This window comes from Sapajus apella, unplaced genomic scaffold (genome assembly GCF_009761245.1).
Source record: "Sapajus apella isolate SASKATOON/1434 unplaced genomic scaffold, GSC_monkey_1.0 scaffold40, whole genome shotgun sequence".
NCBI lineage: Eukaryota > Metazoa > Chordata > Mammalia > Primates > Cebidae > Sapajus > Sapajus apella.
The window spans coordinates 10079369-10145309 of record NW_022436980.1 but is presented as its reverse complement, the minus strand read 5'-3'; the positions used below and the strand labels follow the sequence as shown (position 1 = coordinate 10145309).

Genomic DNA, 65941 nt, shown 5'->3' with positions numbered 1-65941 from the left:
GTTTATCCTTGGAGCAATATATGAAAGAGAACAAAAAACAGCCACAGGAGCCTAGAGGGGCAGAGGAGCTGGCTGCTTTGTGGACCACTGTACACCTGAGAAAGGTGACTCCTGAAAGGAGAAGAGGTAGAAAGAGATGGGATCCTGGTGCCTCTTGCTGGAGACCATGCAGGTGGGAATGCTTTGGTTATACACAATTCCTTTCCTACTCACAAGGTTGCATCCTCTTACATTTTATGAAAATTAGAGGGACAGCATACATGGCAGTTGATTTTTTATACACACACAAGTAAAAATGAATAAGTAAATAATATAAACAAATAAGTGCAAGAATGAATGAGGAGGAAGAAAAAACAAAGGAAGAGAAAGGAATGAAAAGAAAAAGGAAAGAAACACTAGCACTATAAAAATCAGGAAGAAAGAAAAATGACTAGAAAAATAAAGTTGAAATAGATTAAAAGAATGACGAAAATATAAGAAATTTAACTATGATAGCTGGAAAAGAAAATAAACAAAAGACCAAATTATTAGAAAATGCCTGGTTTTCTGAACAACATGTCTAAGTTTTCTCAACATTCTGTGGGAGTCACACTTACAAAGAGAATGGCAGTTTTGACCTGAAAGAGACTGGACAGGTGTCCATGGAAAGATTACTATAAAATGTTGATTTTTAAAGTAGTGATTTTTGTTTTCTTATCACTTTTACATTTGGAATCAATCATGCTAAAAGGATATTTCACTAATATTAGCTTTCTACATACAGTTTATAAAGGTAATAGGGAAGTCATCAGGTTGAGAGAGCTCTGCCACTTCGATTTTCTGTGTAAACAAATCAAAATTCAAGGTAAACAGTAAAACAAAACTTGACTTAACCAATCAGAAACATCCCGCTAATCTCTAACTAGGGACTTTCCATTAGATAATGCCCAAATAAGGCAAATGCTGAGTTGTTGCCAATCAAGTAATTTCTTCACTTTACTTCTATAATTACCCTATAAAAGTCCACTGTCAACATTGCTATAACAGAGCTCTCCAAAACTCTTCTGGTTCTGAAGCTGGCCAGTTCATGAATGAATTCTTGCTCAAATAAATTCTGCTAAATTTAATTTGTCTAAAATGTTTTTCTAACAGTAACTTACAACAAAATATTTTTTCATATTTCAAAAAGCACACTAAATCCTGAGGCAGGTATTAAAGAATTTATCAACCCTTTTACAAAGGGCATTATTATTATTAAATTTAAAAGATAATTAATATTTAAAACGATATGGTTTTAAGATGTTAAATCCTTGATGGAGGTTAAAAAACTTGTCCTAAAAATAATTCTGGAGATTGGTTGCATAACACTGTGAATGTACTTAACACTAGTAAATTATACACTTTAAAATATCAAAAATAGCAAATTTTATGTTATAGACTTTACTATAATATTTTAAATTTTTAAAAATAAAAGATGTCTTAGATAACAGAGCAAGAACATAATGGTTCAGGGAGAAGCACTTGGTTATAATAAATCTGATATAAATTTAAATTGCAAAATCTAAATACCAATCCTAAAGTGGTAATTTTGGCATTTGTAAATACCTTAAAATTAGGCAATGTGGGGAATTGTGAATGTAATAAGATAGTTGCCTAGGAGATCAAATTTTGTAAAATGAAACAAAGCCTACATCCAGAAGTTATTAGCTTCCAGAAGCTTGATAAATAAACATCCACAAGATTGTAAAGCTTAAAAAAATCTGATTTTGCTATTTATCTCTGAGACTGCAATGCTTGAAATTATATGCATGCGCATTTTGTATTATGCTATCTATCTTCTTATCCCCTCTTTGCTAATCTGCAGCATCCACATCTCCCCTGCTTCTTTTATGGAGGACCCAGGTAAGTAGCAGCAGCACTTTACTTCTTTTTTCCTTGCCATCAGCTGCTGAGTTTCAGCTTAACTTGTCTAAGGAAAGATCACCATTCAAAACTTCCTTTGGCAAAATGTCTCAGACACTAGCCTGTGGAGAAAAAAATTTTATGCTGAACTTCAGAGAAAATCATTGTATTATGTGTGGTGAGAAAATATGAAAATTCTCACATACAGAGACCCTCTAGGAAACTGAGGCCTCGATGCTACCTACATGTGAGGATATAAAGAAGTAATACAGGAGTGAGGTAGACTGTCACATTGTGAGGAAAGATATTGGACAGATTCAGGGAGAAAGCAGCCAAGCATCAACCATGCCCTTCTGTCTTCCAAGGAGCTCTTTCCCTAATAGTCTAAGTAATACTAATAGATGGACCAGCATTGAGTTAGAGAGCAGAGGCCTGAGCACCTAACACCTCCACTATCATGTAGATTGTTAAGGGGCAGGCACTTCCACTTTTTGTTGGTTCTCCTGCAATAGAAACATTTAATTTATTAACAGTTACACTTTTCCATTAAGACTCCCATGCTTCCAGCCTTTTAAAGAATAGAGGGCCATGAGTAGATCACTTTTGATTGAGTAAGGTCATCAATGTGAATGCAGGTAGGAGAAGCAAAATGCAGCCTGACAGCTTTGCTACAAAGGCTGCCAATCGGAATGCCTAAGGAGGGGCTTAGTGGGAGCTGTGAACTGCTCTGAACCAAATAAAAAGTGCCTTGTGAGAAGACAGTCTAGGGTCACCAGATCTTCTGGTTTGTCAAGAAATGCTGAGATATCTGGATTTTAACATGAAATATCCTGACTTTCAAAGGTTGGCTAGCAATTCAAATTTTTCAACAGTATGTGAAGGCAAACTCCAGATGCCCAAGGGGTATATTCAGACTGCAGGTTATCAAATTGTGACCTCAACTTTCCATACCAAAGACTGAGCTGCTGGAGGGGGACTGGGAGGGATAGATAAGAAACACTGAGCTTTAGATAGCTGTTAAAGGGAGTGGAATTTGGAAAGAAGGAGATTCCTAAGGGAAAGTCTTAGGGATGTTTTCTGTGTGATGGGTGGTGTAAATCCATTTGTAAGCCAAAACACCTTCAGGGCTTTTAAAAATAGATTTGCATTTTTTTTGGATGTGATAACATGCTAATACAAGGTTTAGAATTAGAGGGAAACAGCTTTCTCTATACATGTTTACATGTACAAGAGACAAATACTGCACTGCCAAATTTTTATGAAAAGATCCTGTTGGATTTCTTGTCACAGTTTACGATAAAACCTCAACTCTCAGAGATTTAGTAAGGCCATCAGGCTGTTCAAATAGAGTATAAAGGTATAATGCCTCACCAGGTTATTACTATTTCTAGCCAGCAGATGAACCCAATCCAGAGCATAAGTATGAAAAGGTGACTGTAACACTCCCAAGACTGTATCTAATTTTTTAATCTCCAGACATATACACACGTGCACATACACACCTGACTGTATAATACATGCTATGGGCTGAATTGTGCCCTCTCATATTCACATGTTAAAGCCCTAGTCCTCAATGTGATTAGGTTTAGGTGAGGTTATCAGCATGTAGCCTTGATGAACATGTTCAGTGCCCTCATAAGAAGAGACACATGAGAGCTCTCCCTGCCTCCCCAGTCCCCCAGACTCTGCCATGTGAGGATACAGCAAGAAAGCAGCCATTTACAAGCCAGAAAGAGGGCCTTCATTAGACCCCACCATGCTCTTACCCAAATTTCAGACTTCCCATGCTCCCAGAACTGTGAGAAATAAATGTCTGCTGTTTAAGACACTCAATCTATGAAATTTTGTTATAGCAGCCCTAGCCAAGAAAAGTGGATACTCCAAAATTGCAACATATCATTGGGAAGGTATTTATAAATACCTCATTCTTCCAATGAGTCTTCAAACTACCACCATATGTGGGCAAAAATCTCCATTATCCAACCAATCTACTAAAATAAATTTTAAAATCAGTCCTTAAGGAGAGTGTAATTATAGAAAACCCTGCTATTAAATGAAAGTTTCGGTCCCCCTAAAATTCATATGTTGAAATCTAAACCCCAAGGTGATGATATTTGCAGGTAAGGCTTTTGGGAGGTAACTAGGTTATGAGTGTAGGACCCTAATAAATGGGATTAGTGCCCTTAAAAGAAGAGGCCAGAGTGCTACCTCTCTGTACTCTCTGCCAAATCAGGAAGAGGGTCCTCACTAATTAACATTAGATCTGCTAGCACTCTGATCTTGGATTTCCTAGCCTCCAAAGTGTGAGAAATTAACTTGTTGTTTAAGCCACCCAATCTGTGGTATTCTATTATAGCAGCCTGAGCTAGCCAAAGCAGACCCCCGTCATATTTTATATTCTTATTTTACTTATTTAAGCATAGTTTTTAAACTTAGTTCTAGAGGTATGTATAACATTACACATATTACTTGTAAAATCTACACTCTCTATTACATTAAATGACAGAATGTAAGTTTGTTTAAAGAAAATAGGCTTGAAGCCAGCAAGAACAGATTCTATTATGACTCTGCCACTTACTAATTATGTCATATTGGGTACCTTATTTAACTAATCTGAGAAAAAGAAGTCCAGCACTCTAAAATAAGGATACTATTGAAACTGCCTTTGCAAATATTTTAACCATGAGATGATTATGACAATAAAAGGGATCCGATCTAACACCCATCTTGCCTTTAACCTCCTCGCTGCCCTGAATCATTCCTGGGCTAAGGCCAAGCTAACTTTGAGACATTTAGTTTATAGTTTAAATGGTAACAGCCCTTGCCCCAAACTAAACCACCTTTATAAAGATAATGAAAGATCAACAGGTTAGGAGGATGAGAAGGCTAAATTCTGCCAAGGCGTAGACATAAATGATTACCAGCCATTATTTTGGAAGTCACAAGGTTTGCAACTTCCCAATTACTCCTGCAGAAAATATATATCTTCTAGAACTTAAGACTGGTCTCTTGAAATGTCTTTTCAGATTTTTGCATTTCTAACAACCAATGGCTCCACCTGGACCCACCAACTGGTCCTGTGGCCCAAATAAAAGCAGAATCCCTGGCTCAACAAACTATCCTGGAAAATCCCTAGCCTCCAAATTTTCAGACAGACTGGCCTGAGTGTTTGATTTGGGAGAATAATTAAACTTCTTATTACAATACTGTGGTCTCAGTAATTGATTTTGTCTATGCAGTGGGCAGGATGAACCAATTGGGCAGTCACACTACTAACTAGCAAATAGGATTGTTAAAAATATTAACATTTGTAAATGTATCTAACATCTAGAAAACCAGAAAGCTTATTTTCCATTTCCCCTAAAAGTGAAGCTATTGCTTAAATCTAACTACAAGCATTATCCTTGGGTAGTTGTGAGGAGCTAAGATTTCCCTAGAGGCAACTACTAACTCAGGAAGAAGTAGCAAAAAGTCTAAAAAGCTGATCAGAACTTCCAACAGGCCAAAGGGATCTAACCGAAAATAAAAAAAAATTGGGCCCCAGGGTCCTCCACAGCGAGGTCTCTTCAAAACTGCAAGCTTAGGTCTGAATGTTGAAGCACCACACACTAACAGAGAAGTTGAACAGGAAGCAGGTGATTTATGTACTGAAGCCAAACTTTGAATTAACTCAATCTTCTAAACTAAGAAAATCTTAGCTTTCAATTGCCCCAAACAAATTACCAGGAATTTATAAAGCTGTTACAGGAAAGGGGTTCTGATCCAGACCCCAAGAGAGAGTTCTTGGATCTCACACAAGAAAGAATTCAGGGCGAGTCCACAGGGCAAAGTGAAAACAAGTTTATTAAGAAAGTAAAGAAAAGAATGGCTACTACACAGAGTAGCCCCGAGGGCTGCTTGTTGCCCATTTTTATGGTTATTTCTTGATGATATGCTAAACAAGGGGTGGATTATTCATAGACCAGATACGGTAACTTCCTGACATTGCCATGGGATTTGTAAACTGTCATGGTGCTGGTGGGAATGTGGCAGTGAGGATGACCAGAGGTCACTCTTGTAGCTGTTTTGGTTTTGGTGGGTTTTGGTGGGCTCTTTTCTGCCAACCGTTTTATCAGCAAAGTCCTTATGAACTGTATTTTGTGATCATCTCCTGTCTCATCCTGTGACTTAAAATGCCTTGACTGTCTGGAAATACAGCCCAGCAGGTTTTAGCCTCATTTTACCCAGCTGCTATTTAAGATGGAGGTGCTCTGGTTCACACATCTCTGACAAAACCATATATCCTTTCTAGAGAAGGATATCATCATGCTAAGCTGGAAACTATTTTTTAAAATTTTCACATAAAATAACTAGCAGTAAATAAAAAATGATCAAACAGACATTAGTAGGTTTGAGAGGCAAAGTTAAGTCACTTGGAAACAGCTTGATTCTTTCTAGTCTTGCTTTTAAGCAGGGCTGCTTTGCAGGTATATGACCTGGTCAGTCACACAGGACCAAAGTTTAGAGAGGCTGTAGGCTTAATTCAGTACACTACTTTTGCCAATGTGGAAGTCTTAATAATTTTGAATAAGGGGTATGGCATTTAATTTGGCACTGGGTCCCTCAAATTATATGGCTGCTCCCACTTTTAAGATTAATTAGATGAGACCAGAGCAATGTTTAGTCTAGGGCTGAGTATACTTTACTACTGAAGCAAGACTTTGCAAAGTACTCCACCCAAAACCCCATGAATACTCAGATTTTCCAGCTGGACTGTGTGAGTACAGGATATTTTCTCTAATATTCTCAGGTAATGTTTCCATCTACCGCAGACAGTTTTCTCACATGCACATGCTGATAAGTATTCTCCGGAATACCCAAAGAGACCCTGAAGATTCATAAAATTCTCCCTATGTAGCTGTACCCTCTCTGGTCTTTCTTGCAAATTCGGGGAGCCTACCTGGAACCTCCCTTCCTGCACCATGGTCTGTAAACTCATTTAGTAATCAATTGTTTGGCCACCTCATTTATTTCTCATCTCATAGGTATCACTGCGCTTCACTATCCAACATCTTGTGTTTTGAAAACAGTTGTTATATATCTTGTCCCAATTTTGTTGTTGGTACTATCTCAAATGGTATAATTTATCCCATCCTGTTACTCCCTATTGCTTGGAAGTAGTAATCCAACAGCATTTTATGTAACAGTCTGCAAGTCTAAACATCCCCAATATTGATCAACAGTAATGTAGATACACAAACTGTGGTATGTTCAGACAGAAAAAAAAATGCCGTTAAAGAAATAAAAATAAAGTGCAACCACATTCAGCAACAAGGATGAATTTCACAAGTAATGTTGAGCAAAAGAAACCAGACACAAAATAATGTAATAATGCATGCTGTATGACTCCAACACAGGCAAAACTAAATGGCTGTTAGAATTCAGGATAATGGTTACCTTTCAAAAGAAGAGAGGTACATAAAGGAGGCTTCTGTGCCCCGGCCATGTTATTTTACTTGACCTGAGTGGTACTTATGCAAGTGATCTCTTTACTTGCATAATTACTGAATGTTCTTTGTACTTTTCTGTATTCATTATAAAGCATAACACAGATAACATTAAAAATAATAAAAGATAGTAAAGGAAACATACAGATAACATATAACTCAGGATTTTCACAGAACTCCAAATTCTAACAAGCACATTTGGAAAGCATTTTTGTCAAGAGGTGTGTAACATATTTGCCGAGAGTATTCTAAAATTCCCGAGATACAAGCTATATGTGCTTGCTAAAATAGAGTGGTTTTTGACATTGATATACATTGCTATGATGTATGTATATTATGTGTCAAGAAGCAAGCTTTTCTGCTAAAACAAGCCACATTTCACTAAATTGTTTCCTTGTCTATGAAGGTTTTTAAGTGTATTCATTTGCAATCATTTCCATTAACATATTTAGTACATGACTAACACCTTAAATTTTGGATTATTGATAGGTTGCTTGAAGTACACTTTGAAGTTCACGGGCACTACTAAGAATGTATTTTTGTAGCCAATTCAGCTCAAATTCCCAGATTCATCCACATCTGCAGCTTATGTCACAGGCTGGCAGATAATAGAAACCATCAGCTCTGCCTTTGTTTTCTATCAAATCATATGTGATAATGTCACAACCAGTAAGTTGTATTTTCAGATATGTGTTTGTACTGACTTGACAGGGAACCTAAAAAGTGAAATAAATATGAAGAATGAGAAATTCTAAATTCTCACCCTTCAGAGGTACTGATACTATCAATTTTCCTGTGTTGTCTTTAAACACACACACGCACACACACATGCACACACACACAAGCACACACACACACAAATCTTCTTTACCTCTGGTGTACAGAAAAGCAGAACAAATACTACAATGACAAATTAATGACAGTACTAAGCTAAGTCATTTTAAACTGGATAGCTGAGATATTTGGATTTGCATTTTGGTGGAGGTTTTCAGAAAGATAATGTGTAATCTACTGTGTTTTCCACTAGATAGAGAAGTAGTTTGTGGTAGAAGAAAAGGGAGAGCATTTGAAGGCAGGAGCTCAGAATTGAGCTCTTCACCCCACCACTTACTAGGTGTGCTACCTTCATCAAGTCACCAAATTAATTTATCATTTTTCCCATCTGTGAAATGAGAACTGCTTCACTGGGTACTTATGGATATAAGATGAGGAAAAGGTGTTTAATGCCCAAAAATGTGTGACTACCACCCAAATGTGTAAACTGAGACTCAGAAAAGAAATTGACCTGTTCAAGGTCACAACTAATTAAATACCTTGCACATAATGTTCTCTTTTGTGGAAGAAACTTACTCCATCCCTCCCATTCCAATGCCATTCCATGTTCTTGCCAGTGCTGTGAGAACCTCAGCTACTAAGGTCATTAAGATATTCTGAGCAGCAGGAATGGAGAAGCTGTTGTGACTAGAAAGCAGAAGTCATTGAGTGTGGTCTGAATTTAAATTAAATAATGGAGTTGTGTCAATGCAGGTGAACATGATAACTTTTCATTAATAGTCTTCCTAGTCTTTAATCAAAATTGACTCAACATGAGAGTAATCTTCTCAGTTGGACTTTATCACATAATTTGCTTACATTTGGTTGATTTAATTCCTCAGCAATAAAGGGTAACTAACATGGCTTAAAAAACATAGATCGTATAACATTTTATCAGCTCTGAATCTCCATCGGCGTTCAGATCTACCTAAAGCTCAGCTCCAGCTCTCCATCCTATGATTTTTGCCTTATTCACAATAAGCTCAAATAGTTTTCCCCTAGCATGTTTCTTCACATTTCTCATGTAAAAAATACCATTAAGTAATGCATTAGGAAGAAGTAAAGCCATTGCATGGAATAAAAAAGAAAGCACTATATAAATTTAAACAGCTATTGAGATGGGTAAAGAAATCTATTGATTTTGATTGTAAAAGAAAGCTTCTGTGGAGCAGGTACTTTTGTACTACAGGTAACCGGAGGTTAAAAAAAATAAAGGCGACATAAAAGAAAATCTTTAATTTCATAGAACTCATAATCCCATTATGAAAACAATACGTATATCTATAAAATATGGAATAACAGTACTAGGCATTTAATAATAAAAGACAGAATTACTTAGAATTGGAACTTAAAGATTTATGGGCTAGAGGAAATGATAAATAAACTGGGTTTTTAATAATAGGAAGGTTTTCCACAGTGAAAGGGAGAGAAATACACACACACACACACACACACACACACACACACACACACACCCCTAGATAAAGAAATACCAAGAGAAAAGGCCAGCAAGTAAAGTTCCAAGTGTTTACAACCATTGTGCCAGGGAGCTTATGGAGGAGATAAGGGGAATTTTAAATTCTTCTGGATGAATGAGACAATTACTAGGTAATGGAAAATGATTGAGAGTTTTATGACCAACTCATAGCCATATCTCAATGACATAAGCTCCAAGTACACTTTGTTCCAAAATTGAGCTTTCAGACAAAAAGTCCTTTCTATTATGATTCTGCCACTAACTTAAAATGGGGTGAAATGCTGACAGGTATACATTCTTTAACACCAAATCAGGAAGTAGAGAAATGTGACAAATGATTGATCTCCCCATTCCCATACTCACTAAGCATTCTCTTGCTCTCTGGAACCACAGATTATATACACTCACAAAGTCTCTTGCATTAAGTAGGTGTTGACCCTCTAATACACTCGAAGAATATGCCACATGAATGGATTAGAATATGTCTCATATTTGGTGAAGGAGAGGCATTTTCTAGTGTCTATATAAATGAGCCAGAAATACTCCCAATAGTTCATCACAAATGAAGAGAGGATAGATAGCTCTTCCAGGAATTGAGTGCTTCCAGAGCTTACTAATATATTAATTTAAGAACAGAATTACCAGTAATATAAACAACACTTGCCTCAAAATGTCAAAACAATCTTGGGGCAACCAAAAATGTATTTTTTAGAATTATATTTTTCCTTTCCATTCAATCTAAATGATATATTTTTATACAGAAGTGGTAGGGGTAAAATTCTGTCCATCTCTTTCCTTCCCCCTTTCCGTGTGTGTGTGTGTGTGTGTGTGTGTGTGTGTGTGTGTGTGTGTGCGTGCGCGCGCCCACGTGCACGCGCTGCACGCAGGTGTCTATCTTTATGAACAAAAACTATATTGTGAAAATACTGACTATAGCACAGTAATAGGAAATATATTAGAATCCAAAAATATAGATTAAATTAAACTTATACTGTTATTGACAGCCCCAAAAACATTTAAAAATTGTTAAACAAATGAAAGTCTTCATTAACTTCATAATTGTTATCTTCAATGATCCATTTTTAGTTTAATAATCAGCTGTAGATGACTATTTTGATTTGAAGCATTTAATAAATTATTTATTTTTAAACTACCCAAGACCAGGATTACAAGACCATTCAGATAGTCACTTTAACATATATAATCATGGGTAGGGAGAGAGCAAAGAGAATATAGAAAAAAGAAAGCATTTACCTGACTGATTAAAGATTTTATGAATCCTGATAGAGCCTTAGATTTCCTAAGGGGCAGCCTTAGGCTACTAACTGCATTTTCCCTCTGCCCGTCTGATATCTTCAAATTGTAGAGCAACTGATGCTGCTTTAGGAACAAAGAAAATACTTAATGCACATATTTCAAATAATTAAAATATACGGAAAACTAGCAATGCAAAAAAAGTTATATTCCATGCACTGCCTAAATAACAAACAGCATAGGTTGAAACACTTCGATTCTCCAAAGACCACAACTCCCTATGTCAACCGAAACCACTGCTTTTCACATTTTCCTAAAAGCAATCATGGACCTTAATGCAAGAATCTAAGAAGTAAGGGTGTCTCTGTAACTGACTGGTGGCCAAGACCCTGGTTCACCTACTACAGTTGGCTTTAGTGGACTTTAAAAATAATTTTCTCTAGGATACCTCAGAGACATAAAACTAGATAATAGTGACAGGTAGAAGTCAATGTTTTGGAAATTTCAAGGCATAGGCAAGGGAAAATTAAAGAGGAAAACTAGATATGAAGAAGCTTAGAGATTACTGTTTACATATCATTTGGAAGCACGGATTTCGAAGCAACTTTATACAGAATAATATTATTTGGAATTTGCAAACAAAAATAAAACTCATGCCAAGTACATGAATTTATTTACACCTCTGTATAATTTGTTGGGATCCTCTGTTTTTTAATGCACTGTATCTATCTCCAGAAAACATTGATGTGGTATGCAAAATTTTAAAATATACCTCAACATTCCTGTTCCCTAGAGTACACATCCCCATAACACTCTCCACTTAAATCCAGGTGCCATCTGTGATTATGACAGATGTCACTCCAGTGATTATGCTATATTATATCACAAAGGTCAAGAGATTTTGCAGATTTAATTCCCAGATTAGTTTGAGTTCATCAAAAGAATGACTATCCTATGTAGGCCTAACCTAACCAGGTGACCCTTTTAAAAGAGGGTCCGAGTCTTTCCTAAAAGAGAAATTCAAAGAGATAAATTCTCCTGCTGACTTTCAAGAAACAAACTGCTTTGGATAAGGCCATGTGGCAGGGGGCCTCCAGTAGATGAAAATGGCCCTCGACTAACAGAACAAAAAGCAGGGACCTCAGTCTTACAATCCCAAGGAAGTGATTCTGTCAACAATTAGTGAGTTTGGGAGAGAACTCTGAGCTCCAGATTAGCAGGCAGCCCTGGCTGACACCTTGATTTCAGGTGTCTGAAAGACCCTGAGCAGAGAACTCAGCTATGCCATATCCAGACTTTAGACCTACTGAAACTGAGATAAGAAATGAGTATTATTTTAGGTTGCTGAATTGGTAGTAATTTGTTATTCGGCACAGAAAACTAATACATTCAATTTGTATTGAATAACAACTATTTTTTTCTGCTTCCTTTCCATCTACCCATCTCTTTTTCCTCTTTTTCTAGAAACAAGTCATATTTCCTTTAGCAAATTGGTTAATCACAAATTTCAACCACATAGTTCTCTTAGAGGTTATTAGTCACAGTATTCTTTTCCCACTGACCCTAGCAAACAGCCTGTGACAATCCATACCGATCATGAAACCCAGTGACAGTGGCCTGGCATTTGAATGGCTCAGGCATTACCATTTGGCTCAAACAAGACCAAGAGAATTCCTCTACAGGATGGTTCTTAAACTATCTAACAGGGAAACTGATTTTCACTCACTAAACTAAAATTATACCAATGGCTCTGTTCTCTAACTCTTTGTTCACTGAATTCTGGAAAAAAACTTGACTTAACGGAAGAGACTATGAAACCAACAAGTAAAAAGAAGCAGACAGAAAAGACGGGAAGAAAGAGAGAGCCCTGACCCCAAAAAAGGCCCCAGTTCAAATTCACTTTTCTCTATTACTTGTGCTTCTAAAGATAATTTTTATTGAGTTCTGGTAACCAACAGTGATGAATTGGGTTTCAGTGCCAAAAGAAAGCTAATCATTATAATATCTCACTTTAGTACCCCAAAATTTCTAGGATAACATCTGCTATTTTTTCTCTTGCCTAGAGAAGCTAACTTAACCTAGAGAAGGTAAATCTTTCCATTTGTTGTATGTACCAAAGTCTATAACATGCTCTTTGAACTTTTTAAGTAGGAGGAGAGTAGAAATGGCATGCAACTCTTAATAAGATGAAATAATTCAGACAGACATGTGTTCAGTAAGGCTTTCTTTCTATTTCATTCTCTACAAAGTTAGTCTTGTCAAGAAAATCATTGCATTCTTCGAGCAAGAAATTAAAATCTCTCAAACTGATATGAAAACATCAGACCTTTCAGGCTGCCAACTAAAAATTGAGGCCAATATGGGCAGAGTGATATGCTTTGGCTGTGTCCCCACCCAAATCTCATCTTGATTTACAATTCCCATAATCCCCACATGTCAAGGGAGGGACTCAGTGGAAGGTAATTGGATCATGGGGGCAGTTTCCCCCATGCTATTCTCACTATAGTGAATGAGTTCTCATGAGATCTGAGGGCTTTATAAGCATCTAGCATTTCCCCTGCTTGCACTTCTTTCTCCTGCCACTATGTGAAGAAGGTCCTTGCTTCCCCTTCACTATCCACCATGATTATAAGTTTCCTGAGGCCTCCCAGACCTTGTGGAACTGGGAGTCAAACCTCTTTTCTTTAATTACCCAGCCTCTGGTAGTACAATATCTTTACAGCAGTGTGAGAATGGAGTGGTACACAGAGGATTACCAAGTGACTCAGTTTAGACAATTCCAAATGAGAAAATGTTATGGAATCATTTCAGGACAGTGTGATGAGTCCCTATTACAATCTACACTTAAGAATTATGTGGCACTCTGGATTTTGATACTCATTTACTTAATTCATCTGCAAGATATATTTATTTATAATTGTAGCCTTAAATCCTTGTTGGTAATAAAAAAGCTGTGATTTTCCATTTGTGATGGTCTCATTAGAGTATTGTAAAGGCCCAGACACATTAGAACAGAAACATTCTTTATGTAGGAACTAAAGAAAATACAGCTAAGAAGCCATTCCTTTTATATCAATCAGCTACTGCCTTTGATTTTTATCTCTGTGATGCAATTACTACAGCTTAATATATTCTCCCATCTGTGGTCCCTTACCCACCACACTAAAATTTAAAAAGAAAATTATACTTTTCTCGTGTGGATTCAGAGATTAATTATCAAAATTAAGAAATACCAATAACTTTATTGAAAGTAGGAGAATGAATAGTGATTACTTCTTCCAATCCTTCCTGTGTAATGTTCATCTAAGAGAATATCATCCTGAATTCAGCTGCTGATTCCCAGGGAAGCTAACAGAAGTGGCATCCTGTAAAGTTCTGTTCTATTAAAGTGACAAAAATGCTAATCAAAATGGAGAGGAAAATTTTATAACTAAACACAAAATTTCAATTTAATAATTATTTATTGAAGGAAAATTGTTGATGGAGTAATGTAAGGACATGAAAAAGTATGAAATGTGGTCTCTACCCTCACACAATATAGTTGGGAAGTCATAAAAACAACACAAAATTTCTAAGACACAATAAAAAATTATGTGTCACTGGCTTCATGGAAGAGCTAAATATTCTTGAATGAATGTCAGCAATATGCCTTTTGTAATTTCTAACTCTTCCAGTTTTCAGTGTCTTCATCAATAAGATATGAATAATAATCTTCCCAAAGTGAGGATTAAATGGGATAGGGTACAGATACTCAACATGTGGTACTATGCTCTTCACATTTTTTATACACTATACTGTTGCCTTTTTACCTAGAAGCCAAGCAATTGAATGTGAAAGATATAAACCGATTAAAGTGAGATTATCCTTCAGTAGGGTAAAGACTTACCAAACCAGGTGATCTATGTCAATAGAACATAATCTCAGGAGCATAAATAAACCAAAAGAAACTTCTGCTGAAAGAAACTTAAAAAGAGAGAGAGAAAGTTGGTCTACACTTCAAGGCTTAAATAACCCGAAAGAAGTTAATTAACTAAACAAAAACAGATTAAATAGTCTGATATTTGATAAATATGTCTTGTGAAAAAATAAAAAACAAGAATGAAAAAAGAGACTTCCATGTACATAAAATCTAGGATGTGAGGGGCATACCTGAATTTCAGTCTAGACAAAGAGCAAACCAGTAGCTGTAGCTCTTCACCATTTAATCCCTAGGATTTTCTCAAGGAAAGACAGGGATGAAGAAAAGGGAGTGTGCTTCCTCAGCAAATATGGCTTCAGAAAAAACAATCCTGTTCACATTCTAAACAGATCAAACCTAAGATATTCCTACCTACAATTTCTGGCACCATTACTGTGTGAGTTTGGGGCAAAGGAGACAGTGTATACCTTAGTCAATAAACGAAAAGCTTAGATTTATGTAAATAAATATGCATGTTAGATAAGAAATTGGAAGCGAAATAGGAGGTTACAGTTGAAGTCTGATCATTATTTTAAGCTCCACAAAGCAGAATTAAATAACAAGACTTGTATTTGTGATGTTTGCTGTCATTTTAGAGGTTTGTCTTTGTAATACTTTGTTAGGTTTACAAGATTTAGAGGTTTGTTGTTGCACTGTTTTGCAACCATAGTGGTTTCTACCAGTCAAGCACGGTTCTGAACTACAGATCAAAGGTACATATCTAAACCATGGATTTTTCTCTCATTATCCTTGTTAAATGAAATCAGGACCCTTGACTGAAACTACTGAAAAGATACATAAACCTGTATTATACTTAGATAAAATAAAATACGAAAAATATGAATCTGGCAGTGTTACATCATATAATCACTGAATTCAGTAGAATTCAATCTTATTTGTTTATCTATTTTTATGTCTGTAAGCAATCAAAAAACTAAAAATAAATAAGTAAAAAATAAAAACAGTGTAAGTAGTGCAGTTGATTTTGTCTACCACTACATCCAGCAGGCACATACCTTCTCTAAAATGAGTGTGAGATGGGAGATGCATAACTCCTGTTATTTTAGTCTTTTACATTTCCAGCATTCCTGTGCATGTGAGCAATTTTCTGCATTGAATGTAATTTAAATATTTAAAGATTAATATATGTACATATACATACACACATTTACATGTATATATATATATATATATACACACACACACACACACATATACCCACATGCATACTTCTTTGACTTACCATAGTTTTTAAACGCAAGCCAACCACTCGTTCTCTCTAAAAAGGAACATCACTGTATACATTATATATTTATAGGTGTGTAATACTGCACAGGATTGTATTTTAAAAGCATCCATTTTGTGCTCTATGAACATTTTGGAGGTTTTTCAAATTTTATCCTTACCCATAGACAGCAGTGCCTAACCTCTACCAAGGCTGCCTCTACCAAGGCTGCTTGTGAGTTTACATGGGAAGTAAGCTTTTGGAAACACTAGGAAACTAAAGGCAGAAATACAGCTTAACATTGACTCTTTTTGTAATCACAGATGAAATGTCTTAAGAATTGAATCTGGAGGGCCCCAGATAGAGCAGAAGTAACTATAATTTAAATATCAGATGTTGGTAAAATAATATTCAGAGTGAAAAGCTTTTGGTCAGAAGCTTTCAAAGATCGCTCACTCAATTGTCAAAATAAGATAAATATGAGAAGAGAAAAAGCACCTTTTAAAATATTGACACAGCAGAATGAAGTAGATATAACAAGCTTTGGAATCTGCCTTGAAGAAATTTAAAACAGAGAAACAAGAACAGTCAAGTGAGAAGTCAGGGTAGTGAAGATAGCTGTCTAAAAACACTAAGGAGAGGAAAGGACAGGGAACAAATCAGAGTATCTCATTAAAGTCAGGGTGCCCCAAAATGACATATATTATTTGTGGAAATGTCTGTGAATGGAAATCGTGAGGACTATTTCTCACGGAATCAAGAGGCTTCCATTTGCATCAACCATTGGTGGTGGGGGAGGCATGATGCTGAACTACACTTCCTCTTTGAGTGGGAGCCAAAAGAGATGTTTGGAAATGATGATGGGAGGTCTAAGGAAAGATAAAATGATACACCTAATAAGGGTTACTTTGGGCTACAGAATTAACTAGATCATGAACTAAAGACAAAGACTGAGGCCATGGGCAAAGGCAATGAACCACCCAATCTATACACTAAACTAAAAGTTGCAATATGTAAATATCTGATTCACCCCCAAAAAACTGTGAAGAATGTGCTTGCTTATCTCACGTATCCAAGATTCTCAGGTTGCTGGGCTGATTATGGAAGAAATAGAAGGACAAGCAATGGAATCAAGCTAACATCAGGTCAAGAAAGACAGTTCTGCAGGTAGCTCTGCGAAGTGTTTTATGCTTTGAATGTCATGTGGTATTTTGCCTTAGAGATGGTCAGAGCTTGGTTCTTAAGGGACAGAGAGTTCATAGACATCTTGTTATTGATTATTTCTGAACTAAGGTTTTCGGCATTCTCATAAGACTCTGAAGTGGTAAGTGGCAATAATTTATTCTCAAACAGAAAAGATGCAAACTCTTATAGTATTAATATAATAATGTTTTTCTTAAGACATATTTTACTAAAATATACATTTAGTGAATAATGTATATTTAAGTAATGTATTATTTACATTTAGTGAATAATGTATATTTTAGTAAATAATGTATTATTTAGTAAATCATATATATTTTAGTAAAATATTTATTAATATTCCAATAAAATCAAAATCAAAATATTTTAATAAAATAAAATAATATTTTAATAAAATAACTGATTTAAAATAAAAATAATTTTAATAAAATATTTTAATAAAATATATGAAAAAGATATTACTAAATTTCTTTTACCTTGTTAGAATGTTTGGAGCATCAATTAACCTAACAGACAGAAGTTTCAGGTTTCAGAATCAAACAAATCAGATTTCAATCTTAGCTTTCCCACTTAGTAGACATAGGACTAATAAGCTTCAGTTTCCTCACCTTTTAATCATTAACAAAAATTAGCTAGTTTAAGGTTTTTGTGAAAGTATGAAATGAGATAGTATATATAGATATGTTGCTGTCTATGAAAATATAAGTATTCAATAGAGGTAACTATAAGTATTAACTCAATATTACTTGAAATATATGTTTTTAAGATTTAGTTCTCAAGCCCATCTGAGACTAGTGCATGACAGAGACACATACTTTCTTATTCACAATCACAGTGATCATGAAACTCACTGGGTAGCTGTACAGCACCTTTCATTTATTAGAGCTTTAAATTTTTCTTTTTTCTTTTTTTTTTTCTGGAGACGGAATCTTGCTCTGTCGTTAGGCTAGAGTGCAGTGGCGCGATCTCAGCTCACTGTAACCTTCGACTCCCTGCTTCACGCAATTCTCTCGCCTCAGCCTCCCGAGCCTCCTGAGTAGCTCCGATTATAGGCACGTACCACCATGCCCAGCTAATTTTTGTATTTTTAGTATAGATAGGGTTTCACCATGTTGGCCTTAAATTTTAAAATGTACTAAGCTAACATGAACAAAACATTGATTTCTATACGTTTTCTGTAATCACATACTTGACCCCTATGTAAATATAATCAAATGTGTAAATTGAGTATTATTATTCCAAAGGGGAAAAAGTAACAAGCGATAAATTGGTTTTCAAGGACTTGTTTGTTTTCAAATAACAGAAGATACAAGCCACAGTATTTAAATAACTAAAAAATCAAATCATCCAATCATTAAATACCACACTGGAGACTGTTAGATAAAATCCAAGGATATGTTTTCAGGTTATAAATATTAATAAGCCAAGTTTGACTTCAAATGTTAACATGATTGAATCAGCCAGATGCTCTTCCATGTATTTCTGTGAGTTTGATTTCTGCACAGGTATTCATTCCACCATAAAAATGTCTTCAAAGATTGCGAAAATACCACCAGAAATTGAAAGATAGAAATAAATGGAATGCATTATGATTCCTGAATCGTTTATTGGCCTGAACCATGGTTATATTAATAATGCCATTATGATAACAACAGTTAATATTGAGAAGGTGTGTGAAATGGTAGGTCAGACAAAGCATCAAATAAAGAATCCAATGACATTCAGTTTCCACTTACATATTCTCCTGGTCTCTCTTCAGCCAGCACAGAAAATCACCAGCTCTCGGCCAAATATTATAGCTCACACACACACTGTTGAAGGGAAAGACTTCATTATATTGCTAATATTTGCCTTTTAAAACTTTAAGGCGAAAGATATAGCAATTGCCTGTGAAGCGTGTTCCCTGTCTGTTTCCTCTTCTTCATTTTTGTGCAGGATATCCACCTCTCTATGTAGGTCCTTGAATGTGTTTTACCCTCTGTAACACTTCCCTGTCTATCTCTGCTTCTTTATTAAGAGTATCAAAAGATGAAAATCAAGTCCAAGACAGATGGGCATAAGCAGTGAAAATAAGATAAATTTGATTAAAGCCTGGGGTAAGCACTAGAAGCAAATTGCTACAGCAAAAACCAGTATCTATTACAGGAACTTAGTACATATTTCTAGAATGAATATTTCATTTAACCCCACTAGTAACACCATAGCATATGTATTAGTATTCCCTATTAATAAAAAGAAAAACCGATGTTAAACTAAATTGGGTATGCTGCACAGCAAAAAAAAAAAAAAAAAAAAAAAAAGAGTAGAAAGCTGGAAAGAAAAATTATATCAAAAAGAATGTGAGGTACATGTTTTTTATTTATTCCATTATTCCATATTTGCCTTCACCCTGGTCTATATATGTATGTGTCATATGTATGTGTTTCTTCATTTTAACATTTTTTCTTCATATCTCCTCTGGCTTTTTTTCCCCGTTACAATAACCATAACACCACACAAAATTTTAGAACATTTGCTGTAATTATCAAGTAATACTTATGTTTTCTGGTTCTCATTTTTAAAAGGAAGTTGGAGGCATAAAGACTAATACTGAATATTTCTTTTTTTTTTTTTTAAAGAGAAAGAAAGAGAAAGGGCAAGTACAAAGCCCTATAATTTTGTCTTGCCACGGATGAGATCAATAATAAAAAAAATAATTTTCTATCCCTCCCTATATCATAAAACAATGTATCTTATTTTATTGCTACTAGGCAAGTAAACCAAAATCAAAGACTTCATATGTTGTCATGTGTATACTTAAGTAGCTTAAAGTATAGTAGGAAATACAGCACATGTAGGAATTGAAAACAAGGCCATTTTTAGCTAATTATACTTTATAAACTAACATTTATTTTTAAGCTCATTCTGCTGCATTTATCATGGTTGCCATGAAGGCAAAGTAGATAAGAAGCAAAAGGGGAGCAAGGGCAACTAGAAGAAGAAAGACAGCAGAAAAAAAAAAAAAAGATGTTAGGGCAGATGAGGATTGGGGTAAGAGGGAAAGAGAATAAACCAGGAAAAACAACATTTTATGTGATGAGAATTAAGATTTTTTTTTTTCAAAAAGCTTTTAGAGAAGGAAATAGAATGCCAACACATGCAGAAGATAGACATATAATTAGATATTTAACATAATACAGAAAGAGATGGCATGAGGCATGTTAGAGTGCTAAGAATGCCACAGAGGTATCAATAGGACACTTAGTCTAATCTGGGGATGTAGGCAGAAGGACATTCTGAAAGATTTGCCCAGCAGAAGCCTTATAAAATGAGTAAGAGTAAACAAGAATAGGAAAGACATTCCAGGCCAAACCAAGTCGCAGCACTAAGAAAATGTATTATGTGCTGGGAGGCACAGCAATCTGAAGTTCCTGGAATATGGCATGTAATATGAAGAGTAATGGGAAAGAAGTCAACAGACAGATACTTGCAAGTTCATAGAGGGCTTGTCCCTTAGTGTAAGAGTACTGCCTAGAATCAATGTAAAGTAATATGATCTGCAGTCATGGCTTGGTTACCTTACAATTATTGCAAAGTAGATTTGTTTATATTTTCCCAACTTTGCATCACCACTGCCCCCTTTCATACAAAATTAAAGTAAACATATAAAACATGGATAATTCTTCAGCATTCTTTTAAAGAGATCCACCATTATCATGCAAGCTTTTAATGTTTTTAAGCTGAAAACAAAACAAAAAAAAATTTAAATATGAGTGAATACTCCTAAGAGCAGAGGTGATTTTTTTTAATATGCCTGTGGCATGGAGGAATGAATTTCAACTTAGCAAAAAAATGGTAAGTCTTTTATTTTTGTCACTTACAAATGAACAGTAGCAAAATCTCTTTTTTTCAATTTTTTTTGTAATACACAAATCACAACTAAAGCTTTTGAAAAGTGTAGAGGTCCCAGAAAATTCTGAGGCAGTCATGTAGCACTGGAGTCCTCTGATCTCAGTCCCCTTCCAGGACTAAAGACGATTTTCAATCTTTGCAAAACATAGATAAATCAACAGAACCAAAATCAAGCTGCTCCACAGCAAATGTCTAACCTCAAATTGTCCACAGTTTCTTTTTTCTCAAATAGAATGTCTCCTTTCAAATTCTCTATTCCATTTAGCACATGCAATATTTAGCTCCCTAATATATTCATTCACTTTTTTGTCTTTCCTGAGAAACATGCCCTGTTCTTGGCATGCTGGGATAACTAAATGAATTTTCCTTCAAAAGGCCAATGTTTTCTAAACTCATTGATTTATCTCAAACAGTATCCATCAACTTTTGAGTATCTGTGTGTATTCAGTGCTATGCTAGGTATGGCAGGAGATACCAATAAAAACTCCAAGAAAAGAAATTCAAGAAAAGAAACTCAGCACTTTTTTCACTGACTTTATGATCAGGCTGTGGGAGACAAGACTAACATGCATACAACATCTAGGAAACAATTTGAGACAGTGTATAATTAAGTGTTGAATGTAATACTGACTGTAAGTGCACAATTCTTCACTAATTACCAATTGCTTTAAGGAATTAACTTTGGGGATTTCAATCACAATGTCTCTGTAAGCCTTAATTCTTGAAACCAGCAATTCAATTCATTTCAAAGAGTTACAAACATACCCCGGTTTAGCAAATTATCAGCATTGTTCTCAGAAATGTTTTTTTTCCATTAAGCAATTAATTTAAATCCTGATTGTTCTGACCTCCAGGGCCTTTTGGGAGGTGCTTGTTTCTCAGACACAATTTGATTTTTCAAATGAATTTTCAACTGGATGCAAGATTCAGAGTCCTGAGGGGAACGAATATACTTTCTACCTAGGAGCAGGACAAAAGGAGAAGTCCAAAGCAGGCCTGTTATCATCTCTGGTAGGGATGAACAAACTCCAGCCCTGGCCTTTTTTCCTTTTTCCTGTCTTCCTTTTCTCTCTTTTAGCTACTTTTCTTTCCCTCTACTGTCTCCCCTACTTTGTCTCCTTGCCCCTCTTTTGCCTTTGTTTTAGTCTGGCCAGTAACATTTGCTGCAGAAAGGCTGGGCTCCCTGCTAAACTCCACCCTTAAGCCTGGAACCGCAACACTATGTGAAAACAGCTGACCCCATTTTTCCACCCAAATGTTGGCTTTTTGCCGTGCCATGCCCCTATGCCATAAAAAAGACTTCAGCTGGCAGACCAACACAAGTAGCTGAGCAGCGAGTATGCAACTGGCTGATCGGCGAACAGGGAAGTAACTCAGCGTCAGAGACTACAGGTAGATGCAGTTAACCTCAGACAGTGCAGCTTCAAAGAAACTCACCTTCTTCCCACACTATCCCCTTACCAACTTCCCATCCTGCTAAGAGCCACATCCATTGCCAAGTAAAATCTTCTGCATATACTACCCTTCAGTCTGTTCATGAGACCTGATTCTTCCTGGATGTGGGACAAGAATATAGGTGCCAAGAGGGCAGGGGGCTTAAGTGCTGCTGGCGGGCCCACACAGAACCTGCTCCTGCCAGAGAGGAGGAACCAGCTGGTTCCAGTATTCATTCACTCTGTTTCCCACATTCTCTTGCTCACACACTACCTTTCATGAGGAACGGCCAGCGGTGGGCTGAGTGAAACAAGCCACTTTAGTTCCTGCCCACGAAGGGTGTCAAGGTTAAGGGAATAATCCTGTCTCACATGGCAGAAAAAGACTCCTCAGTGACACTCCTCAGAATGGAAGAGCCTCCTGACTCTAATCTCTGATGCCTCCTTTGCCAGCATGTTGGAGAGGGGCATAGCAGGGATTACGGCCATAGAGAATAAGCAATTTCCATCCTTGGAATGTTGGAACCTTTAGCCAGCCTCCAATCAACTAGTAGGTGTGCTAAGAAGACTGCAAACGTATTTTTCAAATGTGCTCGTCAGGCAGAAACATCACTAAATTCTTACTTCCCTCAGCTCCCCTGAGCATCTTCATGGATTCGCTCAGCCAGGACAGCATAAAGGGCTCTGGTCAGCAGCCACAGGCAGGCACAGCCATATCCAAACTTGCCCTTTGTTTCCCTTTAACAAAGAAATAATGGGCCGCCATTATGTTTGAAATGACATTTGTTTCCTCTTCTGTCTGAAAGTGGTACAGGCTAGAGGAAAAGCACATGTTACTCCACTTCTCTCAGCTTCTGTTTTCTCTTCAGTAAGAAAGTGATATCCACACAATCGGTTGCTGTAGAAATGAACTGAGAGGACAGCATGGCAGAAAAGAAAAAAACAAACTTCCCAGCTTCAAATCTCAATTCTGCATCTTTCCAGATAGATAGCCTGACCAAGTTGTATAACTTTTCTATGTTTTAGATTCTCATCTCTAAACCACGGATAATAACAGTATCTATTTCATGGACTTTATATCTCAGAATTCAATACATTGAATTAGGTAATACATATACAAAACTCTGTTAATATTAGTCTTTTTTACATAAGGTAACTTGCACATAGTTGATACTCGATAAATGTAAGCTCTCTTCTTTCCTTTCATTTGGACCTACTGGAGGGTGTAATACTTAGGAGAGTGACTACTCTACAGCTTTCTACTAGGAAATGTTATTTCCTTAGTTCAACCTCTTTCTTGGTTTCTATCTCAATCTAAATGTTTTCTTCTTTCTTCTCCTTTCACCTGTATTTCCCTAGCCTACAATCTGTTCTATACACCTGGCCACCTCTCAGAAGCACAGAATCAAGGTGGACAACACTACTGGCTTCTATGATGGACAGAACAAGGTCTCAGTCCTGCTCCCCTACTCAAAATCACTATCATACATGATCATCGGTAGAAGTAATATGCTCTGTGATCTTATAAAACTCAGCAATATGCACTGAATGCTTCCTTAATATGTCATTTAAAACTGTAAATAATGGTCAAAATAGGATGAAAACATGAGCCAACATCAAAAGCATTTTTGCAGTAGACTGTAATTAGGAAATTTTACTTTGATGAACATAAAAATGTCCAAGAATGCTCAAACAACTTAGATGATTAAAAATAGGAATGAGTGGATTTGGGGAATTTCTGCTATTATTTTATACTTTAAAAGCCAATGGAAAACAAAATTTATATAAATGGATGAATAAAGATGGTTTTCTTAACATATAGCCCTACCATAATTGATAGCATTTATCTTGGTCTACCTACAATGAGGGTTCAAAAGTGGTCTTGAGCACGTAGTAGATATACAAAAGATTAAGAGAAAGGGATTAAAGCATATCACCACAAAAAGTCATCAAATCACAAAGGAAAACAGCAAGAAAGGAAGAAATTAAAGAAGGAACTACAAGAATAAAAACCAGAAAACAACTAATAAAATGGCAATAGTAAGTCCTTACCTATCAGTAATACTTTAAACAAAAGTATTTTTGATGGTGAGCATATTCCTGGGATTGACTAAACTGATGACACAGGAATAAGAGTACAATTTCCAGTAAGTCTCCCACCCTCCAATTACTAAAACGTGAATTAGTAATTTCTTTCCAAAGCTAAACGCGTTGGGAGCCAAATTACTTGTGTGATCATGGTAGTGACAATGATGGCTGGTATGTATTGAGTGCTTGCTCTATGTCAGACACTGTCCAATACATTCTACATCTCTTATCTGATCGACTTATATGATCGCATTTACTCCTATAGCAGCTTAATGAGCAGAACTACACTTTTTCTTTTTTACTAATAACAGTTCAGAGAGTCAACTAACTTGCTCAAGTTCACATAACCGAAAGGATGGTTCCTGCTAGTGCAAAGGCAGATAAGGCAAATCCGAAAGCACTTTGCGGTGAACTTTTAAAGTGATTTAATGGGGTCAAGGTTGGTCAACAGCAGAAGTTATCTAATACAAAAATCTTCACAGTCATTAACTTTTATATTTGTAATATTGGCCTTAAATATTAACTACCTCTTTATTTGCAAAGTCATGTAATTCTGTTCCTAGGAACCACAATCTGAAAATTTACCAGAAACCTTATTGTGCTGTACCAGATCTCTCCAATTCAGTTTATAAACCAGAAACCCTTACCAACAGACAGGATCTGTATAAAATCTAATCTTTTTCCTTTTACAAAGGAACAAGTAACAAGGCTGCTGGCCAATTTATACAGCAGATACAAATGCCTTTAAATTCCTCCCTGCCTTCTTGCTATCAAAAAAGTTAATTATTATCAAACTCCAGGCTCTCAAAAAGAGGCCAAAAGTCACTTTGCTCCAAACTCCTTGCCAGGTAAAAGAAAGTGGGAGGAAAATGGCAGTTTTATTCTGAACCAAATTCTTTATTCTCTAGAATAAAACAACTTTAAAAATTCAGATAAAATTTGCAAGACAAATTGTTACATGAGGCTGGGAGACAGGGGGAAGGGGAGGAGTTGGGGAGAGAGTAAAATACTTGAAAGCCACAAAGAAAGACAGTTCAGAGTAGATAATCAACTATTTCTAAGGTAAAATGGTAGAGCTTGAGTGATGTATATTAAAACATTATTAAATGAAGACCTAATCTAATAAGATTGCCTGCTCTCTTACTGTGCATAGAAACTTAAAAGCTATCCAGTCCTTGTTTGGAGGAGAAATATCCATTAAAGATTGAAGTGCTTTGGAAATCACGTTTCTTGATAGACCTTTGATGCCCAAAACCAGTCTGAAGAACAAAATAAGGGCATAGTACACATATCCACATATGCAGAAATATGAAGAGGGAGAAAGAGAGGAGACGATAAAATAAAAAACTAATTTCAAAGACAAGTCAGCCATCAGAATGTCTTTCAATTTATAGAACCATTTGTAGAAATCAAACTCTTGTTTGCATGTGATTTTGGAAATATGGATTTTCCTAAAGCTAAATGGATAGTGAATTATGGTTTCACAGAGACTGAAGTAAAAGTAATCTTGGAGATCATTAACATTCTCAGAGGGCTCTTTTGGCTTTGAACATATGAACTACAATAGACTGTAGGAGAATTCTAATTTATATACTCAATTTGTTCAGATGAATTAGGAAAAAAAAAAAAAAAAAAGCCTATGAAGGAATAACTTATAATGTGGTTAAGACAAAAAGGTTATAACTTTACTATAAAGTTGCTAATGCACATGAAAATTTGATTATAAAGTACTGATTCCATATTCCACACTCAGAAGATGCTTTAATTCATAAATAGTAGAATATCATAACTATGAGAATAGCAGGCAAAATGGCTTCACATATAAATCAAAATTCCAAGAAAGCTCGATTCCTAAATGATTGTTTTCTGGCAAAAGATCCATAGAGTATAGACTGGGTTTGCGTCAAGGTCAATTGCTTGAATGACACGGAAAGCATGTGTATCACAGGCTAGACTTCTTGCCAAAAAGGAAATGCCTTTTTCAAATCGACAACTTTGTTATCTCCTTTCACAACAGTGGTTACATTTGAGTTTTACATTATGGGTGCAATGAAGCTGGAATTTACTGCCTTAATAATAGATCAAAGCAAATCAGAAAGTAATTAGTTGATAGAGCAATGGGCTGCTTATCTGAACAACTCGTTTATGGAATATAAAGGAACAGGAAACCCTTGACTTCTATAGCTTTAGAAATAAAGAAGAGGAACAATTCTATGGAAGTACAGTTTATCAGCAGAGTGAAATCCAACTACATCTATTCTTTTCTCTTGCAAATTAGTTCCTTTTTTTCCTTAGGACTAAACTTCCTAATCTGAGAATCCATTTATCTTCATTGCGTATGTTTCCCTAGAGGCTATATATTCATTTTCTGGATATTAGATACCCTATTTACCACAGCCTGGAGCCTGCAGACATTTGCTGTGTAGGGTTTTCTCCCCTCCTCTTTCAAAGAAGAATTTTATAGTGAAAATTACTGATAAAGGAAGTGAGTGACAGACCCCTATTGGGCAGCCAGTAATCACTATACATTTTGATTTTATATTATTATTATTATTATTTAGCATGTTAAGTGTCTACTCTATCATTATTGTGGGTGACTTCTCAGGGGGTAGCATTCAGTTTCAAGCGGACAGAGTTTAATATTAGTTTGAAAATGGTTAACAACAGGCTGAAGGCCTAACGAAAACACATTTAGAAAGTCAACCAGAGGGATTTTTATTTTAATGAAAAAGAATAATGAAAAGCCCTCTGCAGGGAGAGCAAATTTGACAAGGTTATTTAAACATATATGCAGGCTTTAATGTTTCAAAGGAGTTTTTTCCCTAATAGGATTTAATCTAATTTGTGGGTTTGGACCTGAGTTTCAGGGTAGTTGCAAGGTAGTCTTGGAGAGCAAGACTCCTTTGCCACCAGTTAAGAATTTAGAATAGATTTTAGGGTGTTTGTGTTGGATGGGGGCTAAGAGGTGATCTAATTTAATCTCTTCATTCATAGGACAAGAAACTGAAGCTCAAAAACGAAAATGAATTCCCCAAGGCCATGAAGCTAGTAATAGAGCTGTACCGAGGGTCACCATGTGATGAGCACTTATGCAAGCCCTATCCGTTAGTAACTTTATATCTGTAATCCCTACAATAGACTGTAAGCAAGTACTATTATCATTTTATCAACCAAAAAAAAAAATATATATATATATATATAGAAACTCAAAGGATTTATGTAATATACCAAAGATCACATAGAGAGAAGAAGGCTGATTCTAGGGGGTGCCCTTAGCTGTTCACCCCAGTCCGCTGCCTATCACAAAGCCTTCTGCCTTTAGTAGACTAGCTTTCAGCAAATATAGCCAGGTTCTGTCTTCGAAGCCTGTACTATCAACTGATCTGTTTCTATTTGCTTATGCTTTAATTCTGACATCCTTTACTTGATATCTTGAATCAAGATATCAAGTTCCCAATTCAGCCCCAACCTCTCCAGAAATGAGGTTTATTCCTCTTGGCTCCTACTTGGGATCCACCACTTTTCTTCTTCAGATCCAACTCCTGAGACACTACCAAAGGCCAGTGATCCTGTTTCAGAATCCATTGAGGGGCAGGTCAGATGGAAATCTGATCAATGCAACTCCAAATTGGGTGGAGTGGAGGTGGCAGTGGGGTGCATGTGTGTGTTTGTGTGCATGTATGTTGTGTGATGGCAATGGTATGCTGGAAAGGAGGGATCTGGGACCAATCTGGCAGACCAGTGATTCAGTTATTCAATTTTGTCATCAATTGGTTTAGGATTGGAATACAACTCTAAAATCTACCCCTGGGCAGTACAGAAGCTGCTGACCAGAGGATATTCAGCATCGGATTAAGTCAGAGCTACTCTGGCAGTGGGGATCATCTATGGTTCCAGCAATGAGGCACTAGAACCAGCCAAAGTAGGGAAGCCGAGGCACAGCCTGACACATTGCCCCAATTCCCAGACCTGTCTGTCACTTCATCAATCTTCTGCAGGTGGGATCTGTTGCAAGTGGTCAGCCATTCTAGGACCAACTCCCCTGCTTTCTGTTCACATGAGCACCATCTTGGGAGACTAACAGTTTGGGAATTTTCCTCCACTATACCTTGTGCCCACCCTTAATGATCACTTTCTTTCACCCTGAGTTTTATCTCTTAAATAGTATACACCTTATAAGAATGAATGAAAATTTGTTTACAGCCGTGTCTCCAACACTGAGGTCTCTTAGTAAACTTAGTATGTTAAGCCTGAGCCAACATAGGCCAGAAGGTGTATGGGAATAAATTTACAAATGTATTTCTACCTTCATGACTAATTTCTGTGAGGTAAGTCGTATATTTTAAATTTAAACTAATGATCAATATGCCTGAAAACTGCCGTTGATATAGCATACATTATAAAAATATTGCAACTTCCCAACAAAATATGAGAAATAAAATCCTAATAAAATGAATATTTTAATTTTTGGGTAAATCCATTGGGAATTTAATTAAAGGAAAACCAGCCATTGTACTGCTAAGTTTACAGAGCCAATGAAACAACTCCAAAAAAAGTCTCTAATCCACTAAATTTCCTCCTATGTTAAATAAGATATAGCATATTGCATAAGTGATCCAGTAGATATAATTTGCTCAAAATTTTTTAATAAACTTTTTGAAAAGTTTCTTTATAACAGATTATAAGGGAAAGAAATCAGTAGAGGGTAAAGGACAGAATACTGCCAAGAATTGCTGTGAAGAGTCATGGAAGTCTTAGTGAACAGCTGTGACTAAGAGTGAAGTTAGTAATTAGACATCCAGGGGTCTAGCACTGGTCCTAGCATTGTTCAGTACAGTGTATTTGATGAGAAAGAGGTGGAAAAACTGGGAGATGCATTAGTACGGATAAAGAACTTGACTGTCAAATCTTCCAATGACTGCTTTAGGTAGATGGACAAAGCTGGTCAAGAACAATGAAAGTTATCACATGAATTCAGCATTTTGAGACTTATGCAGAAATGAAGGCACTTACAATTCAACTTCTATCAATAGTCATACCAGCAGAAATTAATTCAAACTTCTCTGAAATCTATTCTGCAAAGTAAACTGGTTAAAAGACAATCTAATGTCTATATAAATAGTTAAATGACAAGAGAGAAATGCAATTATAACATGAATCAGTTGTATAAATACAAAATGTTTATCTATGAATTTCTATAAAATTATGGTAACAGACAACTACTCACTGATTTTTAAATGATTCAATATGCTTGTTTTTTATTGCATATTCATGTTATTCCACATCGCCCTAGGGCTTAGCAGCCTGTGGTACAAATGAGTTCACATTAGCATTGATACACAAATTTCCGTGGAAAACAGTTATCACTCTCAGAACTGCATCAAAATCTTCAAGGTTTTCAGGGTACTGGACAGAGGATTAGCATCATTTCTTTCCTGAGAAAAGCACACTTTACCCCTAAGACTGGTATCTGGATGCTACATGAGAAACCTGCATGCCTAATGTCCTCAGCATTTCTCCAGAAACCACTTAACTCTGATGTCACAAGAACTTCTGCAAGCCCTTGGGTTTTTAAGAAAGATGTAGTCTTCAAAATCTGTCACAGCATTACTTTTGATATCACATGCTCCTCCAGGACTTTGCTACTTCCTCATTAAGAAGTAGATTCTCTTTTTTCTCCCCTTGACATTAGGCAGGCTTGAAATGATAGAGTAAGTATAATAAGGCAGAAGTGATGCTATGTGACTTCCAAGACTAGATAACAAAAAGGATATAGCTTCTTTCCAGCTGTCCCCTTTAAGATCTTAGCACTTAGAACTCAACCACCATATTGTGAGGAAACACAAACCACATGGAGATACCATGTGTAGCTGTTCCCACCAGCATCCCCAGCTACAATTTTAGTATACAGCTGCATCAGTTGCTAGATGTGCACAAAAAGTGGACTTCAGGCTAGGTACAGTGGTTCACATCTGTAGTCCCAGCACTTTGAGAGGCTGAACCTGGAAGATTGCTTGAGTGCAGGAGTTCGAGAGCAGCCTGGGCAACATAGTGAGACTCTGTCTCTACAAATAAAAAATTAGCCAGGCCCAGTAGCACACACTCGTACCCCCAAATACTCAGGAGGCTACGATGGAAAGATTTCTTGAACTCAGGAGTTCCAGGCTCCAGTGAGCCATGATTGCAGCACTGTACTCCAACCTAGGAGATGAAGCAAAACTCTGTCTCTAAAAATAAATAAATAAGTAAATAAATGTCTAGACGACTCCAATGCCTAGCTTTGGAGTTGCTCAGCTGACTCCTAATCAAGCAGCAATTAGCTATTTCTGCAAAACTCTGTCCAAATTGCAAAATGTGAGCAAAAGAAAGGTTGTTATTGCTTTAAGCCACTGTTTGGGGGTGGTTTGTCATACAGCATTACGTAGCTGAAGCAATCCTCCTTCATGAGAGCTACACATATTTCAACACAGAACGGCGAATACCAACATCCTCAATTCTATGTCACAATTTGAACATAAGTTCCAAGCATATGCCTACTCAAATACTACAGAATCCTTCATAAAAACAAGCCTCATGGCTTCTACTTTAGACATTTCCCAAAGAAGCCACTAAAGATTCTTGGCCCAGCACAAAAGTCTTTTGTCATCTCAAGCTCACTATTTCTCTCCAAGGAAGTTTATTCCTAAATTTCCTAATAGAAGGCTCCTTTTATGCATACATTTCGATTCATGTAAATAGGTGCTTGTGCACTGACAAAGATAAAGCTAAGTAACTGTTCCATAATTTCAGATGGAACAATGAGATTCACTCAAATTCCCACTTCAGGCTCAACTTACTCCTATTACACCTTATAAACCATATCTGAAAGAGAAACCTTCTAAGAGGCTGTGATTTCATTCTCTATCATGGTAATGTCATTTCATAAGAAGTAAAGTGGCCAGGCAATACAAATAAGAACAAAGGAAATTTTATTTTTGGAGGGAAACATTTTCTTGTCAGAAATGTACTTTGTAAGGGTTACAGGGCTACAGTAGAAGTCAAAAATGCTAATACTTCTTAGAAAGAATGTCATGCTACCAAGCTAACACTTAGGGAGAAGTAGGGGGGTTATTAATAGAGGTTGGCTCTATGTCTCCATCCAAATCTTATCTCTAATTGCAGTCCTCACATTTTGAGGGAGGGACATGGTGGGAGATTATTAGATCATGGGGGCAGCTTCCCCCAAGCTGTTCTTGTGATAGTGAGTTTTCATGAGACCTGATGTTTTAAAATGGCACCATCCTGCTTCCCTCTCCATGGACCGCTCTCGCTCTCTCTCTCTCTCTCTCTCTCTCTCTCTCTCTCTCTGTCTCCTGCTGCCACGTAAGACATGCCTTGCTTTCCCTTGGCCCTCTGCCATGATTTTAAGTTTCCTGAAGTCTCCTCAGTCATGTGGAACTGTGAGTCAATTAAACCTCTTTCCTTTGGAAATTACCCAGTCTCAGGTGTTCTTTAGAGCAGTGTGAAAATGAACTTATACAGAAAATTGGTACTGGGAGTGGGGCACTGCAATAAAGATAATATGAACATGTGGAAAAGACTTTGGAACTGGGTAACAGGCAGAGGCTGGAACAGTTTGGAGGAGTCAGAAGAAAGGATGATATGGGAAAGTTTGGAACTTCTAAAGAGGCTTGTTGAATGGCTTTGACTAAAATGCAGACAGTAATATGGACAATGAAGTCAAGTCTGAGGTGGTCTCAGATGGAGATGAGGAGCTTGTTGGGAACTGGAGTAAATGTTACTCTTGCTATGCTTTAGCAAAGAGATTTGGTAGCATTTTATCCCTCTCCTAGAGATCTATGGAACTTTAAACTTCAGAGAGATGCCTTAGGGTATCTGGTGGGAGAAATTTCTAAGCAGCAAAGCATTCAAGATGCAAACTGGCTTTCTCTAAAAGCATACATTCATATGCATTTACAGAGAGATGGTTTGAAACTGGAACTGATATTTAAAAGAAAAGCAGAGCATAAAGGTTTGAAATATTCACATCCTGACCATGTGGTAGAAAAGAAAAACCTATTTTTTGGGAAGAAATTCAAGCCAATACCAGCTGCAGAAATTTGCATAAGTAACAATGAGTCTAATATTAATAGCCAAAATAATAGGGAAAATATCTCCAGGGCATTTTGGAGATCTTCATAGAAGCCCCTCCTATTACAAGTCTGGAGACCTACAAGAGAAGAATTGTTTCATGGGCCAGGCCCAGAGTCCCTCTTCTCTGTGCAGCCTTGTGACAAGGCACTATGTGTCCCATATGTTCCAGTGCCAGCCATGGCTAAAAGTGGCCAACATGTTCAGGCCACTGCTTCAGAGGGTCAAAGCTCCAAGCCTTGGCAGCTTCCATGTACTGTTGGGCCTGTAGGTACACAGAAAACAAGAGCTAAGGTTTGGAAGCCTCTACCTAGATTTTAGAGGATATAGGGAAATGCCTGGATGTCCAGGCAGAAGTCTGCTGCAGGGGTAGAGCCCTCATATTCCCTCTGCTAGGGCAATGCAGAGGGGAAAATGTGGGGTTGGAACACACACACAGAGTTGCCACTGGGGCACTGCCTAGTGGAGCTGTGAGAAAAGCACACCAACCATTTAGATCCACTGATAATTTGCACTGTACACCTGGAAAAGCTGCAGGCACCCAATGGCAGCCCATGAAAGCAGCCACGGGAGCTGTACCCTGCAGAGTCACAGGGGCAGAGCTGCCCAAGACTTTGGAAACCCACCTCTTGCATCAAGGTGCTGTGGATGTGAGACATGGAATCAAAGGAAATCATTTTGGAGCTTTAATACTTAATGAGTGCCCTGCTGGGTTTTGGACTTGAATAGGGACTATGGCCTCTTCATTTTGGTCAATTTATCCCATTTGGAATGGGAACATTTACCCAATGATTGTATTTTCATTGTATCTTAGAAGTAACTAACTTGTTTTTGATTTTACAGGCTCATAGGCAGAGGGACTTGCCTTGTCTCAGATGAGACACTGGACTTGGACTTTAGAGTTAATGCTGGAATAAGCTAAGATTTCAGGGGATGGTTAGGACAGCATGATTGGTTTTGAAATGTGAAAAGAATATGAGATTTGGTAGAGGCCAGGGCAGAATATGGTTTGGCTCGTGTCCTTACCCAAATCTCATCTTGAATTGTAATACACATGTGTCAAGGGAGGGACCTAGTGGGCAGTAATTGGATCATGGGGGAAGTTTCCCCCATGCTGTTCTTGTGATAGTGAATGAGTTCTCATGAGATCTAATGGTTTAAAGTGGCACTTTCTGCTTCGCTCTCTCTCTCTCTCTTCTGCTGCCATGTAAGACATTCCTTCCTTCCTTTTGGCCTTCTGCCATGATTATAAGTTTCCTGAGACCATGTGAAACTGAGAGTCAAATAAACCTTTTCCTTTATAAATTACCCAGTCTCAGATATTCCTCAGAGCAGTGTGAAAATGAACTAATACAGTTATGGAAAAAAACTCTTTATGCTTTATAAAACTATGAAGAGCTAAGAGTTAGAAGACCCTACAGTAAACAAATAGAGACGAGCTAAGAGAATATTCCAAATAAGTGATATGGAAATAAATTTCTTTTTAAGAAATAAATGGGATCTAAAATCAAGTGAAAAACTATATAACATTTACCCCATCCCTCTATAGCAGAGAAGTTTTAAAAACAAAAATTGCAATTAATTATAAGATATTCAGATGATATTCAGAAATTGAAGCAAGCACAAAAGTTTTATATTTTTCTTATTGTTAACTTCATTTTATGAAAGCAATACAAATTAGAGAGTTGTAGATTTATAATCAAAATAAATACACACTTGAAAATCATATATAAATATAATAGTATGTAATAGCTCCTAAGTTTATTGCAATACTTTCATTTTGAGCAATGTTTGACTTAATAATTTGTAAAAAATTGTGGCTTTTTAATTTTAATAGTTAATTATTACTAATAATAACTGTAGCTTCTAGCCATTTAGAATTCAATGGAGTCAGTCATTGTACTATTTACTGACAGTATCTTACATCATCCTCAGAAAAATCCTTTGAGATACATATTATTATTTGTTATCTCCAGAGCAAAACAGCTTAAATAACTTTCTCAGTATCCTATAACTGGCAGAATTAGGCACTAAAGGAGGCTATATAACCCCAAACTTGTGTTCTGAACCCCTGAAATAAAATCCTCCTGAAGTCATGTAAACTGTGGCATCAAAACTTTTACATTTAAAAATGTCCTTAACACCTCAGTTTAGGCTTAAGAAGACTACAGTTCAATCTAATTCTAATTATTCTCCAATGTGTCACTGACTCCTTCCCAGAAGGAAAAAAAAAAAAGGAAAAAACAGCTATCTTCTTTTTCTCTCTGCAACAACCACCATGGCATTCCTTCTCAAGGATCTTGCTTCTCTTAAGTATTTCAGGAGTGAGATCCAGGAATTCTGGATTTAAGAGTATCAGGAAGAGGAATTTGATTGTGGGGAAAACAAGCACTGCTTCATTGCCAACATGTGTCATGTGTTTGACAACCACACCCCTTAAAACCATGCCAACGTCCATGTTCTCTTTTTTGTTTTCTTAAAAAGATGTTCAAAATATGTTCATGCTAATGCAATGACACTGTATTTTACTTTGCTCCTGTTGAAAAGGTCAAGGAATTTGGCTCTTAGAAAAGGAAGTAATGGTAGGCAAATTCCAAATATAGACACATCATATTTTGGCAGAATGGACATTCCATGTTGGTTGAGCACTCAGCTACAGAATTATTATTAGCCAGCTTTCCATGATTAGCAGTGTCAGAAACTTAAAATTAATGTAAATGTGATATTTTCACTTTAACAGGGTGACCACAGAGTTTTAATCTTATCTATTAGCATGAACAATTTATCCTTAATATGCCACATATTTTAGTAATTGATAATTATATGATTTAATTTGCTCTCAGCCAACATTTGTGAGGTGCCTGATTTAATCATTAATATATAATTAAAAGTAAAAACTCAAAAATAAAGGAAGATCATCAAACAACCTTTACAGACTGCAGTAGATGTGACCGATGATTGTTTTAAAAGAGCAACAATAATCTTTGCCATGATCTTTTGCAATGAAATCTTGTAAGCTTTTCCATTCAGGAGGCATTCGTATCTTCTCCCCATGTTTCTTTACTGAACTTACGACTTCTTGGACCACTAAAATATGGCAAAAATGATAGTGTAGCCATTTCAGGTCCACCTCTCAAGAGTCCTAGTAGCTTTTACATTTCCTCTTGGGACCCAACTAATACCTCACCCTTCCCTGCCACTGGTAGACAGGCAGGCAATGCCTGCTAAAGCTACCAGCCTAGCAGTCTTGCTTCTGTGGAGAGTGCAGCTTCCTATTGTCCTGGAAAACAACTGGTTGAGCATGCCCTCACCACTGGTAGCCAGGCGGGCAAGATTTGCTAGAGCTTCTGACCCAGCAGCCACACTTCTATGTAAACTCAGCTGCAGCGCACAGCCTCCTGATGTTTCAGAAAACATTTGGTCAGCAAGGCACATGACCCTACCATCCCACCACTGATAGCCAGGTGGGCAATGCCTGCTAGAACTTCCAGCCCAGAAGTCCTACACCTGCCTGAATTTACCAAGGGGCAGAGCCTCCTTTTTTTGGTGGAAATATCCAAATAGCAGTGCTGACAACCCCATCTACCCCGACCTTCCATAGCTAGATAAATCACATCCACTAGAGTTTCCAAGAAAATTATTCCGCCTCTGCCTGAAATCTGCTTGTGGATGCAACTCCTTCTTACCCCGGGAAATACACAAATAGAAGATTAAGGCCAACCAGACAAGGAAACAGCTTGTTAGCCAACTGCAGTCTCAGCCCGAAGAAGCCTCATGGACCAGAATACCCCAAAAAAGAAATCCAGACATAAGACAGTAATTGGAGGGGGCTCCTCTAAGACCTAAGAACAATCTAGAATTGAAGACAGTCAACCAAATCCACCTTACACCATAATCAAACTCCCAAGAGCATCAAAGAAGAAAAAGGCAAAACAATCCATCCAAAGGACACCAACTTCAAAGACTAAAAAAACATCAGCCCACACAAATGAGAAAGAACCAGCACAAGCATTCTTGGCAACTCAAAAAGCCAGAGTTCCTTCTTTTCTCTAAATGATCATGCTAGTTCTCCAGCAAAAGGTCTCAACCAAACTGAGATGGCTGATATGACAGAAATAGAATTCAGAATGTAGATATGGGAAAAGAAGCGGCTTGCCACTGCAAACTCTGAGAGAGCTGAAAAACTGTGGGTGCTCAAAATGTGAGGGAGGCTGCCTCCAAACATGCATCCTCACTGGGGAATCTGAAACTCCCGATCATGAGAGAAGGATTTAAACTTACCTAGACCTGAAATGAATTTGAAGAGCCAAGTAAAGTTTAAAAATAGAAGAAGTAGCAGAAAGAGCCCACCCTGCAGGCACTCCTGTTCTCCAAGGAAACCATTTCTGACTTTATCTCACAGGGGCCCTTGGGAAGGGCTGCCACTGAAATTGGGAGGGACCACAGAAAGAAGGCAACTTCCAGCTGAACGTCATAATAATTTCTACTGGGTGTGAATTTTCCTGGACAGAATCCAGGGGTGGGGGAGCAAATGAGATGTGTAGATATGAGCACAGAAGCTGTGGCAGGCAGGGAGCAACAGGGCCTGAAAGCCCTTTTTGCTTTCTCAGTGGGGAGGCGTGTACCCTGGGGCAAGATCTCGGCCTTGCTCACCAGCTGCCTGGATATAAACTCAGTGTTGTTGGTGGGGCATGGTGGGAGTGAAACTGGCCTTGCTGACTGCATGGAAGCTGGATGAGGCCTGTCACTGCTGGCCTTCCCCCACTTCCCTGGCAACTAGTATGACACAGCAGAGGCAGCCATAATCCCCCTGGAAACATAACTCAATTGGCCTGAGAACCACACCCCCATTCCCCACAGCAGTTACAGCAAGCTCTGCCCAAGGAAAGTCTTGAGTTTAAACACCTCTAACACTGCCCCTCCTGATGGTTTTTCTCTACCTGCCCTGGCAGCCAAAGACAAAAGACATAATCTTCTGGGAGCTCTATGGCTCTGCCTATTGTCTGAGAAACTCAAATACTGACCCAGGTGATCTTAGGGAAAGCTTGTATCCCCGCTATACTATTGCAGCTGATGCAACTCTTGAAAGTAACACCTTCTGGTTAAAGGCCAATCAACTCAAGCCATTATAGTAACTCATAAAAGAACAACCCTACTCCAAGAAAAAATAAAACAACTGTGAATTCCACCATCTGTAGCATCCTGGCTAACCAAAGGTCCTGAGTCTGTCCGTGTGACAATTTTACTACTAGCACAACCAGCATTTGAGAAAACCACCAAGGACCCTCACAGAGTCCACTTCACTCCCCTGCTACCTCCACTGGAGAAGGTGCTGATAACCATGGCTGAGATATCTGAAGACGGGTCACATCAAAGGACTCTTTGCAGACACTTCCCTGTACCAGCCCAGAGCTTGGTAGCTCCACTGGGTGGGTAGACCCAGAAGGACAATAACAGTTACGCAGTCTAGCTCTCAGGAGGCACCATCCCTAGCAGAAGGGGAAGGAAACCACATCAAGGGATCACACTGTGGGACAAAAGAATCTGAATAGCCGGGCTTGTGCCCCAGATCTTTCCACTGAAACAGTCTACCCAAATGCCCATTAACAATGAACTAGATAAAGAAAATGTGGTACATATACACTGTGGAATGCTATGCAGCCATAAAATAGAATGAGATTGTGTCCTTTGCAGAAACGTGGATGAAACTGGAGGCCATTATCCTTAGCAAACCAACACAGGAATAGAAAACCAAATACTGCATGTTCTCACTCATAAGTAGGAGCTAAATAATGAGAACACATGTACACAAAGAGGGGAACAACAGACACTGGGGCCTAGCTGAGGGTGAACGTGGGAGGAAAGAGAGGTTCAGAAAAAAAACAAGCAACTATTTGGTACCATGTTTAATACCTGGGGACAAAATAATCTCAACAAACTCCCAAGTACAACAAACTCCCAAGTTATTAGTTTACTTATATAACAAACCTGCACATGTATTACTGAACCTAAAATAAAAGTTAAAATATTTTTAAGAATCAATGACTAAAGAAAAAGAAAAAAAAAGAAAAATACCTCAGGCTGGGCTACAGTATAAGGAGAGATCCTATGGGAAGAAAGGTTCCAGCCTTCGGCTCTCTCACCAGGGCCTCAGACATATAGATGAGGACATGTTAGCCCCAGTTGATCCCCTAAATAAATTAAAACCATGAGTGATACCAGGCAAGAGCAGCATGACCACAGCCAGACCACAGAACTATTCAACATAATAAATTATTGCTTTAAACCACTAAGTTTTGGGATGGTTTATTAACCAATACAGTGGATTAAGTTAGTCTGAAAACAAGTTTGGCTCTTGTTGCCTTAGCCCTCAAAAATCATTAATTGAAAGTGCTTTTCAAAGTTTAATCATGGGGAGAATAGTTAGCCCCCTAAATTAATGCATGTTTATGTTTATAGATTAATTGACATCTTTGTTCAGCATCAGATACAGACCAAGATCTTAGATACTACTTGCATCCATAGTTAATAAAGAAATAATGTTCTATATTGATTACCTGGCTTAAAGGAATCAGTCTATTGCTTAGAATCATGTGGCAGTTTTGATGAAACTATTTTTTTCCTTTGAAACACAAATGTAAGATGGTGCCACAACCCTCCAGTGGATGAAAGGAAGACCCCTTATCCTTCTAAATCCTATCCTAAGCCTAAAATATTTGACTCAAACTCCAGGGGTCTCAAAATTTAAAATCTTTACAATGAAGTCATGTTTCCTGAGAAAGGCAACAAATGCTAGTGAAAAAAAAAAAAAAAAAAACAACAAACACCTTGTATTGAGTCTAATTTACAATCTACTCACACTTGAACTGCCAGTGTCATTTAGTTAAGAACTAAACACGACCTTGAAGGTTGGCTGGTTCAGTGTTTTCAAATACTGTTTTTAACCCATAGGTATTTTTTTTCTGCCCATATGCCCTATTTTTCCCAATATCAAAAGAGTTAAAGAATTTCCCACCTTAATAATGATTTTGTTAAGAAGTATTAGAGTTAGATGATAATTTTGTTTTATTTTTTACAATGATGTACTGGTAAATGTTTAACAATCAATTTTCTGTATTAAAAAAGTGTGCATAATATGTAATTTTACTACAAATTTTCATGATATAAAATATGTGTAGCACACAATTTATAAAACACAATAAAATATAAGACTATGTATTATAAATTCTATGTAGACAATCATTCTCCTGAAAAACATTCATTAATATTTGTCAAAGTTTTTTTTTATCTGTAGCCAACTTATGGTACAAACCAACCATGATTTGCCAAATGGAATTGTGTTCCAATCCAGTAACTCTTTTCCCAATAAATTTATTATCATTTAATGTAATATATGACTAAGCTAGTTCTCACTTTTGTACAAATTATATACAGTAAATTGAAACTTATTTTAGTTTCATCACAAGACATGACACACTTTTAAGTTTCATCTTTATTATTTACATTTTTTTATCACTTTCTTCAGTCTAGATAATCATCAAAACAGTAAATCAAACCCTTATTATAGTATTTGAAGATTGCTACGGTACATTATACAGTTAATTTAAATGTGTCCTCTAAAGACCATGTGTTGGAAACTTAAGTTAGACCTAAACAGAAAGGAACAGGACAAGGAAATTAAATTTGGAGAAGGAATACTCACAGCATCACAGCCTTGTATGTGTACGAAAGTTTTCTTTACCTTAATCTCTTATATTCCTATTTCATTTTTCTACTCTTTATGGATTCTGTTTTCCCTCCACATACTCAGATAAAAACCCTCCCAATTTTTTACACAAGCTCAGGACAGAGGCAGTTGAGATGACTGACTTTTAAACTCTAGCACTGCAGTGGTACTCAGGAGTACTTCTAACGAACTCATTAACACATCAGGTTAATATCCCATTTGGCTGCTAAAGTATGCAGAAAATACTCTTCTGTATTTACTGTGTAGACTCTCAAACCCCCATTAAGAGAGTACATATTCAAGATTGAATTTTCACACTTGACTCTGGCCAAGCTTCTGAGTGATAAGCACTGATTTCTTTTATTTTCTTGGTTTTATTTGGCTACAGGCATGTGGTTTCTCTGGGACCTTCTTTGAACACAAAATGCTTTCTCTGCTTGAATGTATTTATGGCAGTTGTCTTAATTTTCTGTATTTTAGTCTCCATGGATCTTTCCAATCTCCCTACTTAGAGTACAATCTCTTTGAGAGGACGAATGGTGTCTTATTCTTCCTCATAGTCTCTGAAGGCACAGTGCCCTACACAAATCATAGCTGATGTTTTGTAAGGTACCTTATACCAACTATGCAAGGCAAGGCCCAAGGTCTTTGTCTTCTATTTTAGAAATGCACAAGACTAAAGAACACCAGACTCATTATCTCCCATTATATCTAGGTGAAAATCAAATAAACAACAAGCAAATAAATGTTGTTCTTACTTAAAGGACTCTTCCCCTTAATGAATAGTTTTCTTTATTTAAAAAAAGAAAAAAAATGAAGCTCAGCATCAGGAACAAGAAAACTCTAGCTGGTGAGTCCAGGTGTCAGAAACAAAGTTAACAGGAAACATAAATCACTTTTAGTGATAAATTGAAGAGAGTAAATTTTTAAAAATCTTACATAATAAATATCATCCTCATTGATTTCAGAAGTTATCTGAGATACTTTTATCTTTTCCCTTTCAGCTTGTATTTTTAAAAATAGGGCAGTGAGGCGCTTTCTCAACATGCTTGTCTATTATATAAAGTGCTAAGGATAAAAATATTGGTAAAATACTGATTCCGTCTTCAAAGAGTCACTGTCAAATGGAAAAACAGAACTGTATTCTTGATTAGGGAAGAACCACCAGCATGAATAAACTAAGGCTCTGAGAAATTAAGATTCAAAGTCACACAGAAAATGAGAGCAAAACTAAGAATTTGAACAAGGTATAGTTTTGATTTTATGGAGCACTTACTATTTTCATGGCAGCAGTAACCTCCTTTATAACACTCATATTCCTAGATTAAAAAGAAAAGTTGAGATTTTACAGGTAGTAGAGCTCTTTTTGCTGTGAAATGGATAAAGATACAAAAACAATTGAAGGCATTCACAGTCTATAGCACCAATCACTCCTCTGGTCTTAGCCCTGAAAAAGAAATGGATTTGGCCCTACAGTGACTCTCACTTTCATTGTTATATAAATTATCTATTGTGGCTGCAGTCAGTGGACTCCACATAGCATGTGCTACTAATTAGCCATGTGTGGTGGCTTAAAATAAAATCTTTTCTGAGACTTGAAAAGTAAATTTAACTTTCTCTTTCTAGCTAAAGAGGGAGACTGCAGCTAGCAACAGTGATAGTATGTAATTTTTATTCCCTTCGTCACAGAGATGAGAACCAACAGAAGGTGAATTTTGAAGAAGGTTTGATTTTGTATTAATGTTCTATGAATATGGGCACGAATCCATTATGAACAAGAATTTATGTTGAATAACCAATGAACATGAGAGGGTCACACTGTTTGCTTTGACCCAAGCTACCTTCCCTCCATAGATGAGGCTTATGTCCAAGATTTTGGCTCCTAAGCAACATTTTCTCATGTACTGTTGTCCAAATTTGCCAGCCCTTAAAAATTACATTGCAGTGCTGATTAAAATTACAGATTGTCAAGGTCACTTCTCTGGAGAATCTGATTCAGTAGACAGCGTATGCTCTGGTAATCTCATGATCAAACTAACATGGGTGTCAATGCTTTTAAAAAAAATGAGTAGCTATGATTTGTTTGGGATGGCTGTTTCTCATAGCATTTAGAGCTGACAGGAAAGCTAATACCTTAAGAATTTATCACGTTATTCTTAACCACTTTGTATTTTCTATCTTCAAAAGTATAGTGTAAATGCATTTTGAATTATAATTATATAGTCATAATTCTATTGGGAAAATCATGAAATTGTCAAAAATTTCAAATTTTTTCTTCATAGACAATTGTTTAAACCTTCTCAAACTTCATTCTCTCTTTTTCTTCTTTTTTTTTATTGTTGTATTCTTTTCCATTGTTTGATCCTTTGCCTCTATGTCCAGATACTTCAACAGCATACTCTCAACTCCTCCAAATCACACAAATGCAAGTAATCAAACCTGATTTGTCTCTGCCCTGTCTACTGCATTTCTCCCTTGAGTAACAATGCTGGCTTTCTCCGAATTGCCTCTCAATAAGTTGGGGCCATGAGCTTCATATACTGATTATTAACTAAAAACTAATGGAGAAACAGGAAATACTGATGGGATGACAAATAGTTCCATATCTCTTAAAGGAGCATCAGAAAATACTATAATTATGTTCAGATTATATCAAGATTAAATCTAAGGTAGAGCTCAGATCAGGTCTATTTTTAAGCCAGTGGCTAGATGTGGACTGTATGTATGGTCCACTGCATGCTGTTTTAAAATGGGATTGCATATCTTCCATTAGCTGCAATTGTCTGGAGTGCTTGAATTTGGCTCATTTTCTAAAATGCTTATCAAAATGATTCTTTTGGATATGCATCCAGCTACAAGTTGATCACACCTTAGTATGTGTCATCACGAGCACAGTCTGGTGAATGGCAAATTACCCTTAATAACAGGAAGATGAAATCTGTTTCCTATCTTGGCTGGTGACTGGCTGCCACTGTGGCCAAATCCCTTTAACTTCTTCTGTCTCAGTTTTTAGCCTACAACCTAAATGAGCTGATGGAAAGCACGTTCTCTATAAAGCAGCTGTCTTCAAAATTTTAACCATAATCATTTGTGATTGTTATCCAGGCAGTTTAGAAGCAAATGAAAAAGTCAGTTTTGTCCTTCCATTTTTAGCAGAAGTAACACAAATTAGCAATAATATTCAAGAGAAAAATTCATGGTATATCTTTTCTTTATATTCTTCTTTTTACAATCCAAAATATTTTTGTTTCTTCCTTTTATACCACAAATTCATATGGAATAAAACATTCTATAAAGCTTTACATAAGCTTGGAAGAAACTGCAAAATCTGTGAACTCTCAAAAGTGGATAACTCCCAATGCCTACATATATATCTCTGTGGTCACGGGCGCCAGAAGTGGCTTCCACACCACCTGTAAGTTTGAGGTTTTTTCCTAACGGTAACTGCAAATCTGCTACTCTACAGGTTTCATTCATTGGAAGATGAATAAAATTTATTTGTATATTTGTAGTGCTCTGTCTCATTACTTAGGAAAGTACATACAATTAATTATAAGACAAAATAAAATTTAAATGAGGCAAGTTAAGAAATTAGAGAACATGAAAAGGAAAATAAAGTAAAACAAGAAACTGAATTATTGCATAAAAAGACTTTCCCTGATCTTGTAAATTTGCTACAAATGGGACATCAATTTGCCTCTGAGATTCTAGCAGCTACCCACTGGTCTGACTTTTGCTCCCTGAAGCTGCACTTAATAAATCAAGTCTCTCCTCCACAAGCATATCCCACAGCTACACACAAAAAAAGTACTGAGTCCTTTAGGCTAAATAAAAATGAATAATTTTACCTATTGCCCAGAAAACATTATTAATTTACTTCACCTTTGTAAGAAAATTCTAGTCTGCTCTACTGCCTCTATGCTTGAGACTCTAGGGCATTTGACTTTCTAACCTCATTCCACTTAACTTTTCGTAAAGTAGAGCATGTTTTTACATGGAAATTGAGCCATTCTTTGGAGAACAGTGGACTTGACAATAGCAAGACCACAGTGGTAGCAAAGTCCACGTTTAAACCTTTCTTTCCTGACCTAAATAAAGTCAAGACCCATTTTTACGTTCCCTTCTTGTCATCCACAATAGGCAGCATAGAGAGTCATTTTACTTAGCTGGGGGATTAAGTAGTTATTTGCCTTCCTGACTTGATAGAATTGCATTGAAACCCTGCAAAGTGAGAGCAAACTAGCCTATTTTAATTTTTTTTTTTTTTGCAAAGGGGATTATATGTGGGGACCCCTTGAATATTAGAGTGAGCTGGCTCTAATATCTCTCATCCTTACAATGTCAGCATTGTAATTCAATACATTTGGCTGTTAGATGGGCTAAATTTTTTTCTCCCTCTCTTCTGTGTATATTCTTGCCAAAATACGGCATTTGGTGAAGAAGACATCAGAAAAAGCACAGAAATGTCTGAACTCCTATGCTCAAACCTCCAGTGCACATCAAAGGGCATATCTGAGCAAGATAAACTGTAAAATCTGTTACTCTATGGTTAGCAGGATTCGATCTTGCCTTAGCCTTTAAATTGTGAAAACTTTAAGAATATCATCAACCCCGTGCACAAGTCCACTTGCCTGCTGCCACAGCCAGCAAGTGGAGAAACAACCAGTTTCTCCATGATCCCAGAACATATCAGTGAATCACATACCACCTTAAATCTGTTTAAATACCCCCCAATCAAGTGCCAATTTCCATCAGCAAACTGTGATCTGCATCTAATTCATCACCAACTTCTTCTCAGATATCAAATAGTCATTCTAGAAAGATTCAAGATGAACCAAACCCTGCAGAGATTAAAGCTAAATGTGCTTCCCAAGGTTGTGTCCTAAGTAAGCAGAGTTCAGAAGCCTCAAGGGACAAAAATATTGGCACAACTCCACTGTGAACTAACAACAGCTTCTAAGCACCTTGATATTACCATCAGAGCTCTAGTATCAAAGATTTTACAAAGGTGTCTTCTGGAGTTCATTTTTACCTCCAACCTCTCATAAATGAGTGGCTGAAAATTATAAAACCATTTTCATTATTCAAAGAGGTGATGGTGTCCTCAGCAATTAAGGTAGCCTTTGGTTGTCTTGGCAACAAGATGCAAGTAAAAGCTCAGAATGTAAGCACTTCTCTTATATCATGTTATTGGCCCTGGTACCCTGGCTTTCTTCAGCATCTAGTTGCCAAAGCAAGTGGCAAGTTGCCATTTTTTATATTGCCATATCAATGTGATGTTTTGAGACAGAGAGCTACATTATCGTTAACCAAGGGAGTATCAGCCTTCTGATATTTACTCATGATACTTTGAAAAATCCTGTTACTCATGAAATAAAGCAATGAGAACTCCAGGAAGGTAAATAAATAAAAATATACAAGAAAAGCATGATCCAAATAAAAGGCAAGATATAACAGAGCACCATCAATTTGAGTGACTGGTAAAATATACCAGTCAAAAACTTGAACTTGATACTAGGACTGGTATATTTTGTGAGTCACAAAGGTTATGATACTGGAACTGTAGAAAAGGATATGTAATCATAATAAAGTACTTGGCTATGTAGATAACAATGTTGACTTCTCATAATGACGTAAGCAATTTTACTTTTCAACTTTTAAGATTAGTGTATGGAGAAATAAGGGCCATCAAACTTGAACATGCATATGTTATTTTAAGTTGCCAGGCAGAAGCAGTGAAAATAGGTACAGGAAATAGGTTCTCATCTTCCAGGGTGGGGAACAATATATTCTACATAAGAATAAGACATGAATATTTAAATTATGTGGATAAAAGTTGAAGTAAAGAAATGGACCTTACTGGTTATATATGCTCTCCTATTAATGCAATAAGTGAAAAGTATATATAAGCAATAAGTTATATATATATATATATATATATATATGCAATAAGTAAGATAGTAGAACATTTACATATCATATAGTAGGAGGTAAGTTTTACAATAATTTCTAAAGTCTATAGTTGAATAGTAGTTACATTGCATGGTTAAGAAAGTTATAGAGGCAACCACCAGAAGAACTAAATTTAAAAATTGTAAGAAACACTTCCTTCTGACAAGTGGCACTGAACATGCAGAAGGACAGAGTAAGAATCTGTCACTTTTCTGTTATAAAAGTTTCTGTGTTATTTGATTTCTTACAATATCCGCGTAACAAGATGTTTTCAGTGCTATCCTTGCCTATTTACTCTCTAAAGTCAACAGAAATCCGGATAGATAAGTAATTATCATTGAAGTAGAAACTGAGGAAGGGCTCAAGAACCTCTTTTTAAGAGTCAAGGAAAGGTCTCTAACATTCAAATTAAGGACATGGTTGAGTTGTTTCATTTAAAATGTTATAGCTTTCTGATTTTTAACAAAGACTGAGATAATTTTAGACTAAAGTTAGAAGTGCCATCACATTTAATATAAAACTTTTAAGACCTACGGATCAATTCATGCTTCTAATCATCCCACACAGGCTTTCTGCAATGAAAATGTGATTGCACTATGATAGAACCCTGACAAAGAAATGAGTTTGAGAACATAAAGATAGTGCTACTATCACCATTTTCTTACTTGTGCAACATATAGACTCCTAAAGCCTTCGATATCTTGATGTTTACTATTAATTTATTCAAATTGTTAATGGGGGAGATTGGAAAAAGTACAATTTGTTTCACTCAAAATTAAGAGACTTTTTTTTAAGGTCATGTGGTCAATAGAGAGTGCAGGCCTTAAGTAAAAATGATCTGATTCAAATTCAGTATTTGGTTTGCTAATCTCAGACTCACAACAACTACAGTTACTCTATATTCAACACTAATTATATGCTAATTTTTATACATATATTAGCTCATTTCTTTCCCTCATATTGTCCCATTATTATACCCATTTTACCAGTAAAAAAAATTGAGAAGTAAGGAAATGAATTTACTTAAATGGGCTTAGCTAGTATGTGATAAATTTAGCATCTGAACCCAGAAATTACTGGCATAACACAGGATCAGCTTTGAAGAGACCTATAAAACCTCTTAACCTATTTATTTTATAATAGGAAAAAATCCTAGATCATAGAGGAAAATTAACTTGTCCAAAATTACACAGCTGGTTAGTGACAGAGCCAAGACTAGAACCTACGGATTCTGGCATCCAGTCTAATTCTCTTTCACCACAGAAGGTCAGAAAATGTTAAACTTTGTGAAACTCTACAACCCATCTGGGTTTTTTTAGGTGCCAGAATTGTAAGTCTTGATAATAAGTTAACTTGGGATCTAGAGAAATTTAATATCACCACACTTTTACATTTGGCAGAGCCATGAGATTTCATGAAAAATCACAGCACTCAATGATGCTACAGTTTTTCATATTCAACAGCACCACAAAAAATCCACTTATCCAGCCTTGCAGGGACACCTCAAAGTCATCAGAAGAGGCATCTGTCATTCAGATGCCTTCCATGTGGAAGAAATGTTTCTTAGAATTAACTAATGAATGGAACCAAAAGTTAAACTTGTAGATAGGGAAATTCATGTATGAGAAAATTAAAACCCAAAATCAAGAATTCAATCCAGATGTCTATCTGGTACACTCTTAATAAAAGTGCGTTAAGTTGGCTTAGGCAGTAAATCAAAAAAAGAAGCCATTTACTGCTTCCTGCTCTGGCCTCCAAGGTTGTGAATATTGACTTTTAAATATCAGAATGTCTTGTGAAAATTTCTCTTCAGCTCAGAAAAAAAAAAAATCAGTTGCTATTCTATTTTAACTGTATCTGTCAAATAAGATAATTATTAAAAGTAAACATTGCAAACTTGTTGGCTCACCAGCTGAATTTGGGCCATGGAAAAGTATTTTTTGGAGGTCTATACTCTCTAGTTCACCACTGCTCTCACCAAGACCATTCTTACCTGCAAAGTGTCTAGTCTCTACAAACATTTTAATTGGTGATTCCCCTAAAGCAACACACAGCTCTCCTTATTCAAGTTCTAAGTGTAAAAGCCCTTAGAAAATGTAGTTACCATGTTAGACATTTTTAGAATTAGGAAAAAATAGGCAAGGAAAGAAAATCTTAAGCCTTCAATACTCCTTTTAGGTGTGATTTCCTTTCTGTCTTCATCACCCTTTTTTATGTCCCAAAATATCCACATCCCAGGGTCCCTGATTTTGGCCTTCATATGATGTTTTTCTTGACTCTTAAATGCCATATAAAACTTATTAGAATACATTCCTAATCTGTAAGCAACTAAACTATCAGCTTCCAAAATTTACTACTCCAATTGGTACATCAATAATCAAGATGATAATATACTGATGTATTCTTCGTTCAGATAACTTAAAGTAGAACAGTGAACCTTCAGAAACACATACTTTTACCCCAGAGGACTTTCAAAATTTTAGAAACTGTGGCAGTTCCAAAAAAGGAGGTATTTTTTCATAAGCAGCAGGCTTACCCATTGGCCAGCCCTGCTGATATGAAATGAAAAGAGAATGTTTCACAGTAAGCAGTTTTTGTTAATAATGAAAGATGAGATCAGACATTTCATTCATAGTGAACAGAACACAAAGTCACCATAATTTCCTTTAAAAATTCCAGCTGGCTGTGGTGGCTCACATTTGTAATCCCAGCATTTGCGAGGCCGAGGCAGGTGGATTAGTTTTGAGGCCAGTAGTTTGAGACCAGCCAGGCCAACATGGTCAAACCCTGTCTCACTAAAAATACAAAAAATTGTCCAGGCATGGTGGTACATGCCTGTGATCTCAGGTACTTGGCAGGGTGAGGCATGAGAATCGCCTTAACCCAGGAGGTGGAGGTTGCAGTGAGCTGAGATCACACAATTGCACTCCAGCCTGGGTGACAAAGCAAGACTCTGTCTCAAAAAATAAAATAAAATAAAATTCTGCAACAGCTGCCAAATAACCTATTTCTAATCCATATCTGATGACAGGTTTATTTTTATGGATTTTTGACAAATGAAAGCTGTCTGTGATGGCACCACTGTATTTAGTGGGAGAGAAAGAGGAACATCATAGGCAAGCACCCAAACATGAGAGACACAGTTCTTCCATGTTAGCAAAGATGGAAAACAGTATTCTAGCTAGATCTTGTTAGAAATGCCACGTTTCTTTGAATAAACTGTTGACCAGTGAAGCAAGTACTCAGTAAAACAATCCAGTCTTTACATCGTGTTTCAATTTTCTCACTTTTCAGATATTTTGTAATCAACAAGGCATTTTGAAATCTCTACTATGTATGTGGCTACATTGTGTTAGATACTAAGGGGGTGTCCATTTTCTGGAGAACTTTAACAGTCACTTTGGAAAAACATGATTACATATGGACACATTATTCTGTAAGTAAGTGCTGATTTAGCACAGATAAATTTTGCTGAATTCAAAGAAGAGATAAATTAATGTGTTCTGGAACATTCACCTATACCAAAAGTTGAGAACTGGCAGGTCCCTGCATACATGAGAGCGTCAACAACTAAAAGAAGCCTTCAACTCATAGTTCATGACTTGCTTTTACCTACATAATTTCTTCAAGGTTGATCCAAGTGGTTGTGTGTAGTAATAGCTTATTTTTATCACTGATCAGTTTTCCATGTTATGGATGTACCACAACGCCAGTATTTGATGTCATTATTTTTCACTGTGGCCATTCTGATAGGTGTGTAATAGTATCTGATTGTGATGTTAATTTGCATTGTCTAATGGCTAATGATGTCATGTGCTTGTCATCTATGTATTCTTTTTGGTAGGATGTTGTGCATGTTTTTTCCTGTTTTCAAATTGAAATTTTTTCTACATCTCACTCTCCACTCCACCTCTGCCTCATCTTAAATTTCTTTAATAATCATCTCAGGTGATTCTGATGTACACTTGTATTTAAAAAATTGAGGCTTAGGGACAGGAAGAAGAAAGGAAGAACCTGAGTTGACAGCCAAATGACCTGCTCTGATCATTGAGAGGACACTGTCACTAAGAGATGAAGGAAAGTGAGATGAGAAGGTGGGAAAGGATTTCGGGGAAAAAAGTGGAAAAGTCCCAAAGTTAAATGTGATTTACTTTGCAATGTTACTCACCTAACTGTGCTGCTCCTGAACAGTCATCCTGAAAAACATGTGCTCTTGGGGGACTTGGCAGAGTTAGGCTATGATCTTCCCAAAGGGACGAACCTGAGCCAGGTAGCCTGTCAAGGCTTTTTTTCCCCCTTATCTGTGGTTATGATGGCTATGGGAGAGTCAGGTGGAAGGTATATGGAAGCCACAGCTGCTAGGAAGAACTGGTAATTGCCAAAGTTGGTACATTCACCTAACTTCATACCTGTTGGATCTTATTTTGTTCCTACAAGAAATGCTTACATCATCAGCTGAAAACTTCACTGACATTCTGACTGTGAAATAATCGAAGAGAAAGGAAGGGACAAAACACTGAGGTTTTGTTGAAGTGTCACAGAAAACAAAGTGAAATATTGGACTGCAGGAATCTGAGATCAAACTGTTGCTCTGGTCTTAAACAAGTGTTCACCCAGAGAGCTCACCATGCATTTGATCCTGATGGCTAACTTGTTTTTATGAAGAAGTTTTATTAAGAAGAGTTTTAAGAAGTAAACTGGGCAGATTCCTAGACTGCTTTAGCAAAAGTTAAAACAGCCAACATGGAGTCTCCTGGTGGTAATTTAAAGAGCTGATGATGGATTTTATTAAAGCATGCTATCCTTCAGAGTTTAGATTTTTCTACTTCCATCATCAACTTACTTTATATTTCTATTAGAGTCTGGGAAGGTTTTATCCCTACCATAACCTCAGCCCCCAGCCAATGAGACCTACCTGGACAGGCTTGGGAGGGTCTCAGCAACTCAAAGGCAGCTAAATATTTTGTTTTGCTTTTTTTCTAAAATAGCAGCAGAAGAAAAAGTGACCTTTTAGGAGCTACCTCTCCTAAAGAATGTGTAGACCATGCCTTTTAACCCAAGGTATTAGGCCATTCTTGCATTGCAATAGAGAAATACCTAATACTGGGCAATTTATAAAGAAAAAAGGTTTCATTGGCTTATGATTCTGCAGGCTGTACAGGAAGCATGGTGCTGGTATCCGCTCAGCTTCTGGTGAGGCCTCAGGAAACTTAAAATTATGGTGGAAAGTGAGTCTTACATGGCAGTAGTAGGAACGAGAGAGAGAAGGGAGAAGGGTTACACACTCTTAAACAACAGATCTCATGAGAACTCACTCACTGTCAATAGCATAGTACCAAGAGGTATGATGCTAAACCATTCACAAGAAACCCACCACCATGATCCAGTTACCTTCCAGCAAGCCCCACCTCCCACACTGGGGATTACAATGCAACATGAGATTTGGGTGGGGACACATTTCCAGATTATATCACCTAATAATATCCAGTTGGGTCAAACACATTTCAGAAGATGTTTCAGCAAATATTTAGAACAGAGCAAATCCCTCAGCCTATGAGAATACCATATCAAATTTTAAGGATAAGGCATCTTTTTTATTAAATTTCAGGATGAAAATGCTTTCATAAGTTTTTGTGGTTGTTGTTGTTTTTAAACAGCTTCCTGCTTCATCCAACCAGCCACTACATTAACCAAGCTTAGTGTCATTGTCAAAAGGGAAATTCGTCAAGCCATCAGCAGCATTGATTAGCTCTGACTGTAACTTTTCAAGCACAAGTTATCATGATATAGGGCAACAAGTTCCACAGTTTCTCTGGGAAGATAAAAATTAGGCAGCATCTGAGGGAACACCAAAAATAAATTCTCTACTAAAGGCTTACTTTCATGGAGAGCATAGATCTAACCCACTGACTTGAACACTGCTTAGTGTCAGCAAGTAGTAAAAGGGGAAAGAAAGGAAGCAGAAAACATAAAGAAAGAAGGTGGGGGAAAGAAAAAGTGAAGACCAGGGAAGAGACCAATTTGAACATAGGATGTTTGTGCTAAATAGAATATCAGTTTCCAGGAACCTTGCAGATCCAGGTATTTAATATATCTACATCATGTATTGACAGAAACGTGAAGCCCATGGATGCTAGGTATTCAAGGGTAGCATTTGTAATCCATATCATTATAAATAGAAAATGAAACAATTTACTATAAATACATTAAATTAATGGATATAACTGGGGGTGGGGGAGTTGTTTGATTGAATGGACATATTAGCCATTAAACAGAATGGAGAAAGCAACTCTCCCTCCAAGTCAAAATACATTGCTAAAAGGATGAGAGCCAAGAAAAGTAAGAGATGATGCCCTTTCAACTCAGTGACATTAGGAATAGTATTTGTGACACATGGTCCTCTGTTCAATAAGAATAGCTACTTACCATCATGACTTCCAAAACAAAAACGGGTCAAGAGCTCTGGCTCAAGGAGGCAGGATCTAGGCTTTAAGTCCCTAGAGGGCAGGCACTATGGCCATCTGCCTTCATTCCTGAACTACTGGTACATAGTAAAAGTCTTGGCATGTCACAAATACTCAGTAGACAAGAGTGAATGACCCAGACAGCTAGGAAAGAATTCCCCTAAAAGTCAGCCCGTACTCTCAAGTCCTGGGGAATTTGAAAGAATTGGAAGATGTAAGAAAAAACAAAAGTTTAAAAAAAACCACGCTCTGTAGGAGAGTTGTAGATTATTAAGTGATGATTTGAATAGATTTTACAGACTGAAGGTCTTTGGATATTATTAATGTCTGCATCCATTTAGTATGTCTCAAGTTTTTACATATGTATATATGTGTGTAAATATATATATGTATGTATATATGTATAGAATACATACATATCTAGTATACAGTAGAGTATTAGAATTAATTAAATTTCTTAACTACTTGTGAATAGACTGCTTAACCTGTGTTTCATGTGTTATACAGAGTTTTGGGACAGTTGATTCTGATACCCTGAAATACTTCATGAAACAAATTGCTTGGTGAAATTGATACAAAATTAAATGATTATGATGTTAATTTTTTTTCAAATCTGTGCCAAGGAAAATTAAATAGAGATAAAAGTGGAGTAAATAAGTAGAATACTTAAGACCATGACCAGAAAATGCACACGCTCATGTCATCACTCTCAAATTCCCACTGATGGCAGAGTAGGCAATTCATCACAGCTCTCTCCCATTTGAGTATGCATGAGATACCTAACTCTCTGGCTGGTGCTCCAGACATCTGTAAATAACTGATTGGGATTACTGTACAAGTTAAAACTTCATCATAATCCCAGACTTTAGCCATAAGATCAAAGTAACAGCTAAAATAAAGTAACCCGCATATTTAGCTCTACGCTCTCGAGTAGCTCAGCCAAAAAAAAAAAAAAAAAAAAAAAAAAGATGCTGTGTAGTTTTCATTGGCAAAAAGGTAAAATCAAAGCAGTTCCTAAAAGAAGCAATGAATGTTTTAAAACATTTTTTTCTATAAAATAAATTTCCCATGCAGGCTTTTTTATAGGAACACAATGTTTTCAAAACTATTTCTATAGAAAATGTAACAGGCTTCGTATTGTCTTAGAATATCATTCAGTTCACCAACGTATGATGTGAGAGCACTGCATTCTTACTCCTGGATGCAGAGGCTGTTCAGATGCAAGGAGAGAATGGAGAACATCCAGAAAAATAATTGGCTTCTGTGTCCTTCAAATGCTACTTCTCTCACTGTATTATTGATAACAGTTTGATATATGCAAACTGCTGCTTTCTGTTTTTTATTTTCATTAGAGATTAAGTTGGTATTTTTTAATAGAAAATAAAGGGCACAATCAAGATTTCTCAAGGAATTCTTCCTGCAGGAAGGTAGGTGATGAAAAACCTGATCGATTTCAAAAGAATTATTGAATGCTTAAAATGTAGCAACTCCTGTTGTAGCCACCACAGGAACAAGGATAAACAAAACAAAAATTCAGCATGTTGGTGAGTTAAAGGATGAATGAAAATGAGTAAATGGAGACCTAGTGAAACACAGATTACTCTTGCAAAACACATGATCTCAAAAAAAAGGAGCAATTGTTAAAGGTGAATACAAGTCAGGTTCATTTAAATCACATTATGGAAATTCCCCAAACATAAAACTACCAATCTGTCCAAATTATTTCCTCAATGTCTGTGATGCTCCGGCCTCTAGCATCACAGTTCCCTAGTATGAAATCTTAAAAGTGACAATTTAAAAAACAATAGTAAAAGACAGTATTTTTAAAACAAGATATTCACTGAGCAGAAGCTAGCTATGCAGTTATTTACATTGTAATACCCTCAAAATATTGTGAGAGTTGAAACTAAGCATAATCAAAGATGATCCTCAAGAGAATAATATTCAAATAAAACCACATCTATACTATTTCATTAAAAATAAACCTCAGAAAGCTTAAGTTTTATCTGGTCCAATCTCTTCAATTTTATTTTAATTTTATTTTTTATAGATTTAGGGGACAGAAGTGCAGTTTTGTTATATGGCTATATTGCACAATGGCGAAGTCTGGGCTTTTAGTGTAGCCATCACCCAAATAGTGTACATTATACTCAATAGGTAATTTATTTATTTACCCTTCTCCCACCTCCCACCTTTTGGAGTCTTCAGTGACTGTTATTCTATTCTGCATGTACATGTATACACATTGTTTAGCTCCTACTTAAAAGTAAGAATATATGGTATTTGACTTTGTTTCTGAGTTATTTCACTTAAGATAATGGCCTCCAGTTTCATCCATGTTGCTGCAAATGACATGATTTTATCATTTTATGGCTGAATAGTAGTATATGGTTTTTACATACTACATTTTCTTTATTCAATCAGATGCGATGGAGACAGGTTGATTCTATGACTTTGCTATTGTGAATATTGCTTCTATAAGCATATGATTGCTGGTGTCTTTTTAACACAATGATTTGTTTCTCTTTTGGTAGAAACCCAGCAGTGAGATTGCTGGGTGGAATGGTAGTGCTATTTTTAGTTATTTGAGAAATGTTGTTTCCCATAGAGGCTGTACTGATCTACATTCACACAAATAGTGAATAAATTGTTTCCTTTTGACTGCATCTTTGCCAGTATCTGTTTTTGTTGTGGTGGTGGGTTTTTGACATTTTAAGTGTAGCTATTCTGAATGGTATATGAGGATATCTCATTATGCTTTTAATTTACATTTCTCTGATGATTAGTGATACTGAGCATTTTTTCATGTTTCTTGGCCACTTGAATGTCTTCTTTTGAAAATGTCTACTCCTATCCTTTGCTCACTTCTTAATGGGGTCATTTGTTTTTTTTCTTATTGAGTTGTTTGAGATCCTTGTATATTCTGGATATGGGTCCTTTTTGTCTGATATGGTGAAAAAGTGATATTGGTAAATTGATAGGAATTTCATTGAATCCATAGATAACTTTGGGCAATATGATCATTCTAAAGATTTTGATTCTTCCAATCCATGAGCATGTGATTCTTTCCATTTGTTTGTATCATCTATAATTTATTTCACTTGTGTTTAACAGTTCCCCTTGTAGAGATCTTTGATGTGCTGGGTTAAATGTATTACTAGGTACTTTGTTCTGTAGCTACTGTAAGTGGAACTGGGCCCTTGATTTGGTTCTCTGCTTTATTGTTATTGGTGTATAGAAATGCTAATGATTTTTGCACATTGAGTTTCAATCCTGAAACTTTACTGTTCATTTAAGTATAATTCTTAGAAAACCATATTCCTGCTCTATTGCTTTCTACTTGCCTGAATAGTCTTATATTTATTGAATACTGAACTTTCAAGGAATTTTAAGAGGTAAAGTCCAAATGGACCCTCCTTAGAGATGATAAAGAACGGAGGCTAGTCTTTACAGATATGTATTTTCAGGACCAAAATTTAGCTTGGGATGAATTATACAAAGACTTCCGAGTGTTCCATGTGATAGTATGATATATTATAAATAATATGAAAATCCTATTTGTATTGGCTTTCCATTGTTATAATAATAAATTACCACAAATTTAGTGGCATAAAACAACACAAATTTATTATCTTACAGTCTTGGAGGCTAGAAGTCTGAAGTCAGTTTCGTTTGGCTTAAGTCAAGATGTCAGCAGAGCCATGCTCCCTCTGAAAACTCAGGGAAGAATTAGCTCACTTCCTTTTCCGGGTTCTACAGATCACCTGCATTCCTTGACTTGCGACCTCTTTCTCCATCTTCAAAGCCAGGAGCACAGCATCTTCAAAACTCTCTCTGCTTCTATCACATTCCCTTCTGTGTAGTAAAATCTCAGTCTCTCTCTCTCTCTGTCTCTCTGTCTCCCTCTTAGACACAATGTTTTATTGAGCAACTGTATTAAGCACTGTATTAGTTTCCATGGATACAGAGGGATACAGAGTGAATAAAATCAACATGATTCCTTCCTTCAGAAAACAGAGGTCATGCCTGGGACAAATAATTCCCAACTATTTCTCTAGAAAATGTAATCCATTCTTTACCAACTGTAGTCTTGATCATATCTTTTTTGGAACTGAAAATTGTTTCACATTCTTCTTTTTTCTTAAAATAATCAGTCTCTCCTGTGCTTCCTTCTCTTTTGCTTTTAAATTAACATTTTTATAAGCCTCTACTTGACTCTGCTAATTACGTAACACCATCTTCTTTCCTTTGCAGTGAGAGAAGTGGTCTGAATTTACCTTGGTTTCCTAACTGCACATCATTCTTTAACTTCTGCAGTCCCACTTTGTCCTGATTCTCAATTTATACTTTCTCCCGTAGTCATCAGAGGCCTTTTCTTAGTCTTCCCTGTGGCATCTGATATCATTCACACTACTCCTTCCCCTACATGTAAACTTCCCTTCTTCTCCCCAGAATATTTTTTGTATTATTGTGGTAAGATCACTTAATAAGTCTAGCCTCTCAACACATTTTTAAGTGTACAGCACAGTGGACCCTTGAAAAACACAGGGATTCAGAGTGTCAATCCCCCCACACAGTCCATGTGTAAATTCTGGCTCTTCTAAAACACAACTACTAATAGCCTACTGTTGACTGGAAGCCTTACCCATAACATACATAGTTGATTCACACATATTTTATATATTATATATATCATATACTGTATTCTTACAATAAAGTAAGCTGGACAAAAGAAAATGTTATTAAGAAGTTCATAAGAAAAAGAAAACATATTTATAATCATTAAGTGTAAGTGGATCATGCTCATCTTCACATTATGTAGACTGAGGAGAAGGAGGAAGAGGAAGAGTTGGTCTTGTTGTCTCAGGGGTAGTAAAGGCAGAAGAAAATCTGCATCTAAGTAGACCTGCACAGTTCAAATCCATGTTATTCAAGGATCAATTGTGCATTATTTTTTTGCCTTTGTCTTATAAGGACACTTGTGATTACATTAAGGGCCTACCCACAAAACACAGGATAATCACTCCATCTCAAGATCCTTACCTTAAACACATCTGCAGTAAGGTAATATACACAGGTTCTATCTAGAATCTAGATACCTCTGGGGGCCACCTATCCCACTTATCAAGGGAAACACATCTTTCAAAAATCCACTGAGATTGTTCCAAAGAACATATATGTTGCACAGAACATATTTCTACTCTGTTATGATGGAGGTGATATAATACAAATAACAAAAGGTAATGATGGGTTGATTTATTAGAATGTTCATGCATTCTTCTTTGCCATTTAACCAAGTCATCTCACCTAGTATATAAACATAAGAAAATTATAAGAAGGAAATAAACAATCAGAATGTTAAATATGAGGAAAAAACCTCATATTGTCATTGCAGTCTTGATTTGCGTTTCTCTGATGATCACAGATGTTGAGTACCTTTTCCTATACCTGTTTGCCATTTATGTCTTCCTTTGAGGAATGCCTATACAGATCTTTTGCCCATTTTTAAATGGATTATTAGTTTTTTTTAATCGACTTATTTGAGCTCTTTTTACATTCTGGTTATTAATCCCTTGTCAGTTGGATAGTTTGCAAACATTTTCTTCCATTTGTGAGTTGTCTCTTCACTTAGTTGACTGTTTCCTTTGTCATGCAAAAGTTAACTTAATGTAATCCCATTTGTCCATTTTTGTTTTCATCATCTTTGCTTATGGGATATTACTCAAGAAATCTGTGCCTAGTCTCCAATGTACTGGAAAGTGTTGTCAATATTTCCTTGAAGTAGTTTCATAGTTTGAGGTCTTAGATGTAAGTATTTAATCCATGTTGATTCTCTTTTTTTTTTTTTTTTTTTTTTTTTCTGAGATGGAGTTTCGCTCCATCACCCAGGCTGGAGTGCTGTGGCATGATCTCGGCTCACTGCAACCTCTGCCTCCTGAGTTCAAGTGATTCTCCTGCCTCAGCCTCCTGAGTAGCTGGGATTACAGGTAGATGCCACCATGCGAGGCTAATTTTGTATTTTTAGTACAGATGTGGTTTCTCCATGTTGATCAGGCTGCCCTCGAACTCCTGACCTTGTGATTCACCTGCCTTGGCCTCCCAAAGTGTTGAGATTACAGGCACGAGCCCGGCGGATTCTATTTTTGTATATGATGAGAGATAGGGGTCTAATTTCACTCTTCTCCATATGTATATCCAGTTTTCCCAGTGCCATTTATTGAAGATAAATTTATTGAAGAGACTGTCCTCTCCCCCAATGCTTTTGGAAACTTTGTCAAAAATGAGGTCACTGTAGATATATGGATTTATTTCTGGGTTTTCTCTTCTGTTCCACTAGTATATGTGTCTGTTTCTGTGCCAGTACATGCCATTTCATGACTATAGCTTTGCACTATAATTTGAAGTCAGGTAATGTGATCCTGCTAGTTTTGTTCATTTTGCTTAGTATGGCTTTCTGTATTCTGTTTTGTTTTGTGTTTTTTGTGTGTGATTACATATAAATTTTAGAATTTTTTTTTCTATTTCTGTGAAGAATATCTTTAGTACTTTAATAGGGATTGCTTTGAATCTGTAGATTGCTTTGGGTAGAATACACATTTTAACAATATTGATGCTTGTAATTCATGAACATGAAATATTTTTCCATTTTTTTATATGTCCTCTTCAATTTCTTTCATCAATTTTTTGTAGTTTTTATTGTAGAGATCTTTCACTTATTTAGTTAATTCCTCGGTAATGTTACTTGTAGCTATGGTAAATGGGATAATGAGATTACTTTTCTTGGGTTTTTATTTTCTTGGGTTCTTTTTTTTTTTTTTTTTAATTTCCTAATTGGGACAAGGTCTCACTCTGTTGCCCAGGCTGGAGTACAGTAGCTATTATAAATGGGATAATGAGATTACTTTTCTTGGGTTCTTTTTTTTTTCTTGGATTTTATTATTATTATTATTATTTCCTAATTGAGACAAGGTCTCACTCTGTTGCCTAGGCTGGAGTACAGGGCTCACTGCAACCTAGACTTCCTGGGCTTAAGCAAACCTCCCACCTCAGCCCCCACCCCACTCCCCAAGTAGCTAAAACTATAGACATGTGCCACCACACCTGGCTATTTTTTTAAAATTTTAGTACAGACAAGGTCTCACTGTGTTTCTCAGGCTGGTCTTAAACCCCTGAGCTCAAGCAATCCTTCTACCTTGGCCTCCCAAAGTATGGGATTATAGGCATAAGCAACCAATGCCCAGCTCCTGAGTTTTTTTCACATTGTTCACTGTTGGCATATACCAACGCTACTGTTTTTTATATGCTGATTTTATATCCTGCAAGTTTACTGAATTTATCAGTTTTGATAGTTTATGGTGAAATCTTTAGGTTTTTTACAAATATAAGATCATATCATCTGCAAAAAAGGATAACTTGACCTCTTCCTCTCAAGTTTGGATGCCGTTTCTTTCTCTTGTCTGACTACTCTAGGTAGGACTTCCAGTACTATATTGAATAACAGTTATGAAAATAGGTGTATTCATTCATTGTCATGCTACTATAAAGACATACCCAAAACTGGGTAATTTATTTAAAAAAAGAGGTTAAATGGACTTACAGTTTCACATGGCTAGGGAGGCCTCACAGTCATGGTGAAAGGCAAAGGTGGAGCAAAAGCACATCTTGCTATGGAGACATGCAAGGGAGCATGTGCAGGGAAGGTATCCTTTATAAATCATCAGATTTCAGACCTATTCACTATCCCAAGAACAGCATGGGAAAAACTTGCTCCTGTGATTCAATTACCTCCCACAGTGTCCCTCCCATGACACATGAGAGTTATGGGAGCTACCATGCAAGATGAGATTTGGGTTGGTACACAGCCAAACCATATCAATGCACCCCTGGCCCCTCCCAATTCTCATGTCCTCATATTTCAAAACCAATCATGCCTTTCCAACAGTTCCCCAAAGTCTTTTTTATTTATTTTTTTTTTTTTTTGAGACAGAGTCTCACTTTGTCACCAGGCTCCAGGCTGGAGTAGAGTGGCCCAATCTTGGCTCACTGCAACCTCTGCCTCCCAGGTTCAAGCAATTCTCCTACCTCAGCCTTCCAAGTAGCTGGGACTACAGACGTGCGCCACCACATTCAGCTAATTTTTTACTTTTTAGTAGAGACGGGGTTTCACTATGTTGGTCAGGATGGTCTCGATCTCTTGACCTCATGATCCGCCCACCTCAGCCTCCCAAAGTGCTGGGATTACAGGTGTGAGCCACCACGCCTGGCTGTTTCCCAAAGTCTTAATTCATTACAGCATTAACTACAAAATCCACAGTCCAAAGTTCCATCTGAGACAAGGCAAGTCCCTTTTGCCTCTGAGCCTGTAAAATCAAAAGCAAGTTAGTTACTTCCTAGATATACTAAGGATACAGGCATTGGGTAAGTACAGCCTTTCAAATGAGAGAAACTAGCCAAAACAAAGGGGCTATAGGCCCCATGAAAGTCTGAAATCCAACAGGACAGTCATTAAAACTTAAAAGCCCAAAATGATCTCCTGTGACTCCATGTCTCACATCCAGGTCACACTAATGCAAGAGGTGGGTTCCCATGGTCTTGGGCAGCTCTGTCCCTGTGGCTTTACAGAGTACAGTCTGCCCTCTGACTGCTTTCATGGGCTGGCGCTGAGTGTCTGCGGCTTTTCCAAGTATACGGTGCAAGCTGTGAGTGGATCTACATTCTGGAGTCTGGAGGATGCTGTCCCTCTTCTCACAGCTCCACTAGGCAGTGTGACTTAGGGAAGACTCTGTGAGTGGGTGCTCCCACCCGCATTTCCCTTCTGCACAGCCCTAGCATAGGTTCTCCATGAGGGACCCATGCCTGCAGCACATCTCTGCCTGGACATTTGGGCATTTTCATACATTCTCTGAAATCTAGGCAGAGGTTGCCAAACCTCATTTCTTGACTTTTGTGCACCTGCAGTTTCAATGCCACGTGGAAGCCACCAAGGTTTGGGGCTTACGCCCTCTTAAGCAACAACCCAAGCTGTACATTGGCTAGGACACAGAGCACCAAGTCTGGAGACTGCACACAGCAGGGGCCCCTGGACCCAGCCCAGGAAACCATTTTTCATTCCTAAGTCTTCAGGCCTGTGATGGCAAGGGATACCTTGGAGGTCTCTGACATGCCCTGGAGACATTTTCCCCATTGTCTTAGTGATTAACATTCAGCTCCTTATTATTTATGCAAATTTTCACAGATGGCTTGAATTTATCCCTAGAAAATGGGGTTTTCTTTTCTAATACCTCATCAGGCTGCAAATTTTCCTAATGTTTGTGCTCTGCTTCCTCTTAAGTGGTTTGCCACTTAGAAATTTCTTCTGCCAGATATCCTAAATTATCTCTCTCAAGTTCAAAGTTCCACAGATCTCTCGGGCAGTAGCAAAATGCCACCAGTCTCTTTGCATAGCAAGAGTGATCTTTACTCCAGTTCCCAACAAGTTTCTCATCTCCAGCCCAGACCACCTCAGCCTAGATTTATTGCCCATATAACTATTAGCATTTTGGTCAAAGCCATTCAAAGAGTCTCTAGGAAGTTCCCAACTTTCCCACATCTTCCTCTCCACTGAGCCCTCCAAACTTTCCCACATTTTCCTATCTTCTAAACCCGCCCAACAGTTCAGCCTTATCCTGCTACCCAGTTCCAATGTCACTTCCACATTTTTGGGTATCTTTATAGCAGCACCCCACTACCTGGTACCAATTTACTATGTTAGTCCCTTCTCCATTCTGCTATAAGGACACCAAGACTTGGCAATTTATAAAGAAAAAGAGGTTTAATGTACTTACAGTTTCACACAGCTAGGGGAGGCCTCCCAATCATGGCAGAAGATGAAGGAGGAACAAAGATACATCTTACATGGTGGCAGGCAAGAAAGCATGTGCAGGAGAACTGCTCTTATCAAACCATCAGATCTTGTGACCCTTATTCACTTCCATGAGAACAGCACAGAAAAAAACCCACCTCCATGATTCAATTACCTCCTTTTGGGTCCCTCCCATAACACATGAAGATTAAAGGAGCTACAATTCAAGATGAGATTGGGGTTGGGACACAGCAAAACTATATCAGTGGGCATCCTTGTCATGTTCCAAATCTCAGAGGAAAGGCTTTCAATTTTTCTCCATCAGTATTGCACTAGCTGTGGGTCTGTCAAATGGCTTCTATTATTTTGAGGTATGTGCCTTCTCTACCTAGTTTTTTGAAGGCTTTTATGATGAAGGAAAGTTAAATTTTATCAAGTACTCTTTCAGCATTAATTGAAATAATCATATGAATTTGTTCTTCATTCTGTTGACATGATGGATCACATTGTTTGATTTGCATATATTGAAGGATACTTTCCTCACTTGCGCAAATTTTGTTTAGTCATAATGAATGATCTTTTAAATGTACTATTCAATTCAGTTTGCTAGCATTTTGTTCAGTATTCTTGTATCAATATTCATCAGTGATCTTGGCCTGTAGTTTTCTTTTTTCTTTCTCTCTTTCTCTTTCTTTCCATCCTTCCTTTTTTGTAGCTCCTTCCTTTCCACTTTCTTTTTTTGATTATGTCTTCCTCTGGTTTTGTATCTGGCTAATACTGCCCTCATGGAATGAGTCTGGAAGTATTCTCTCCTCTAGTCTTTGATGTAATTTGAGTAGAATAAGTATTAGCTCTTTAAATCTTTGCTAGAACTCAGCATTGAAACCATCAGGTCCCAGGCTTTTCTTTGCGGGGAGACTTTTTATTATAGCTTTGACCTTGTTACTTGTTATTGGTCTTTGAAGTTTTTGTATTTTTCGATGGTTTTATTTTGGGAGGTTGTATGTGTCTAAGAATTTATTCATTTCTTCTAGACTGTCCAATGTATTGGCATATAGTTTCTCACAGTAGCCACTTAAGATCCCTTGAATTTCTGTGGTATAATTTGTACTACCTCATTTTTTATCTCTGATTTTATTAATTTGGATCTTTGCATACAAATTTAAAATTGTTATATCCTTTCTGAATTGAGCTCTTTATTATTATGTAATGACTTTGTCTCTTTTTACAGTGTTTGTATTGACATCTATTTTGTCTGATATAAGTATAGCTACTTCTGCTCTTTTTTGGTTTCCATTGGCATGTATTATAATTTTCCATTCCTTTATTTTCAGTCTATATGAGTCTTTATAGGTGAACTGTGTTTCTTGTAGGCAACACATCCTTGGTTCTTATTTTTTAATACATTTAGCCAGTCTGTCTTTTGAATGAAGAGTTTAATTTATTTACATTTAATGTTATTCTTGAGAAGTAAGTACTAACTCCTGTCATTTTGTTATTTTTTTTCTGGTTGTTTTGTGGTCTTCTCTTTTTTCCTTCCTCCCTATCTTCCTTTTAGTGAAGGTGATTTTCTCTCGTGGTACGATTTAATTACTTGCTTTTTACTTTTATTTTCTTGTATCCATTGTATTTTTTTTTAATTTAAGGTTACCAGAAGGCTGGCAAAAAGTAACTTAGAACCCATTATTTTAAGCTGATAACAACTTAACACTTTCCATAAACAAGCAAGCAAACAAGCAAAATTAAAACTTATAAAAATTCTACACCTCAACTTCATCCCCCTGCTTTTTAACATTTTGTTGTTTCTATTTATATCTTATTGTATGTCTATGTCTTTAAAAAGTTGTTGTAGTTATGTTATTGACTTGTTTTTTAGTATTCCTAAGAGTAGTTTATACATCATAATTATAGTGTAATAATATACTGTGTTTTTCTGTGTGCTTACTATTACCAGTGAATTCTGCATGTTCAGATGATTTCTTACTGCTCATTAATGTTCTTTTCTTTCTGATTAAAATATTCTCTTCAGCATTTCTTTAGGACAAGTCTCCTGTTGATGAAATCTCTCAGTTTTTGGTTCTCTGAATAAGTATTTTTCCTTCATGTTTGAAGAATATTTTTTGCTAGATATAATATTCTAGGGTAAAAGTTTTTTTGTTATTTTTTTCCCCCTTTCAGCACTTTAAATATGTTCTGCCACTCTTTCCTTATCTGTAAAGTTTCCACTGAGGAGTGTGCTGCCAAATGTATTGGAGCTTCTTTGTATATTATCATTTCTTTTATCTTTCTGCTTTTAGGATTACTTCTTTATATTTGATCTTTGGGAGTTTGTTTATTAAATCCCTTGAGGTAGTCTTCTTGGGTTAAATCTGCTTGGTGCTCTATAACCTTTTTGTACTTAGATATTAATCTTTCTTTAGGTCTGGGAAGTTCTCTGTTATCTGTTTGAATAAACTTTATGTACCTATTTTTTTCTCTACTTTCTCTTTAATGACAAAAACTCTTAAATTTGCACATTTGAGGCTATTTTCTAAATCTTGTAGTTGTGCCTCATTCTTTTTTATTTATTCTTTTGTCTCCTCTCATTGTATATTTTCAAATAGCCTGTCTTCCAGCTCACTAATTTTTTCTTCTCCTTGATCAATTACACTATTAGAAAAGACTCTGATATATTCTTCAATGTGTCAAATGCGTTTGCAAATCCAGAATTTCTGCTTGATTCTTTTTATTTATTTCAAGTTTTTGTTGTTGTTGTTGTTGTTAAATTGCTTTGATAAGAGTCTGTTATCTTGAATTTCTTTGAGATTCCTTAAAATAGCGATTTTAAATTCTCTATCTGAATGGTAACATATCTGTTTCTCCAGTATTTAGTTCACTTAGTGAGATCATGATTTCCTAGATGGTCTTGATACTTATGGATATTCATCAGTTTGTGGACATTGAAGACTTATGTATTTATTGCAGTCTTCAAATAAGTCTTTGTAGTCTGGGCTTATTTGTGCCTGTCCACCTTGTGAAGTCTTTCCAGGTATTTAAAAGGACTTGAGTGTTGTGATCTAACCCATATCTGCTTTAGTGGGAACCCCACACCAAGGAATACTGTGGTTCTTGCAGACTCA

At 36.7% G+C, this 65941-nt stretch overlaps 1 long non-coding RNA gene across 1 annotated transcript; it reads right to left on the bottom strand.

Moving 5' to 3' along the window:
- Positions 1-13536: 13536 nt before the first annotated feature.
- Positions 13537-34241, bottom strand: LOC116565338. Its single transcript, XR_004275394.1, has 4 exons — positions 34104-34241; positions 25505-25510; positions 16912-16914; positions 13537-13555 (listed from the first exon to the last, which is right to left on the bottom strand). It is a non-coding gene; the product is annotated as an uncharacterized LOC116565338 (long non-coding RNA).
- Between the last annotated feature and the right edge of the window lie 31700 nt (positions 34242-65941).